Source organism: Salarias fasciatus, chromosome 23, assembly GCF_902148845.1.
Source record: "Salarias fasciatus chromosome 23, fSalaFa1.1, whole genome shotgun sequence".
Classification (NCBI taxonomy): Eukaryota; Metazoa; Chordata; class Actinopteri; order Blenniiformes; family Blenniidae; genus Salarias; species Salarias fasciatus.
Window position 1 is genome coordinate 5,844,283 of NC_043766.1, and position 70,000 is coordinate 5,914,282.

The 70,000-nt window shown below is 41.3% G+C and overlaps 1 protein-coding gene across 5 annotated transcripts; it reads right to left on the reverse strand.

The window, feature by feature from the left end:
* Window positions 1–11,598: 11,598 nt before the first annotated feature.
* Window positions 11,599–47,645, reverse strand: lnx1 (ligand of numb-protein X 1). 5 transcript variants are annotated; one of them, XM_030082892.1, is made up of 11 exons: window positions 47,426–47,645; window positions 40,706–41,197; window positions 24,277–24,530; window positions 21,166–21,321; window positions 19,063–19,271; window positions 18,551–18,979; window positions 17,131–17,265; window positions 15,514–15,691; window positions 14,105–14,351; window positions 13,269–13,427; window positions 11,599–12,636 (listed from the first exon to the last, which is right to left on the reverse strand). In XM_030082892.1, exons 2-11 carry the CDS (start codon window positions 41,164–41,166, stop codon window positions 12,501–12,503), a joined length of 2,364 nt encoding a protein of 787 aa, XP_029938752.1. In that variant the 5' UTR covers window positions 41,167–41,197; window positions 47,426–47,645; the 3' UTR covers window positions 11,599–12,500. The 5 variants fall into 5 exon arrangements, with proteins under 5 accessions (XP_029938752.1, XP_029938751.1, XP_029938753.1 ...); XM_030082891.1 differs by having other exon boundaries at window positions 47,394–47,645; XM_030082893.1 differs by having other exon boundaries at window positions 24,283–24,530; window positions 47,394–47,644.
* Between the last annotated feature and the right edge of the window lie 22,355 nt (window positions 47,646–70,000).

Sequence of the window (70,000 nt, forward strand, 5' to 3'; positions counted from 1 at the left end):
TACGACGCGTGCATAAGTCTTTTGTGTTATTGAGATAAATATCACCTTAGTGTACATGTATGATACAATTTATTGAGGCGATGCAATATTTCTACCTGCTCCTGTAGTTGTGTGTAGATATGTGACCATGAGAGACAATAGTTAGCATTTTGGATGAGGGTACAGTCTTCTGGCTTTATGTCGCTGAACGGCAGCAACTGTGTGTTGGGGTCACTGGTAATTTTGATAAACCACCGCACCAAACATATCCCTGTGATCCCCCAATGTGGTTTTGCCAACCTGCCACATGTTTGTATGCTAGACACATTGATCAGCCAATCCAGCCATACTTTCATTCTTCACCACTGGCAAGTAAGCTTTTCTCCATCTCTGTGTGTCAGTTTGGCCAAAAATAAAATCCAAGATTGATGGACTGTTTTCTGTCTGGATTTATGTGTGGACTTGCACCTGTTTGAAAGCCGGTCCATTTGGACAAGCTTCAGACACATGCAGTTTATCCTCAGCACGCGCGGAAGTTTTCAGTTGGAAGTGGGTGTGTTCTGGCCACGTGGACATTCACAGGATCCAGATAGTATCAGTAATATGCCCTCTATCCTTTCCTCATGGGCTGGCAAACACACACAGCGCCTTGATATAGAGCCAGTCACTTCAAACACTTGGAAAGCACAGCTGTGCATTTGGAGATGTGCTTTGATCATTTTGCAGACCAATTTGCGTCTTTTTTTCATTCAATGAACGATTTGCAAATGTGTTAGGTCACTGATTGTTGTCTCAACATGAATAAATGTAAACATTACAGACATCTGAATGACATTTCAAAATGCAGTCCACCAAAATATAATCAACGAGAAAACTGGGAAGAATTCAACTACTGGCACCAATACTGATTTCTGCATTCAGATGTGTGGTGGCATTTCCATTTATACACACATGTCACAAGAATTATAGTGTTTTATTGGCTGGAAAAAAGAGCCACATATTAGTTTTAAATTTTAGTTGGAATTCTTAAAAAAAAAACAAAAACAACAAAAAAAAAACTAAATCTGGGAACAGTTGCCTCTGTGAAGACTCAAAATTTCTACATGCAACATATTGTATATGATTTTAATGAACTTGTGAATCCACTCAGTTTTGCACTCTTCTCAGCATAGATATTACAAACGTTAACGGAGTGTTTTCATGTTCTGTTTCAGGTGGAAAAATCAAGACTTGGATGAACCATCTACTTCACAATACCAAGGTTCCTCAGGTAGGAACGCAAATTCCCAAAAAACCACATATTTTAATCCTTCTATTTCTGTTTTTGCCTCTGACGGCTTATTTTGGAATGGGTACTTTCCATATTCATAACTGCAAGACAGAATTATATAAAATTCAAAGTTGAAAAATAGAGCTTTTAACCATAAAATTTTCACGACAAGGGCCCATAACATTTTCACTGAATGACCACCAAATCATAGATTCATCAGCTTGTCATACATTTGTTTGTAACGTTTCAGTCACTTCAGGAATACAGTAATATTGAAGAACTTCTAAAAATTGAAAGTTGTAGTAAATTTGGTGAAGTCGCAGAAGGTACTGCGTTATCTGATAAAAGTTGAAGAAATGTTGAAGCTACACTTTACCAGCTCTCAGCATTTAATCAGGACCTGGCTTTTCTTTTCAGGATGGAAAAAAATCCTGGAGTATTGGGAAAGTAGCATATCTCATAATCATAATTGACTCGTGTCATTTTGACAATTCTGGATGGCTTAAACTATACAATTTGGTGTTTTTACATTTTGTTGTCGTTTGAACAAAGAACACTCACCAGTGTGTGTATCTTCCTCAAGCAATTGACGACTTATTTGTTCACTTATGCTACTGCAATAATGTGGTCCTAAATTGGTGACGTTTTCTATATAGTGATCACATTATTCTCCATTTTTAAGTTGAATATGCGTAACCTGAGCAACTGCTGCTCTTCATGGCCCTTGTATGTGATCAGTTTGGCTCAGCTCTTCCCTTTTTCTCAGGTGTATCACGTGAGCGTCGGAAATACTACAAATTGGGGGATAAGCGTGACAGAGAGAGACACCATCACTATCGTCATAAAGACAGCAAAGGAGACAGAGACAGGAAAAAGGACACTCGGTGGGTCCGTCTGTCTACATCACCATCCGTTTATTTCTGTGAAATCTGTGTTGCTTTTTCACAAAATCTTTATTGAAAAGTGCATCCTCTTCCTGCACACGTCCCTCTCCTCATTGTTGAACTACTCTTCAAAGATGAATGTAAATGTCTGCCGAGCAGCTGTGGCCTTCTGGGTTAAACAAATCAAGGGTATTGGTTCCTGTCCAGTTTTTCGTTCTTTTCTGGCCTTGTTCAATATGTGTGCATTTGCAGCCTTCTAATTTATCACACACACACACACACACACACACACACACACACACACACACACACACACACACACACACACACACACACACACATGTGTATAGAATTTCCAATCTCGCTGTGGAGTGATTGAAAACCCTGAAAGCCAAAAACAGAACAAAGAATGATGATGTGGGGGAGTGAAGGGTTTCATGATAGTCTGTTTGCCAGGTGAACCAAGAGATGAGTACAATGTATGCTGTTGGCATCGGAGTTGTGCAATAGTTCATGGTAATATTTCAGTAATATTTCAGCTTGACCATATATAGAGAGAGACAGTTATGGGAAGAGTGTGTTTGTCTTATACAGACTGTCTCAAATGGACAAGAACTCAAGACAGTATCTCAGGACTGAATGTTTGCTTTCATTTTAAAATTTCACAAACTAATGTTAGGTCATGTTCACTGAAACTGTCTAACATCAACAAAACAGCCTACATTGTTTCCATATGCTGCCACACATATGTCTATCTGAAAATTTGATTGTGAGTGGTTCCTTTTTTCAATGGATGTCTATAAAACACTACTGAGACGCAGAAGAGAAAATGAGCACATTACAAATAAGACAAATCAAAACTGCTGTAAGACCAGGACAAATTATTGCCTGGCTATGCACAATATGATGAGTTTTTTTCTGGTGCACTCAGTAGGGATAAAACTTGCAGCATTTCACAGCTCTTGCCAAGAATGAATTGTGTTTACCCTATTCTTCATGGAATTTGGCCTTTTTGTGACTTACACCTGATAAGAACAATGGGATTTTTACTCCAAATTTTACATCCTGCCATAAAACAATACATTCTGAGAGCCAGAGTGAATGAATTGAAAGTGTGTGTGTGTGTGTGTGTGTGTGTGTGTGTGTGTGTGTGTGTGTGTGTGTGTGTGTGTGTGTGTGTGTGTGTGTGTGTGTGTGTGAGCGTGTGTGTGTGTGTGTGTGTAAGCCAAATCTTGCCCTACATTTACTCTGCACACTCAGTGTTGACCGTTAGCCAGATGTCTATTTAATTATTATCAACGTGGACAGCTGCCAACTATAATACACACAGAGACATCTATTCTCCTTTTCAAATATTCCTTCACTCATACAGCTTTAGATACTTAACATGCATTTTTTTTTTATTGTAAAGCAACAGTTTTGTTAAGTGTCGCTTTAAAAAAAGGTCTTATAATATATTTCCCGTATTTATGGCATATGCGAAATGAGCTCTCAAATCTGTACGTGTAACGATCCAGTGGTTATGGAGCTTTATACAAAGATGACCATGACTTCTGACATGAAATTCCAGTGGCAGACTTTCACATTGATGGATTCCAGCAGCAGTTTAAATGCAGTTTATTGTAGTACGTTAGAAGTCCAGTATTTATTCAAGAATAATTACATGAGATAAGTCAAAGTCAGTTATCTGAAATTGTTCTGTCTGGTATACTGGTATAGTTTAATCATTATGAAAAAAAGAGAAACAAAGGATGGGTTGTAGGGATTTAGATTGAGGATCAGTTTACATGAATAGCAATATGTAAAATTCCGTGCTTTTAGTTACTGTTTTAATTATATAAATATGCATGCTTGTATGCAGAGAACAGTGCTGTAACATTGAAGCTATTTCTTCATTGTTTAGGCCCACTCGTTAACATGAATCACAAACAAAAATCCAGAAAATGGTTAATGATTAATAAATGATCAATTTTTCATTTGCATTTCTTGCATAAGTATTTGATCACCTATCAACCGGGATTAGCTGCACCTGTTTGAACTCATTACCAGAGAGCTGCATGAGGACATCACGGACAAAACTGTAAACCTGCACAAGGCTGGGATGGGCTACAGGACAGTATAGGCAAGCAGCTTGGTGAGAAGGCAACAACTGTTGGTGCAATAATTACAAAATGGAAGAAGGTCAGGATGATGCCAATTTCCTTTGATCTGCATCTCCAACGCAAGATCTCACCTTGTGGGGCATCAATGGCCGTGACGAAGCTGAACGGATCACCTCAGGGAGGAGGAGAGTTACAGACAATAACGATTATCAACAAAGCAAAAACAAACAGACCTTAGTATTTCTTACCATTACTTAAATTCATATCAGTTAAACAAACTAAATTTATTTTCTTAATTCGCTCCAACATAGAGTTTTTGGCATAAACTCCACTCGCCGTGTTTGGAGAAAGAAGAGTACAATTCCAAGAACACCGTGCCAACCATGAAGCATGGAGGTGGAAACATCATTGGTGATGGTTTAATGCAAAGGGGACAGGAAGACTGTGTCATGTTTATTGAAAGATGGACAGAGCCACATATCGTGAGATCTCTGCCAACAACCTCTTTCTCTCAATAAGAACGCTGCAGTTGGGTCGTGGCTGGGTCTTCCAGCATGACAACAACCCAAACCCAGGGCAGGACAACTAAAGGGTGGCTCCGGAAGAAGCACCTCAAGGTCCTGGAGTGGCCTTGCCTGTCCCCAGACCTGAGCCCAAGAGAAAATCTTTGGAGAGAGCTGAAAGTCTGTGTTGCCCAGCGACAGCCCCCAAACCTGAAGGATCTGGAGAAGATCTGTACAGAGGAAGGGCCAAAATCCCTGCTGCAGTGTGCTTAAACCTGATCAAGAACTGCAGGAAACATCTAATCTCTATAATTGCAAGCAATGGTTTCTTTACCAAAGGTCTGTTTCTCTGATGTATCAAATACTTATGTCGTGCTGGTTTAGGAGGCTAAATCACTTCACCACCATGTGGGCTGTTTAATTATGTAAATTGCACTTGAATGCCCATCTTCATAGCTTTTCAAAAAAAGGCTGAATTCCTTGACAGCCATTATTTAATTCCAAGCTTGATATTAAGAACCAGTGATACTCTTATCCTTGTCCTTCAGTGAAAGTGATTTAATTTCTATAGATAGCATTCTGGCCCTACAATACTGTATCTTACTTTCGCTCTAAATGCTTCAAACGTACACGCAGTACCACTGAAGCTTAGCCTAATTATTATATAATCGGTAAGACTGTTGATAATACTATGTTTTCTGAGTCACCCACTGTTGGAACCTCACTGTTAATTAATAATGAAAAATAGCAGAGCTGACAAACTGAGGAACTTGTCTCTGTGCTGTGCTTTCGTAAAATTTACTCATGCTCTGTTTGGCTTGTCAGCACTTTTTTTTAACTAGAAGCTGTGAACTTTTCCTGGGCTGTTTATGTGCTGTTCAACTGGATTTAGGTTTGTATGTAAAGCTCTGAACAATCTTGTGGGTCAGATGAGGGAAGTGGGACATGGGGACAGCTGGCAAACTGAAAAAACAGGAATCACATGTGCAGGACAGATACACAGGGAATGTGCCGGAGATTCAGCTCTTGATATGACAGATTTGTTCTAACGCTGCAGTCACTGAGGACGATTTGTGTGGCCCAGACTGCGCTACTCAGAGCCTCTGGGATTTGTTTATATTTTTGTCCTATTGTGATCACATGTTTGACGCTGTTCATATGACGCACGCAAACACACACACACACACACACACACACACACACACACACACACACACACGCACACAGGCATGCACATATACAGGTTATATGATTTCAGCAGCGTTGATTTATGACTGTACTCTGGGCTATTTATAGACCAGAGCCAGTGGGGATTCATTGTTATAGTGTGGGCAAAAGAGGAAGAAACAGATGGAGCCTTTTCTTGCTGCTTTCCATCCTTATTGTTCATCGGCGGGGTCACAGTAAGTGTTACATTGCGGCACAACTGTTACATTGCACATTTGTGTTGCTCATTGCGGAGCTTTGCGGCCCACATGCCCTGTGCTGAGTCACAGAACGAACAGAGCTCGAGAGGGCATTCCTGTTAACATCAGCTACTGGTTATCAGCTGTAGTCATGACAGCCTGTCTTTAATTCACGGCCACCAAAACATTCCACGAGGGTGCTGCTCATATTGTTACTCATGCGTCAGTTTCACACTTTTCAGACAAGTTGTATCTTTCCTATGTGGGCATATGCTCAGGCGCTCATTGAACATTTGGTCAACAACACTGATAGTAAATCTCTGCTCTGAATGATTAATGTTGGTCTTTCTCCAGCTGGCACTGTATTACACTCTTTTATCATCTATTTCTTGCACACATATGCTCACTCTTACACAATGGTGACACGTAATATCCCTTTATTTCGCGATTGATAACCTATGTGTGGCAAAGAAACATAAATCTTGTTTGAAAATCCCTCAGCTACCTTAGATATTGTTGGACAAAGACATGCAAACCCAGAAAGTTTTCTAAACAATAATTGAGTGGAGAAGCCAAAGTGTGATGTGGAAATTAAAATGATATTGATCTTTATGTTTGAACTTGCAGTAAATCCACCATTAAAGAGTGCTATAAGGTTAGTCTCAGTATTAACAAGATAGTATTATTTAATCTTACATGAATCTGGAAACTGAAAGGCTGATCTGATGTGATACATCAAAACTCAGTTAAACCATGTAGCACATGATGACTGTAACATTTTACGTTCTAAAATCAATAAGAGACTAAGTAGGTGTTTGATCGAGTGATTCCCTACCTAAGCAGGAAACACACAAAAGCTTTGTTGGTCTTCTGGGTAAAAGACTCCTCAATACAACTTTGATGGCAGCTGTGTGATTTGTAGGAACTCTCCTGTCCTCAAAGTTTTGTTTTAGACCTGGGAGGTATAGTGTGATCCAAATTACCACATTCTTCTGCCGCAGGCGAAGACAGGCACAGGAAAATCCCGTCTTTTTCTTCATTTTCTTTGGCAGCTTTTGTGCCTGATACCACTTTTATCCTGGCTTCAGGGTCAGTCTTAAACGTTCCTTGCTCACCATTCAGTCAAATTTAGAATCGTGAGGGCAAAAGTAAATTCCAGCTTATCTTTGAGGAAAAGGCAGAGTGCACTGGACAGGTTGTCAGTTGTCCACAATTCACCTTAAAGGTGCATTAAGGAGTTTTTCAACATTAAAAATACTTATTTTCCACCATAAATATGTTACACATTTTTAATGATGTGTACAATGTGCCCTGACATATTCATTACAAGTACCTCTAACAGCGCTAAATTGTCACTTGAAAGTTGCAGTGCCGGTCCGGCACCAGAATTTTTTTTGGGGGGAGAATTTGAAAGGAATGACGTAATGCATGCTCCGGCTGGCCTGATTTAGTTAGGTTTCGTTTTGTCTGCCATTACTCCGCCAGATGCTTAGTGAGCAACAACTGAGCAGGATCTTCCAGAAAGTAAGAAAAGACTGGCTTCTAGCACTGCCACAGCTCCAGCACAGACTCCACCAGGCAAAAGAAACTTACATTTTACTCGAGCGCTACTAAAAGAGCGAGGAAGGAGTACCCCTCTTCCGTGCACGCAAGCCACAGGCACGACTTTTTCACTAAGCTGCATTACACCCAAGGCCTGCAGGGGGCGCTGTTTCGCATAAAACGTGCAAACTCCTTAATGCACCTTTAAAACACATGCCTTTAACTGTGGGACAAAACGAGAATGCCAAGAGAAAACCACCACACAGTATGGTTTTGTTAATATTGGATCGTTTTAATGACCAATTTTTTGTTCTTTTGGAGAAATAATACCTAAAGGATTATTTATGATAATAATTGGCAGATTATTTTATAATGAAATTAATCACAATTTTAAACAACATCCCAAGGAAGACAAATCCAGGGTGTTTCTCTTGGTGAATGAAATTCTCCTCAACGAGGCCGAGATAACATGTCCTATCCCAACAGTTAGGTGCTACATCCAGATTCTTTTCCTGTACCCGCTGTCACTACCTATTTAGAAAGCTATATTGTGTGTCAGCCACAAAAGTGTGTTTTATAACCCACGGTGTGCCTCATTGATACACTACTGTAGGTCTAGTGTTGATAAATGTGCAGTGCTGTAGGCGCAGGCCTGCTCTGAAAAGTGTGATAACTGCTTCCTCTGACAAACTGCTCTGCTGATGGTTGAAATTATGAAATTAAGCAAATCCTAAGGCATCGTGCTATAATTTACTCTCACTAACACTGTCTCCCTGGGAGTAGCTTGCCTGTGTTCTTGGTGTTTTGTGAGGTGGCTGTTTCTGTGTTAAAACTAATGGCTCTCAGCAAGAACAAATGTGGGCCTTGGGTCCTAATCCCTGCTGCTAACAGAAGAGCTGTCTCCAAATATTGAATATATTTAGCTTTGTACTTGCAACAACTCTGTCCCTAAAGGCTTTCTCTCTCTGTGTTGTGCGAGTGAATGGTAATAATTACTCCAGCCATGTGTGAGCAGAGTTTCTGCATTAGAAGTGCAGTGTGTGTCCTTTTCCAGTAGGCTTTTTGTGAGCAAGCTGACACTTTTACTGAGGCTGTGAGAAATGCAATGATTCTGAAAGGTCAGGCTGATTATTATGAAATTGCAATCCACATACTGTGCCAAAGGGGTGAGGTGCGCGAGCTGCAAGAAGGGGAAAAACAATAACATTTGTATCCTCCATAGACTCTCCCTCAGCGGTGGGAAAGATGTTTTCTTTAATGCAATTAGGTAGAATCAATGTCATCCTGACTGTGCCTGTTTTATAAGAACCACCATCACTCCTGTCCTAAACTCCATGATATGACCTGATCTGAACTAGCGTCCTCCTGGAAATGTGTTAACTGTGCAGTATGCTGAGAGACAGAGGAAGAAGGATCAGAAAATGCTTCAGTTGTATTCAGCTAAGCCACTCAAAGGACATCGACAAATGTACTTCACATTTCAGCTGTTAAAACCATTTTCACCAGCCTAATTCTGTTAGCATCAATTTGTGGTGCCTGAGCCAAGCCGTTGAATTTAATAGGCTTAGAGTGAAGGTCAAGATCAAAGAGGAAAGGTCATTTTTTTAACTATTCCAAGTGGAGTATTGCAAGAAATTCTATCAATTGTGAAAACCTGATGAAAATGACACTGAGATAAAGGTATAAATGAAATGAGCATGACAATTATTGTTACTAAAATGAACAAGTGACATAAAAGAGGAATTCTTGACAACTCTTGCAGCGTCTCTAAAAACTGCCTTTGGTATTTGCAACTGAGCAGAGGTGTTACTTTGAGAAGTGTCTTTGTCTGTGGGTGGATGACGAGTGTAGGCATCACCTAAGTTTGGGGCCTTTCAATGTACTTCTGGATTTCTTTTGGACAGGGTCTATATCTTAAGATAATTTCATAATTAGTTACAAATAAATCTACGAAAAAAATCTTGGCTAAAGAGCAACAGTGGCTCTGCAGCATTTTGCATCTAATGTCAAGAAAGAAAGCATTCTTTATCGATTCTCTGATCCCAAGTCCTCTTTTGTAATCAACACTAATCTTTCTGAGGCCCCTGAGTTACCTTGGAATCATGTGACTATGAAGCTTTATTGTCATCATATATAATAATGTTGGCCAGCAAATTACAGTAACATAACCTCCCAATGACCAGCTGTGTAAATAAGTAAATAGATAAATGTTTGTTACCATACTGAAGCATATATTTTTAAATCAGTTTAGATCAGAACTGGCAGGACTGAGTAAACCCAAGTTTTGATGTTATTCAACTTTGACATGCATCAGCACAAGTATGTTAAAATACATATGCTATCCCTCAACGTAGGCAGCTGGCTGCCACATGGCATTACAAACAGAGCAAAAAAAATTACTTTAGTTATGACCGCATTGCTGTAGTTGCTAACAATAGAACAATAGCAGATTAAGGTCAAGGTTTTTTTTTTCTTTTAATTTTGCTTATTAAAACTTTGACTGGTTTGAACCGTGTCTTCCTGAGTGTTCTGCATGATTCTCTCTTCTCTGGTCACGCTCAACGAAGGCCCTGTGTGGAGCAGCTTCAAATCTTTTCATTTAAAAAAAGGATCCATTGCAGTTACAAACTGCAGTTATGTGTGGTCTCCGATTGTGTAAATTACTTTTGAACTACATGCTGAATAACATTGAGAGACACGTGCTGACTAGACAGCCAGCCCAATGCTAACAATTTAAGACAAAACATATTAATTTGCAAAGCTTTTTTATGTTACTTTAGTTTTGTCACTAGGTAAACATTGCAGTTTTCAAATGTCCCGCCTTCTGGTAATTTCCTGTTAATTATTTTTACAAAAAATATAAGTTAGAAATCATAATACCTCCACTAAGCATTAAGTGATACAGATGGCTAATACAAAGCCACCATGATGAGACCATTACATTTTATTTTATTGTCTCGTTATATAGTTTAATATATTGATATTAATATTAATATATTTAAAATAGTTTTAAAGAAAATATATGAAAATATATTGGGTGAAAAAAAGAACGTATCACAGGTCATGTGGAGAAGAAAATGTGTGCAGTGACGACAAGTGAAGTCGGTAATTTCACTACACTCCAGGTCATACAGTAAATAATATGCTGTTTTTAGCTCAGATGATTTCGCAGCATTACTGCTTCACTTCAATGTGAAGGGTGTGCTGTGACTCTCATGTTAGGCTCGTCATTAGTCAGGCGTGAGGAAGATGACTATAAAAGCCCAGAAGAGAAGTTCTTCATAGAATCACAGATTAGTAGAATCAGTGACAAGTGCAAATTAAAAACACTGTGTGTGTGCTCTGTGTTTTTTAGTGATAAAAAGAACATGAAGTGCAGCGACCCAACGAGCCGAGGACACAGTCGCCAGAGATTGGAAAGTACTGCTGAAGAATGGAGGGAGAGAGCTAAAATGGATAGAGCTAAAACATCACCAAGGTCAAACAGGAAAACACAGAATTACGTTTCTAAAGACCAAGTGTCACAATTATCACCTGTGGCCTTTAATAACAGCAGCAGGAATAGAAAGTATGATGCAGAGAAGAAAAGAAAAAAGAAACACAAAAGTACAGAAGTAGAGACGACAACTAAAGGCTTTCCGCTGACCAAGAGGGGGAAGTAAAATCTGAATGGTTCTCAGGATTCAAGTTTGCTGGACGTAAAAACTACTCTATATGATCTTACAGTGTATTGCATCAGAAAATGCATCAGTCCTGAAAAAAAAGGTACAGAGTTTAAGTATTATTTGATTTAGTGTTTTGTCTGCAATATGCGTGTATGTTGCTTTAGGTATTGACTATTTAGTGCTCTAGAAATAGTTGGCACAAGTAGCCATTGCTGTGATTCTGTTAATAATTTTTATACACAAACTCTGTTTTTCAAATGACTTTATTGATCATTTAACCAAATGTACCATCAGATATACTACACAGGCCAAAATGTGACAGACAGAACCGCAGTAAATGAGCCTCAGTTCATCCACTGATACGAAGAAACCAAGTCAATTTTTTCTTCTTAAAAGTAAGAAAATTAGTAAGGCCTCCACAAAGTCACCTAATTAAATATTGTTTTTTCTTCTTCTTTTAAACATGTTATGAACACATTGATCCATTTTTTTCATATATTTTCCTTATCAGTGGTGTGATAATTTAGCCATAGCTTCTGAAATAACAGAAAAACCTCACAGACTACTACTTGGCAACGTGTCGTCAGGTCAAACAGATGAAGATGACAACCACTTTCAGTACAAACAGAATAAAGCCTACATTTGAAGGCTGTACGACAAACAAACAAAAGAAACATTTTACAAGTGTGCAGATCAGTACTTTTTTTTTTTTTTTTTAGACACCCAACATTTACAGTAAAGAAATGTGAGTCCAACTTAACGCATATCCTAATATTTAACTACTGGAATTGGCAACGTGTTGTATCTCCACCCATTTACTGAATGCTGTTCCAAAGAATCCTTTAACAAACACCCAACAAACAAGTTGGAAATGTCTCAGGCCTGGATCCAAACAGTTCTGCATCCTTGGATTTAATGGGCGAGTTAACCTCTGGTAACAATCCAGTTCTTGTGTGTCCCGCTCCAAACTCCTGGAAAAGTCTCATTTGTCCAGCAGGAGTGAGGTATCCAAACAGCTACAGCACTATCATAAGCTCCCACCGCACACACACAGCAAGCTCAGGGGTGGTGATTTAGTCTTAATGATCTGTCTTCCACATTCCTTGGTCAGTGCCACTGATGCAGTGCTGGATGGTCTGGATAGCACTGCTACAGCAGGCTGCCCGGCCAGGAGACGATGGTTAGCGTGATCCTTCCCCGGAGCTCCTTCAGAAGGCGAACCAACGCCGTGTGGGTCATCCCCCACGTACTTTTTCCATTCACCTCCAGCAGAATGTCTCCACACCTACACAGAACAAAAGATACACTTAGAAAATGTTTCACAGAGAAACAAAGGGCACACTGAAATTTTGACCATCAAACGAAATTTGGTCTTTGAGATGGCATCTTTTCATAAATTTGTCATTGTCACTCCAAATACAAATGAAGCGGAAAACCTTACAAGATTTCTTAAGTTTTTTGTTTTTGATTCTTCAAAAAAAAAATATATATTTTTTTTTTTACAAGATCTGGGAAAAAAAACACACTTTAAAAAAAAAAATATATATAAAAACAAATTTCACAGTGTTTTGAAATCTCGTACACTGTGACCTGTAAAGGACATATGCTGCTGTTAAAAGACTTTCCTCTGTGTTAACTATCTGAACCTATTCTAGAGGCTGCACTAGAAATTCTGATCTTGTTCATTATTGTATGTAATACAAGTCACAAATAAAAGAATAACTTTATTACAAGAATTACTTTGTTGTTTTTTGACCAATTAAATCTTTTCTGCGTCACATATTCTATTTATAATTGTTAAGATAAATAATTACCCATAAAATAAAAATATTTGTAAGTGCTATCCTTGCACATGTATTTTGCTGGTCTACAACTGTTAATGGTTAGGTTTATAAGTGATATGCATAAGCTGGATACCTTATCCTGCCATCGTTGTAGGCTGGCGTTCCCTCGACGATGGACCGGATAAAAAAGGACTGATTGCAGTTGACCTCCTCCTGACCTCCCACAATACTGAAACCGAGGCTGCCTGAAGTACTCCGCCGCAGAACGATGTCTTTGCAGCAGTAGAGATGCCTGAATGGAACCAAGAGGGAGATTAAACACACTAATCTCTCAACTCTATCTTTAAATTACATGTACTATGTATCTATACTGGGTAGTTTAAGCAGCCAGAAGGCTGCTTCAATCTAAAGGCCTGGCAGCTCTTTAAAGGAAGGAGTGTTTTTTTTTTTTCCTTCCTAGAAATGTAAAGCAGGGAGATTGGTTCAACTTCATCCATCTCATAGAAATAAAGCAGGGCCATATGAAAACTATATTCAAATTCCTTCAATCCCCACACCCCCACTGGTCTAGACTACGGTGCATTTTCAGAGACTCGGTAGCTGGTTTCAACTCACAATCAATTCACTGTCTGAGAAAATGCTTTATTTATTCATATTTAATAAAAGTAGGGGCAACTGTTATTTATTGCTGTCAATGCACCACCTGACAGAACTGTTTTTTCCAGAAAATAAATTGAAATGCACCAATCAGAAAAAAAGTTTTTCACTCTCAGATGCCTCTCTCCTGTAATAGCGGTGAATATTCTAGCTGAAAAGTTTGTTTTAAAAGTATAATGAGCTTTCTTCTCCCAGCTGGCTCTGTCAAGATTTCAAGTTTGCACCAGCTGGTGGAGGTCAAAAGGGTGAAAATTATACTGGACTCAGGAAAAATGTAAAACCGTACATGGAGAGATTTTAGTGAGCGCTCACCTCGGTAGCTGCAGCCATGACACCCACAGCGGGGAGTAATCGTCATTGGGCAGCGGGCTCTTGGTGCTATCGGTGGGCGACGGCACAAGACAAGGTGGCAGCGTACATTCTTGCAGACTTTCCTCAGGTGGACGCATCTCCAGGACCTTGAGCACGACGGGAGAGGACGTGTTCTTCAGGTTGGCCACGGCCTCGCCGCGCGTCACGCCCGTCAGATCCACCCCGTTCACGTTTAGCAAAATGTCACCTGTGGTTATGGGGGAGGGGTTGGGGGGGGGTGGAGAAGAGGAGGGGAGGCACAGCTCATTCTCTGCCTGAAGGTTGCTGCCCTGTTAATAGCTTTCCAAAAGACCTCACAGGACAAGGACTCATCATCTGCCTGTTTAATATTCATAAGCTTCTCCTCCCCAGCTAGAACACAAAGGGATGGAAACCGACCGCCACCTGTGCTTTAAAAAGCCTCCCAGTGATGAAAGTGGTGTGAAGATAAATATACGAGCTCCATCAAGTGAGCGACTCAAAAAGGACACGTTTGCCCTGCGAGGATATGCAAATGCAGATTAATGCTCCATTACAATACACAAACATTTTTTTCCACAGCGCAGAGACAGCTGCTGCTGCTTTGTCCCATATGAATACAGTGATATGCACTTTGAACTGCGAGGAACAACAAACACCTCTTTTTTTCTCGGTCTTGATGCTACTGTTAGACCCAGTCTGTTCCCTCCTCAGGCAGAAAATCATTTTAATGTGATGACGGCTTTAATAAGAAGCCATAGGATGGCTATGCCACTATCAGCAGTCGAGGTGAAAATATCCCGCTCCCTCTAGTTTTATCTGTATCATAGAATCTCAAGACCGCAGCATTGGGCTTACTCATTCGAGTCGCTTGTCCTGTGTTTGCTATTTCAGACCTGACTGATTTCATAAAACAAAAAAATTAAATGCTTGATGTAGCCTCCTCCAGAGACAACCCATCCTGAACATTATTACATCCATTCCTCTGTTTGTGTTCTTGCTTTGGCCTTGTTTAAAAGAGCAGTGAACCACAGCGGTAAGTTGAATAACCTTCATAATGAAACATTAGTCCTGCGTGTTCATCAAACGCTTTACCAGCATTCATCCCCAAACCATAAAAAACAACAGTCTTTCTAGAATGTAGAGCAGTGCAGGAAAACCAACTCAATGTTAGTGAGAGTAGGTGTGTCTGCCAGCGTTTGTCCTTTCGTTATCAATCTGGTAAATTACAGATTGCACAAGGGGTCCACAGCTTTTTTGGAGCCTTGGGGATTTTTAGATAAAAAAGTTGCAAACCACTGCTCCATGGTATTTTTTGGGGGAAAGTGACAGTTGAAATTACACATTTCAAAAACAAGGATTGGGAGTATTAAGATAATTTGACATTTTACCTTTGCGAATGGAGCCTTCCTGCCCCACCACACCATCAGCGTCCACATTGGTGACGTAAATGGGAAGGTCCCACCCTCGGCTGGACATGCCACCCGCCACCGTCATGCCCAGGGAATCATACGGCTCCTTACTTAGAGTAACAGTCTTCTCATAACAAGCAGGCTTCTGACAAGAGTCCTTTACAATGGAGAGAGAAGGTAGAAGGAAAGAATGGTTGAAGCAGACGACACAATGATGAAGGACGTGCATCACAGCCTTTTTAAATGGATATCATGCATTTAAATGACAATGCCATGATAAATTATGTCATACAACCATTGCTGATTCTCTCATTATGGATTTTTAAGTATCTCCGTGAAGCTGCGAGAGCTCCAAACATGATATGAAGTACACTAAGGTCACCTTCTATAGATTGCATAAGCTAATTGAATTTTGTAGTAGTAGTAGAAGCAGCAGCAGCAGTCGCAGCAGCACATTTGCATAACAGCAACTGTTTTCTCTCACTCTCTTCAACTGTCATTACTTTAACTGATGATACATAGTGTATGATGGTTAAAAGATAGAAAATCGAGCATCTCATGTTCCTCCCCTGTTTTGTGCCTGGGCCTGGTTCGAGAGCCTGATTCATTCATAAATGCCATGATGCACCATTTGGTGTGGTGAACAAAGCTGTGCGTGGGATTTAGTGTGGGAGAGTTCATTTATGGCACTAGTGTTTGAGAGTCAGATGAGGGAGGCTTGAGTTGGACTGAATAAGACATGGACACATTGAAGGTGGTGGGATGTAGCGTCTGCTGCTTTGCCTAATGTACTGCATTCACAGTGGCAGAACACTGACACTCACATGAATAACCTCAGGGCGAGACGCTGTGTGAAAACTATCCGCATTTACTGCATACCAACACAACATGTTGTGAGTAAGACCTATGACGCACACTCTTCTAAGATCCTAAGTTGAAGGCTATTGTGTGTTGGCTTTGAGTTCAGAATGCATTGTGAAACAAGGAGTGGGTGTCACCGGAGTGTTTTGTAGCTACTCATCAATGAATGTAGTGGTTTTCTACTTTCTGTAATTCAGAGGCTTAGCTAAATAACAAGTTGCACCTTTCTTCCAGCTCCACCTTTAGGAAAATCTATTCCCTGATATGCAAAACCTGATTTTTACCAGCATTTTTGAATGTCTAATCTCGTCAGTACTCACACTGCTGCAGAACCAAGTTTGATATTTTTACATGAAGACAGCCTGTGAATTTGACATTGTTAAAACTTATGCAGATGGTCTCATATTGTGATATTAAGCTGTACTTCCACAATGGATGGAGGAGGTTCAGCCTTCGGGTCAGTATGGTAGAAGAAAACTAAATCCAAGAGGATGTGGAGATGTTATATTTGTGGTTGGCCATTGTGAAAACATCAGCACCTAGATTCAAGAAGTACTGCTTGCTGTACTTTATGAATGAAATGCACTGTATTGATGGGCAAATAACACCTCCATGGATCATTTGCACCTTAAAGAAATGCATCGTGGCCAGTGGAGCTAAACTCTTCTTTGTGCATCACTACTGTTTTTATTTTGTTTTTTCTCTGGTGTATAAAAAAGTCTATCTGCCACTCACCAGCAGTGTTTGCTCAATATCCACAGGGGAATAGGGTGGAGGGCCGTCCATGCCCCAGGGGGCTTCTTGTAGGATATCTGGAGTGGGCAGGCAGATCTGACGAGACACTATGAAGTGGACACACTCCTCACTCGCCTAAAAACAACAGCAGAAAACACAAGGTTTTCACTGAGCTGTTGAGAATGTGAAAATAACAGTTCTGAAGGTATTTTTTGCATTCTGGCAAAGAAAGGTATAAGACGATCAGCAACACCCACAGATGGATCAAAACAACGACAGAACAACAACTGCAGCCAGCAACACTATGGTTATTTTTATGGAAAAACCAAACGTATATTAAATTTGTTTAATCTTTTTCAGATGGGGTTAATGTAGCTGTATCCTTTCCTGTTGTCTCTATATTAAATATGAGACAGCATGTTTAACTAAATTTTATCAGATCAACTTTAACTTCAGTAAATAGTCCAGTCACGGTTTGGAACAATTTCACTATTATATACAGGCGCTTACTAAAAAACATAATGTACATAAGGTTAATGTAAATTAATTCCACTTATATAGCAATTATATCAAGATGGTTTTGCCAAACAAAACCTTTTTTTTTTTTTTAACTATTGGGACACCAAAACCTCAAATTCATCATAAAGCTTGTTCTCTCTCTGATTACCTTTAAACTTAAAATACATCATGCCTATGTGACTAAATACAATCTGGTCCAACTTCAAGGTACAGTCTGGAAATATATATTCATTTTATTAATTAATTCGCCGTGTGTGTGTGTTTAATATGGGGGAAAGTTACAATTGCCACCTCTCTCTACACTCATTAATACATTTACATGCAGACTGCATAAAATCCATCCAGACCAGCACGCTTCCCTTTCCGGCTGCCATTCGTTGGAGATTTGCACTGAGCTGAGTCCTGAATAAGGTAGTCCAATCCATTATTGCCTTAATTGGACTAATTTAATTTCTCTACTGCCAGTTCTTAATCTCTCTGCTCTGAGAGGCCATCATGGCTCCACTGAGACCCAGAAGAATCAGTCAGACTGCTCAGACAGGAACTCTGAGCCCGCAGACCCTGCACAGTTCACCACAAACACACTACAATTAACTGCTATTAACCAAAAACACACCATCATTGACTGGCATCAGCCAGGAACCAGAGGCGGCCGCACGGCACAGTCCATCAGGGAGTCACCACTATTAAATACTATTAACTGCAGTCAGAGCAGACACAACAGCACAGCACAACACAATTACCCTGAATCACCACAATTATCTTTAATACCTCGGGGACTCTGTAAGAACAGAATGGAGTCGCTCATGGTCAGCAACAACACACGGGCAAATTTGTCACAACTGTGAACTTCCTATGTTATGCTAATGACTGCTTTTTCCTTTCGTCCCTGCTGACTGACCTGAATAAGCAGCGCTGCATGCTCCGGTGCACCGTAACGCAGATCGTGCCCATTGATGGCTAGCACGCGGTCGCCAACGCACAACTGTCCATCACGTGCTGCCAGGCCACCCTCCAGCAGGTGGAAGATGTAGACTCCGTGCTCTTCTGGTCGCCTCACTAGCTTAATGCCCAGCTGTTCCTCTGGCGTGCTTTTGTTCAGGACCACGTGGATGCTGTCATCCCTCATGGGGTGGTGGGGCAGGCCGTGAGACGGGTGGCCTCCGGCAAGTTCGTGGCTGTGGCCGTGGCTGTGCGGGTGGCCATGTGAATGCGAGCGGTAGCGGTGGCGCTGTTCTCTGAGCACAGTTAGCCGGAGAAGTTGACACGGCTGTTTGAGGGTGGCCACAGCGAAACAGTGTGGTACATTGCTGATGTCGATGCCATTCACCTGCAAGAGAAGCACAGAGGCGAGATTAAAACGTGACCGATGCCTTAAATTGCTTCTGGCTTGTTTTGTGGAAGTCATTTTACCTTGAGGATCATATCCCCCGGCAGCAAACGTCCATCTCTAGCTATAACCCCTTCTCTGTAAATGTCCTGGATGAGGATGCGAACCAAAGGGGTCTCGCTGCCTCCAACAATGCTGATGGCCAGCGGCTCTGAGGTATCCACACGAGTTATCTTAATACTGGTAACTTCACCATCAGGGATCAGGTGATGCAGCTGAGGAAGAGCCAACACTGGAGGGAAGAAATAGGCTGAGTTCAGTTCTACTATACAACAAAAAGAAGAGTTTAGAACCTGCCAAGTAAAACAGGAGAGGAAATGGGAGAAAGAGAGTGCTGCGAGAGGAAGGAGAGACTCATTGAGGGAGACAGAGTGGTAGACTTTGTTGGAGCGGTTCAGTGGTGAAACCAGCTGTCTCTACTCCCTCAGGTTACTAAAACAAACTTGTACAAGCCAAGAGGGAAAATTTTCTTGGCTGATTATCCTGTGCGATGTTTGTATCATTAGTCACATACATCTGTAGCAAGTATGCTTGGGAAAACCCTCGATTTCGAATTTCCACAAAGTTATTACTTGGGTGGGGGATACAAGAAACGCTAAAATATACACCAGTTTCAGTCCAAGTGCTGCAAGTATGAAGTCTTTATGCCTCGCAGGTTTTTCAGTTTTTTTCCAAGTTGCTGTGATCATCCAGCATCCCACTAAGCAGTTCTGCATCTTCACAAATCTCACTGGAAATCTCAACATTTCTGAGATGAAATGGACTTTTTGGCGAGTTTTACCTCAGTTTGCACCCCCCTCTCTCCTGGAGCCCGATGGTGAATTCCACTTAACAGCAGAATGACACATCTGAAACTGAACCATGTGGAAGTGGGTGGGGATCTTTTTTGACTATTTTGGCCAACTGTCGTAGCCAAAGCTGACAAGAGAGGGTGCATTTTTCATCTCAATTCATTTTCTTGGGTTGTGAAACTGTCTCCCCCTGCTCTTATCCCTCAGTGGGCCGTTTCCCTCAACGTCTCCAGCTCCACGTCCATAGTCTCTTATTCTACTCAACATTGCACTTTTTTCCTTTCCAAAGTCAATATTTTGCCTTTATCGGTGCAGATTGCTTCAAGGGTGGAGGGCGTATTAACAGGAACCTGCAGTTATTATGCAACCCTTTTCTCTATATCACACACCCCGTAAACTTCTGTCGTACTTCAAGCTGTCATTTCTGATTTTGTGCACTCTCCTGTCCACAGGGACAACACACTGTTTTTATTTATTTATTTACTTTTATTGTTTTGTTTTGTTTTTTTTGTATCCGCTGTTCCCTCTTTTTATTCTGTGCATTTGTTCTATCTTCCATCGTCCCAGTCTATCCCCTTCTCTCCAGTGGCAAGCAATGAATATTTAATCTATTCTCTCAGTCTCCACTCAGTGATGGCCTCAGAGAATAATCTAGTCCCCGATCATTCGTCAGCCTTCATTCTTACGCAATACCACATTCCTTCTCATCTTTCTTATCTCACTGCAGTTTGACTTTAACATTACACCCTATTTTAATGAACTGTATTTCCTGTACTTTACTATCACAAGGCTTGGTCTATGAATACTACATCAAATATCAAGGGAGCACTTTTTTTTTTACTGCAACATCTTATGGATCTACTGTGTTATTAATGGCTTCTCAGGGGACTACTCTGTCAAGTTTGTGCAAACCTGAAGACAATGATGCGAAGAAGAAGGATGTACAGATGGTGGTGATGAAGAGTAGGAAGGCCGAGAGGAGTAAGAGGATGCAGCAGAAGAAAAGAGCAGGTGGGGAGCAAGGACAACGTCATCAGTCACATCTCAAGTGACCTCTGCTACTCCCATCCGGATCCAAAGTGCCTCTGGCTACCACTTTCTCTCCTGATCTGTCTGTAGTAATGCACCAGCGGTCTTATGCAATCTGCCACTGAATTATTAAAGAAACATATGCTACTGCTACACTGTGGGCTCCCAGCCATGTTGCCCTCTTGCTACAGCCAAGGGAACATCGCAAATACACACATTTGGAAATGCATATGCACCTTGAGCCCTCTCTCCAGAGTTCTCTTCAGGGACATTAAAGAAGGAACCTGTAAAGGCTGCAGCTCATACCTTCCTGTGGCACGCTGGAGTTTCGGGCATTGTCCCTCTCCTCTGATGTCTCGTTGCTGACTGCATTGCCGCTCTTGGTCCTTCGAAGGACGCTGAAGGCTCGGTTCAACCTCCGGAAGGAACGGCTCCGCACTGAGGAGCGGTCAAAGTTTCTGACTGTAAAGGACACAGGCGAGAAAGAGAGATGCTTTATAGTTTCCCTCACCCTCAACATGCCCAGACATGTCTGGACCTGACTCCTCACAGCCAATAGGAGCTCCTCAGAGACAGTTACAGGAATAATGGGAGACCTGTGAAGTAATGGAGTATTTCATAGATAAAAAATATGAAGTTTTGTTTTAATTGAATTCCTTGGTTTTAAATCTTTCAAGATGCCTCAGTAGACCATGGTGTTAATAGAAAGGAAAAAAGTTACATCGTTCCACCACAGCTGCTTCAGTTTCACTTTTTCTGTTGTGACAGTGAGATGGCAATTGAAATTAGACATTAAAGGCACGTGGTTGAAAAGTGCTTTGCTACACTGCCTCAAAAGTGCTTTTATTTGTCTTTAACTTGTGGTTCTTCCATCGTTCCAGAGTTTCGGAGTCAGGGTCCCTGCATGTGACATTTCAGTGCTTTCCGAACGTGAGGATTGAGTGAACACACACTCACTTAACATTGTGATGACCAGCTATGTTGGAATGACAGAGGAGATCAGCATTGGGACTTTTTTTTGTGAGCCCTCTTGTAACACTCATGCAAGGTTGAGGAAACTGCCCATATTTAATGCAAGCCATCTTTTCTCTCCACCTCAAAATGTGTCCATTTGGCACAACTATAAACCATTGTGATTTCATGTATGGTCAGACTGCATGTCTTATGAGGCAGTTCTGAGAGACCATAAACTATAAAGCGATGCTTTTATGAAGGGCCCCTGTATTCTTGGTAAAAGAAAAATTGTAATGTACAGTATGTTACTCCAGCTGTGGCTTTTGTAGGAGTCAGCAACTCCGTGGTTGAAAGTAGTAGAAGTGTTTTTTTTTTCTCCAACCATCAAACATGATACCTGTACCTCTGAGACCAAACTAATATAAAACCCAATGTATGAGATACATTAAACAGCCAATTTGTGAGAGAAGTGTTTTGTTTATAGGCATATTTCCGTCTCTTGTTCTTGCTTGACAGCCTCCTGCATTGAAACATCTGCTGTATCTCCTCTATATAGTTACACTCAAATGCCCCTAGACTATTATATTTCACTCATTTTTTTCTTTTCCTGAGTAGCTTTTCAAAAGTTCCAACGGTGTATCTTTTTTTGGACATGGAGTTGCTTTCTGAAATTGGCGCTTTTTGAATCTTTAATCAATCGACCCAATCTGTGCAGAGTACAGGTATGTGGTTGCATAACTCCTGCAGTGATATAACAAACTGAACTCTAGTGGCCACGTCAAAAGAAACTCCCTCAGAGAGACCTCTTGTCTGCTACTCTGGTCCTCTCAGAAAAAAAAGACAAGACATGCTAGAGTCGGCTGCAGTGCCCAGGCTGCTGCACCAAGCACAGGGCAGCATGCCTCTGCAACACCCCTCCTTCCCTCTGCGGGACCATGAAGAAGCAAGGGCTCTTGACAGCCACATTATTCTTTAAAAGCACCAGCCATTTCTGGAGCTGACAGCTTGTTCAGCAGTAGTGGCGCTCATGGTGGTGGTGGTGGTGGTGGTGGTGGACACTCAGCTCGCTGAGCCTAAAGTGCTGGTGCAGCGTCATTCGGTGTCCCCACACTTCCATGCTTACTTTGGGGAAAAGGATAGTGGATGGACAGAGAGGAGCACTCGCTCCTGACGGCTTGGCGGTTGCACAGTGGAGACACGTGGGAGAGAAAGCTGTCGCTGGGCATTAAAACACCATTGTGTGGCTATATTTAAGCGAACTCTCCTTCCATTTCTTGGGTGTATAATGTGCTTGCCCTCTCAGTGACTTTCTCTCTGTGTGTTTCTCTACTGTTTTTCTCAAAGAGAGATTTTATGGATTGGTGAAAAAGCACAAGGCAGTGGAGCTAATTGGTTAATAGGATTTCTATCAGAGACCATTAGGTCGAACAAAGACTGTATCTGAGGTTGAATGAGAGCCCGGTTGATGCGTTGTGTCTGCAAGTGTAAAACGTATGTTTGAACATAGATCACAGCATGTGGTTTTAACTGGAGGTTTACGTAACTGTGACTGCAGAGCTCTCCAGTCGCTATTGATTTTCAGTCGGTCAACCTGGAAAACATACTCCCTCCAGCTCTCTCTCGGAGCTGTCTGACACCTTGGGTAGAGCAGCACCAATTGCGAAGCACTTATCTTGAGGTCATTTTAAAATTAACCATTCATGCTGTTTAAACTGTGAATCTATTTGCGCGCATAGACGTGAAGGTCTTCAAAGTGATTTCAGTACTGAACAACTAATAGCAGGTACTGCCTCAATGGCATTGTGGACTTTGTGTTACTTCAGGAACACAGTGTTTAATGTTCCACGGATGGATGAATTAAAATGAATGTAGTTTTTCTTTGTTAACCACAAACATGTCCTGTCACTCTGTCTGTCCAGACCAAGCAGTGTTAATGCTTATTTATTCACAAATGACTCCTGACAACAACACAGAATCAGTCAGGATTTGATGACAGATAATATTAAGGTTTCTTCACTTATGGAAGATGAGTTATAGCTGAGGCTTTTCTCAGTTTTAAGCTCCAGCTATAAATTTCACTGTATGTTTTGCTTCATTTCTGCATTCTTGTCACATCTGGCCTTTAAAAACAATGGGTCAGAATGTAAGTGAATTTTGTGCTTGAATTGGATAACACTTGGATTACTTTGTTCGATATTAAATGCCATGTTACACTTGCAGCCAATCTTTAAGACAGTATGGATGGATTTGTCACAATTGCCCTATGTCATAATACACTTGACTTTTTCACATTTAAATACAGTTATTAATACAAAGATTACAATTCAGTAAACTCAATCAAGTTTAAATTGTGAACTTCAACCATTTTAAATTTAACTAATGATTATCAGTTATGTTTTTTTCTTAATATTCACACAAGACAAAAACTGACTAACACACACAAACAACCTTTCGCCCACTCACACTCACTCTTCTTGGTGCTGCTGCGAGCGGCCAGACTGGTCGTGCTGCCAGACTGACTATTGTCCTCCATGCTGGGATCAAAGGCCGGGTTGACGAGGCCGGGCTCGTCTGACAGCAGAGCCACAGCGGCAGAGGTGGGGCCATCGTTGGGCAGCGTGGCAATAGTGAGCTCCGATGTGCTGTCGGTGCACTCGCCCTCCTGTGAGCGTCGCTTCCTGTCTGCCGAGAGCCCATAGTGAGACGCTCCTTTACATCTGCAAACAGAATACAAAAAAAAGTCAGCTTAAGATTTATAATTGATGCTGGCGATGATGATGAAAAGATGATGATACTGATGTTTTACATGAAATGCTCAAATTGAAATAAATGTTGCAGCAAGTCAGAGGGAATGTCAACAAATTCATGTTCGCATCCAGTGAAAAGGTCACATTCTTTCATCTAATGTGAGCAAATTTTAGCTTCTCCCTCCAGCTGCAGGACTTCGCCAAACTGACCTCTATCTTCTGCTTCGGAAATGTCTCACACAAAGTCTGCATACCTGACCTTAACACTCAAAAAGCTGGGTGCAAAGTCTGCACAGCAAACCACAACAATGACAGCCGTTACGAGAGGATGCATTTTATGGCGTTCTTGCTCAGAATCCATACAGCAACTCTCCATAGTTTGTACCAGAAATGTCACATTTTGTCCTCTTAAGAAAACAAACAAACAAACAAAAAAAAAAACACAACCTCTTTGTTGTTTGCCGTTTGTGGAGCCTTCTTTTGACAATATCTATAATCGCATGTTGGATGTGTGTTTTCTCTGGGATTTCCTGACAGATGACAGAATAAAAATGCAAGAAAATCTCTCACCATTAAAGGGAAAGGGCGGGCAAGCTGACACAACATTAAATTATAAGCAGAGATTGTTTGTTGTTGTTTTTCATTAAAAAAAAAAAGAGAAAGAATTCCTTCGTTCCAGATGTCATCTTTCTGTCATCAACAGCAAAAACAACTACACAGGCTCTCTCATGTGCATAGACGCATGCACATTACATGATAGGTGTTATGAAAGGCTTTTCACACTGACAATATTAAACTGGGAATTCTTGAGTGTGAATTAAAAATATCCTGACAGTTCGGGGCATTGTATTGTTGAATATTTCTCCTCCGTCTGTAAGCCAAAAAGGCTTTGAGCTGACGCTTCATCAGAAGCAAGAATAACTCTGGCTTGTCTCTCTGGCTGTCTCGGTGGAGCCATCAGCACAAACATTAACTGGGTTTTAATGAGCTGGATCAAACCCAGGCCCCACTTCAACGGTAGCTCGGAAAAACAAAGGGAGCGGCATCTTTCCTCCTGCGCTGCCGGGTCTTACGTGGGGGATATTCAGCCAGACTGGAGAGGTTAAGTGAAAGTGAGGCAAGATGGTAGGCATCAATGCAGAGTCGCCACAGAAACAAGATTACACACCGGTGAGCCATTTGAACCCCGAGAGGCCGTCGGCCCCCTCAGGGCACCACATCATCAGAAGCAGCATTTTGTCTCAATAACAGTGCTGCCTGCTTCGGTCACGCACTCTGCCCATTCTTCCTGAGAAAATCATTTCATCCTGAAGTGGCTTCTGCAACCTGCTTGTAGCCACGAGTTCGACTCTCAGTCAGATACAACATTACCAAGAGCTGAAGCACCGATTGATCTCTGTGTGCGCGCTGTGATATAACACTGCGATACAGTTGATGCGTGTACCTGTACGTAGCCAGCGCCATCGTGAGTTATTCTTGCTCATTCAGTTAGACAAATTGAATGCTATCAAGCATGTCCATGCAGCAACATACCACCTAATTGAGTGAAGTGGTTGAATAGAGCAATATTTCAATCAGCAGCAGAGGTGAGGGCAGTGCTGCAGCCTGGAGGGGGCAGAAGCTTTCCTTGCGTCACTCACTGTCAATTAGAAGAATTAAAACTGAATACAGCTTGAAAACACTCTCAGGACTCACAGTACGCGCCAAAGTCCCCAAACTAATATGTGCACGATCATTTATGGGATATGTACATGTGCGCAGGCTTGTCGACACCAGGAGCAATGTTTCTGCAGTGAAGGAGATTTTGCATGTCATGTATGCAAACAAGCTGACCAATAAAGCACATCGTTACGTACATTCCAGCTGCATCAAGCATGAAATTCCTCAGTCCTTCCATTCATTTAAAAAAAAAAAAAAAGACTTGCGTTATTTCAGTTGAGCACAAATCAGAAAGCAGTATAAATGTGTCCAGTGGCACTCAGTTAGATTCTTCAGAGGATTCATAAAAATGTTTCTTAGTTTGATGAAAACACCGAAACGCAACTTACAATGTCACCAGAGTAAACAGTTACCGTTGTAAAAACTGAACACAGGGGCCCCTGAGGCTCCCCCAGTACGCTTGGCTAAAGCCGATGCTTCTTATTACTTCTTCCACCCTGAAACATCCAAAACAGTGACAAAAAAATACATTCAAAAAAGAATTGGAAGGAATATCACTATGATGAAACTAGTTAAACCCAAATGTGAGATTTAAAGTTTCTACATCTTCAAATTTGCTGCAGTGTCGGACTATTTTCAGAATAACCTTATTAGTTTGGCTTTAATGTTAACTTGCACCTAATGAATATTATGATTTTCTTAATAATATGCTGAATAAATTAAATGGATTAAAAGACTACATTTTACTTTACTACACTGAATAAAGCCTATGTCAGCCTTTCATATTGTTGAGTGGAAACACTGAATCAATATTTCTTTTTTCACCACAATTACACAAATAAATATGCCATCCTAGCCAACAAATGCGTTTCCTTTAGCTTCCTCTGGTGTGGTTTCCCTAACAAAAGTATGAATATCTCACCACTCTCCAACACAAACAGGAGTAAAATGAATCTAATTGCCCAGCAGATCCCACCTTTAATCATGCCCACTGTTGCACAGCTTGTGTTGCTGTGTAACAATTAAATTTAATGCCTCCCAGCTGAGGTTAATACCTTTATCTGTATATAGACTCGCAATCTCCCAAATCACCATGCAGCAGCAGTGATCGTGGTGTATTTCTTCCCTGAAGCACTTGCTTCCTTTTCTCACCCACAAAACTCCTTCAGTAGATTCTGGTGTGTAGCAGCTGCTCAGCGCTGACTACATGGAACTGGAAACTTCTGTCAACGGTACCTTATTTCACAAGTGGGCAGTGGAAAATGCAAAACCACAGTCAAGTCAGTGGAGATGGGCAAATACCTATGAATAAAGGCTCATTTATTAACACGTTTTCACAGACCACCCAAATCTTATAAAAATCCCTTTTCAAGGATTAATGAATGCACACAAGCTTTGAATCTGTGTGCGAGCGACTGAGCGCAGATCTTAAGGGCTCATTTTCTTGCGCGGTGATTTTCCAGCTTGATGAAAGACTAAAGAAGAATATACAGAAGCTGCCCGGGTGTGGGGAACAAAAGATACAAGTTATGGTTATTGGTAAGTGTTAGAAATTTAGAGGCTATCTCAGCAGCACGCAGCCATTGTTTTGTGCAAGTCTGGTTTATTAAAGGCTTTGTCTCCTCTTAATTAAAATCTCCTTCCTCCAGGGCATACGATTTGAATAAAAACTGTGGCCATAAATCAGCTGCTAAGAGTTTTAATGGCTAAGTTTTAATGCTGAGACTGTGTGAGGTTAGCAGCAGGGAAACATGACAGGAAGCCCCTCGTCTCCACTGCCAGGGTGGTCTCTGACTATCAGAGGCCAAGGTAAGTGAGACAATTAAGCCTGAATGTGAAGGGCACGCATCCACATAGAGTTTATAAATACACACTTTGCCATTTCCCTTCACATTAGTATAATTTTTTTTCATGAACAAATATTTCTTTGGTAAAAACAGTGAGGAGGCCTTTTGCAAAAAGCAGTCTCAGAAAAACTGAGTTTCCGGAAGGCACCAATTTTCTGGAAATGATCACAGGGTTTATATGGTGCTCATTAACACCGCTGTATAGCTGAAGCGGTCAGCCCCGGTTATCACATCATCTCTCCCAACCCCGGTATCTGTGGCAAGATAAAGAGCGAAGACTCAGAAATATCCTCAGCGCTCATCCCCCCTGATTCCTGTCTGCCACTCCACCCGCTCAAAGTCCAATAACAATCGCTCCACGACACAATCTGAGGCACGACGGTCGTGCCGAAGCGCCCTGGCTGCGACACAAACTGCCCCGTTCTTGTGATGCGAAATAAACACCAGCTCACAACTCATCAAAGCCTGTGAGATTTTCCAATCCTCTTTAGGGGTGAGTGGATTATCCCTCCTAACCCAAATACTCTCTCCGCTCCCTGACTGCCACGGACAATCGTGTTGGGACACACACTCTGGGACATGGTGCAAATTACCTCCTTTCAGGTGACGATTCCAGGTCAGTAAAGTCAGATCTAGAAAGTGAGCTTTGTTCTCAGTGCGTATTCTAAAGCTGTGTGATCATGAAAACTGTTTTTGGGAGGATTCGTTGTTCATCCGTTGGGGACAAAAATTCCACCTGAGCCGCGCCATGTAAAACCCACTTCGGCTGATTTTGCATCATTAAAGCAACTATTTATTCTTTTATGAAAAAAAAAAAGCAGCAGCAGATACTTCTTGTTGATAAAATGAGTAGCAGTCAACTTTCTGACGCTCTTGAAGAAATGTACAAACTACACCTGACATGCAGGAATCCCAGGCATCTCGTGTTGTGTATCGTGAGCACGTGTGTGTGAAAATGTGTGTTTGTGCATGTGTGATATAGGGGAGGCTTCCTTCTGCGATAGAAAATGTGAGAAAGCGTTGGGTCTATTCCTGGAGCACTAATGAAAGTTGGGACGCACAGACGCAGCTGGTGATACATTTAACTGCTTAGTTTAGAGCTCAGACACAGGCTTTTGTTTCTGCCACACTGTAAACCAGAGAGGATTCATTTCAACACGCAGCAAAAGGAAACAAAACCAAATTCCGACTTTGCTGCTCTTGTTGCTGATGATAGAAAAACCATCTGTCAAGAAACCCTCTCTGTCCCATTCTTGTTACTTTCATAACACAGGAAAACAATGTCACAGAAGCAACCTTTGAGATTGAGTAATTCTGTACAGAACATCTATCCCACCTGATTCAAAGATAGAAAAATATTGTCTGACAATAGCTGAGGCTCAGTCAGACTTGTTCACAGAAAAAGAAGATATATTGTAGTCTTGCTTTCTTTGTTGTCATTTTTAATATTAGATCAAAAGGTGTCGACAGGGAGCATGAATGAGAACAATTTTATAGTATAATTTTGACAGCAGTTATAAATATGACAATAATGGAGGATATGGTGAAGACTGTTCTCCAGAGGTATAATATTGTATGACTTGAAAGCTCATGATATATTGTATAAACTGCATACACCAAAGACGATCTGCTGCAAAGAGTGACACTCTGTATTGGCGCTGTCAATCAATTTTTTAATTTTTTAAAAACTAAGTAATCGCAACTCTGACCACAATTAATCGTGATTAATCACATAATTTGTGAACTTCTAATCAACACGCAAAATCAAAAATTTTATGCACAAAAATGGCTTTATCTGAATCTTTTAACTTAACTGGAGCAGTTTCTCATCAGAAAACACTCACAAATATGGAATTTGAATCATCCAACATTTTAAAGTTGAGGTGCTCAAGGGAAAGCCAGTCCCATTTTCTCTTTCAGTGTCGAACAATCCAAGATGGCCACAGTAGGATTTTTCTGACATTTTCAAGCTTCAAATGAAGAATCTAATCCTCATAATTCATCCGTAGTGCACAGGGATGAAAAAACCAATGTCCCAATTACAGTAAAATGAGTTTTCTCTCTCGTCTTTCTTTCCTCTGAGCCAGTTGCTAACCCAGACCCTAATTCTGCGATTAATCACAATTTAAAAAAAATGTATCTATGACAACCCTCCCTCAATTAATCACAATTAAAACTGATAGTACTATTCTGTGTATGTTTCATCAGGATACGTTCTGATCTGTGATGCATTCATTCTTGAATTGAGTCACTGAAAGCAGATTGAAATGCGACTCATTTGGTCCTTTTACAATAGAGGAATGAATTGTCCATAATACCACGAATGGACCGCACTGAAAGTACAACCAGGCTGAGGCCTGTTTTAATCAGGCTAAGGCTGACAACTGTGAACACTCACAGAATAAGCAGAAAACAGCATACTGATCTCTGGCTGAGCACCTGTGGCTTTAACAGAAACACAGACGCAAACAAAGTACCCCAATAAGACTACTGGTACGGCGTGGAGAGCAGCGGTGACCATTAATTGAATTTATGATTATAAAGGGTTGGATATCTTTCCGTGATTAGATTAGTGCATCGCTTAGTCATAAAGTAAAATTTGAGTGGGAGGGACGAGACAGCATGATAGATAGAGTCAGGCAGCAGAAGAGGAGAGAGCGACATAAAGACAGAGTAATCCAGTTAATGATGAACCTGAGGAGTGTTAATCGGGATGCGCTCGTGTGTTGATTGGATCCGCCTGCTGCAAGGGGTAATCCCATCTGCCACATGGGGAGGGGGGTGAGGCCGCAGCTTGAGGGGACTGTCCTCGCTATGGGAGGTAAATTTGGATAAGCTTGTTTCCAAAGACAGATCTGCTAAATCAAAGGAGGTGGTGAGATTTTTGGGTGCGACTTCTCTCCGCCTTAGAAGATGAATGCCTGGCTGAAAACAAAAGTGAACGCATACAGCAGCAGATAAATCCTGCCTGTTTGTGATTCAGCCTCCCCATTGTGCTCTCATGCAACGAGCAGTGGCTCGGCAGGTTCGGTGTGCTTAATGCATCCAAGTGTTTACAATCACATAGCGAGAGGGCTCAGCCGAGTCAGCCTGTTTCAGCCTGCCCGAACTCTGAGTCATGCCTTTTCGACCAGTCGATACGCACAATCATCAACCCAGCTCTGACCCCATGATCGGACTGGAAGAATATTTATGCTACATTTACGGTGTCTGTGTCTGGTTTCAACCTGGAGGCCGATCTCACACTCCTTTTGTCAACACAGAAGAAGAGCAAAGGAAGCACAAGAACTGATTTATTCTCTGCCGTCTGGCTAAGCAGAATCTCAGCTTACTAATGCACCTTACGTATGTCCACCTCAACAAAGACTGTTTTCCAGCCCTGCGGGTAAATACTAACTTTCTGTTACTGGAGTGCAGACAAATCTAACTGTAATCCCCCCCTCCCATGCTACACTACGTGACGACAGAATCCCCACCAGGCCACTGTCCCACATTGCTTTTGCTATCTTTTAGTCCATATTTTTCACTCTGTGTCACACAATTCCTTGGAAGTGTCCTGGTTTCTGTACCTCCACGTGCCGCAGTACAACTGGCTGACATGCAGCCAAGTGCTGGTCAGCCCAACCCAAAGCCCTGGCACCCAGCGGGGCACTGTTCACGTGAGAGATTAACCCCACGGTGCTCTCCTCTCTGCTGTCAGTTACACCCTGCTGGCTGCTCACATGGGACCCCTTCCTGCAGATTAGCCAGCTGAAGACAGCAAGCTGTTGAAAATGTTCCACTTTGAGCACGTCAAGGCTCAAAACTTAAATGACGGCCAGACGGCGAGCCTGCCAGATTCGAAGGTAAACAGTTTAACAATCATTTTCACAATATTCCAGCACGCACTATTGAAGCTTAGATTTTTGGTTGCCTTGCTATCTTTCTGCTCAAACTGAGACACATGGGAGAGAAAGGCTTGTTTAACATAAATACTCTGACCTGCTACTTGTGTCTCCTCGTGAATATATACATCTTTCATACACTTTTTTGTGGCAGTTTGTACACCTTGCAGAGTGCACACTTCAGCTAAGGAGCCAGCCAATGTGTGTTTTGGCTTGCTGTTGGGTTTATATAAGGTGTAAATTGAATTACTTAGTTTATGATCATCTCTGTTCAACAAGTTTAATGTCCTCAATATTCCTCCTTTCTCTCTCTTTTGTTTTTGTTTGAACGCCATCAAATGAGGCAGGTAGTAAATACCTGGTATAGTATATAGAGGGATGAGAAATGTCACTGTCTTGAATGGTTAGTGAGTTAATGTGTGTTCTAGCGGTTTTCCGTTAGTTGCTGGATGGATGAATGGGTAAATGGATATTTCCATCTTAAACTTTAGATGCATCACATTTTGCCTCTCTAATAATAATGGAACAGAGTGGGTCCCTCAGGACTGCAGGAAGTATTTTGTTAGCTTGATGTTTTTCCTCCACTGTATTTTGCTGTTTTCATTCCCTGTCAGATAATATGAGACATGGAGAGCAGCCGAACAACGGAACAAAGATTAATATGTAATCCAAACATAAGTCTAATTAGTGAAGTCTGCCCCACACTTGGAGCACAGGGCTAAAGAGGGCAATTCACGGTATGCTGATTTTGACTCAGTAACGGACCTGCTTTAAATACACGACTCGCATTGTTCTGATCCAAAGAGTGTGCGGCAGCCGGGTGGCTAATCCTGTTAGGATGCGTCCATGCTGAAGATGTCCAGAGCACTGGGAGTGTGTGCCGCTCGCAGTGATCAAACGCCTCCTAGATGAGGACTGAAGGGATGGAGGCTAAGCTAATCATAGTGTTTAAGACACTTCAGCCCGGGCTCTGAAATGAACATAGATTAATCATTATTGCTGTAAAGTACTGCGATTAAGAGGGGAGGTTATGATGACAGAGGGGAGGGAATACACATGTATGTGTTCAAAAGGAAGAAGTGAAAAACCACAGTTGTTTCTCTGTGCTGCATTTGTAGTGGCTCGTATTGATAAAGTACAATGGGAGCAACTATATGAAGCAAATCATCACAGAGTAATGTGGACTGCTGGTTAGACCTAAACTTTACATATAGCAAGTAGAAAGTGAGCACAGGTCTGATCAAGTGCAGGCGTGCAACTTTCATTTTTCCCATGCAATAAGAACTCATGTAGTAATCATATTATTGAAAGACATTGAGAAAAGCAAGAAGCACAAACAGTGAGAGAGTGAGAGTGAGAGAGAGGAAGAGAGAGAAGAAAACTGAGGCAAAGCAGAGAGGCGGTCATCACACAAGAGGAGCTGGAGGCTGCTCCTGTCAACAGTGTAGATAAAGACAAATGGTGTGCCACTGCTCTCTAGCCAGGCAGAAAAACACCACGTCCGCGTTTGTCTGCTCCTGGTTTCTCTCTCTGTCATGTCATAATCAGCAAAAAAACTCAGTGTCACCAGTACAGAATCCTTCTCCAAAACACAGCCTGTCAATATTCCTCAAGCAGAACTCTTTGAAAGAAATCTGAGGAGATTGTTGGCAAGCCAGCTCTCAGTGAAGAGTCCTCTTCACTTGGTACGCTGGGTGTCATCACTGTGTCAGCTGTATGTATGGTCCAATGAAAAGCATGTTCAGGAAGTGACCTTACACCCTCCTGTTGCCTCTCGTCTCTCCTGCACTGTGAGCTCTTTCAATCTCCATCAGGAGCGCACCGACTCAATCCATTTACCTCCACCATCCTTCTTACGCTCCTCTGGTGTTTGGCTTCATTGCCGCCCAACACGGGCTCGTGGTGTCTGCAGGAGCTAAAGCCCCACTCAATGGAGAGAAAGCATACAATAAAATGAAGGGATTTGCAAGGCGCTCCATTGTCCCATGCATTCAAGCAGTATAATGGAACATTTCCGTCAGACTGGAGAAAGGAGCAGCTAACCAGCTCAGAGGGATCATAGAGCTCCGGCTTCACACAGAGCCACTGAACATTGTCAACATCACCTCTCTTACAACACATCTGTTTGGGGCCATCACAAAACACACAACTCAGTTGGGAAGATGAGAAGTCAAAATGATGGCAATGTAATGTATATTGTTGTGCAAAAACAGTACGAGGCCTTGGCACCACTGCAGGAAATATATCAATGGCCGTGATCGAATAGAATAAAATGAAAATAATTTCTTAATCCCAAAGGGAAATGGCTTAAAATAAAGGAAAGCTTCTGGATCTCCCCTTTGGGAAATCGAACCCGAGACTTCAAAGTGAAAGGTGGAGACACTGTGCGCTAAGCTAACGAGGAGCTGTAACCAATGGCTGTGGCTGCCATGCGATGCGCACTAACCATCCAATGGGAGCAGTTCGATGTTCCAAGCCTTGCTCAAGGACACTGCCACATGTGGAAAGCGAGAAATAGTGTATTAAACCTGCAACCTTCCAATTGAAAGATGACAACAAATTTAGGCACAGTCGTCCCAACCACTGACAGGACTACTCCAAGTCTTCATGGACTCTGGATTCTTTGATAAGTTGGCACCAATATTTAGACTATTGGTATTAACAATATAAAGAAGACAGTATTGAGAATTGTATATTCATGTGCTAAAGATGAAGCAATAATTCAAAATAAACGCCAGGTAAATCTTCTCCAACAGGTGTGTTTTTTTTGTGACACTGTTAAAAGACAGACAGTTAAACTGTTCATGTTCAGTGTTATGATGATTGTTTGCACCTAAACAATTGTACAGTGAACAGATGTGAGTAGACCGCCATGAATTTTTAATGCTGAGGTGAAAGTCTGTTCCACAAACAAACACCCGGGTTACAACCACACGTATCCTCGGCCAGACTCAACATACACATCCCGTGGCTTAAACTCCACAGCCATGAGCAAATGCGCGCTGACATTTTGATCCAATCAACAGTGGTCACACACTCACACATGCTGCTGAAGGGAGAGTGGGGAGAGAGCGAGGAAAGGGGGAGAGATGCCATGCTGCAGTGCTGCTCTGTAGCAAACTGTCCTGGACAGCAGTAAGCCCTACCTGCTGGCTTTGCTGCATCCCACAGCAACTAAAGCATCAACAAGGAACAATCTGTTCGTTTCTACAACGTGGACTGAACACTCTGACTTGTCAAGTAAAGACACAAATGTAAACATTGTTCTACACAGGATGACGTGAATGCGCTGCATGGACATAAACAGTGGACGTGGAAGACACAGGTACACAGTAACAGCTGTATGGTCTGCTGGCAGAGGGGTGAGATGGTGATGCTGATGATGGGAGGGATGCAAGAGGAAATCTGATTGTTGTACTCACAGTTCAGAATAGAGGATATGCAGGTTGCCCAAATTGTCTGTGTAGTTGGCCGGGCTGAGCCAAGGCAAAACCAGCAGCAACAGAGCCTTCATGGTCAGCGCTCAGCTCTTTCCTTCTTCCCCCCTTTTCTCTCCTCTCTGAACTATAGGTCCTGTTTCTCCTATTTCCCCCTCGTCCCCCTCCTCCTCCTCCACCTCCAACTCCAAATCTCCAAACCTGGCCGTGCTGACCCCCTCCCCCTCCCCTCCTCCTCCCCGCCTGCCTTGCTTCTTTCTCCAGAGGCTCTCTCAGATCTGATTTAATCCTTCACTTCCTACCTTTGCAGCCCCTCTTTGTTTTCCTTCCCCACCACCTCCTCTACCTCTGTCTGTGTGAGTTTCTTCCCTTGCCTCAGGCTTGCCGCCTGGTCATCTCAGCTGCAGAGGCAAATGGGCCAGTTGCCAGAGGTTGAAGACGGAGCGGAGAAGGAGGAAGGAGCAGCAGTGGCAGCACCAGCAGCAGCAGCAGCAGCAGCAGAAGAAGCAGTTGCAGAGGAGAAGTCCCGTTGTGGCAGGAAGGAAGAGGAGAAAGTGCAAGAAGAAAAAGGAAGGAGACCCATGCAAAGGTGGCACATTTGGAATACAATTGGAGATGTGCAGCCCCTTAATCTGCTCTGGGCACTGGCGAGTTGTAAGAGGATTTGCGCTCGTATGAGTGTGTGTGCATGTCCGCTGCTCTGTGTGTGTGCGTGTGTGTGCGCGCGTGTGTATGTCAGGGAGAACAGCGCAGGCTGTGACTTATACTGCAGCAGAAACCACTGAGGGTGGGGGGGTGTGATGGAGCAGACCAAAAAGGAGGCAGGAGAAGGGGTGTGAGAGGTGCCAGGTAAAGCTCTGATTGGCTGTGCCTGACTTACATGCGTATACACATGCACACATGCACCTCTGCATTCACCTTCCCCCTCCGTGCATGCACACACATTGTGCTTTAAAGGCAGGCAAGAGGGGAGAGGGGGAGAAAACGTTGCTTTCCAAACCCTCACCCCGGCTCTCCAATGATGGACTGCTCCCAGTGCAGCAGATTGGTCTGATCGCTCAAAAGAATCTGCCGACATGTGTGGAAAAAAAAAAAAAAAAAAAAAAGACAGAGCATGACCAAAACACACTGGCAAATCAATATTCTCTGCAGGGATGGAGGCTTATTATTCAGAGTGACATGAATGAACAAGATGGAGAGGGAGGGGGGAAAAAAGGCAGGACGTGGTCGTCTTCTCTGCCTCTGAACATTTCATTCACTCATCCAGTCATTCACTTACACACTCATTCACTTCTACAATATGGAAGCAGGGAGGGATACATAAAAAACAGGTAGGCTGGTAAAGGTTAAACTCCATCTGCTTCAACCGATTGTGTAGGAATCTTTAGATATGTGTGTGTGTGTGTGTGTGTGTGTGTGTGTGTGTGTGTGTGTGTGTGTGTGTGTGTGTTGACAGATCGTTAGGTGCAGTAACCAGCATTAAGCCCTTGGTCTAATTTCATTACAAATTCAGATGTAGGATACACTGAAAGTGATAACTGCACTGTGGCGTATAAGACATTTCTTTTATTGTGTCTCTTTTATCCATTTGTCATAAGCACAGAGCATGAGAGACATAATGTGGCTCGAACTTTGAATAGAAAACACTGCAAGACTCCAAACTATTTTTGTTCTACTTTAAGAAATGTGGAGTTTTCGCAGGTATTATTTATTCATCTATTTTACCACATCTCTCCATATTTGATTCATAAAGTTCAAAATCAACATCACACAACTTTCTATTCCTTTCCCTCTCTTTTCTCATTCCTTATACTTTCGCTCTTACCTTTTTTTCCCACTGTTATCCAATTTTCATAGTGCTGAGCCGTCTGCCACCCTTGAGAAAGATACTTAACTGGTGTAAATACCCTGTCTGAATGAATATTTCATGGGTGGAGGTTGTGTGGTTATAGGCAGAATTTGTTGTGTGCGTACACACACGGGAATGTGCATCTGTGTTAATGCATGCATTCGTGCATACTGAGGCACAAGTTGTCCTGCGGTATTTAAACAGTACGCACAGCAACAAGACCACAGGGCACACAGGAAATGGAAAAGTAATTGGATTGTGACAGGATGCAGTTTGTGAACAGAAGCCAGTCTGCCCCACAGGAGTGATTTCATACACTGGCACATTAACTCAGTCGCTCAAAAACAGCATCAAAACATACACATATACACATATTCTTGCACAATTTGTTTCCATTTCCCACTTGCAGAAGCCAATTTTTCACACTGTCATGAAGTCAACAAGAGTTTGTTTTTTTTAAAATGTGCACCATATTTTTGGACATTCTTGTAATTCTGCATTACAAACACCAACGTCAGGAGGAAGCCAAAGGATTTAAATGTATGCAGAGTGAAGGCTGAAGAAGTGGAAGACATGGAAAAACATGAGAATAATAAATACAGATCCTATCAATGATTAATTTCATCTTAGCAGTACGGCATTATCACTTTGCTAAACCAGATTCCATAAAAGATAACAGTACACGCAAAAACTGTTTACTTCCTTGTCCTTGAGATTATCTAAGGGATTAACGCAGAGTATTTCTGCAATATGTGGGGATCTGGTGAAGAATAGACTTCAGGACAGCCACAAATTAAGCCACCCACCATATTTGTTTAATCATTTTTTTCTCTTGATGACTGAATGAATCATGGAAAGCTCAGAACATCATAGTTTGTTTGGAAACACAAGAATGTGGCATTTATAAGAGAACAAACCTGTTTAAAAGATCTTATTCTAATTTTTCACATTTTATGTGGGATTTTTAACAATTGAAACTCAGACTGCCATTATGATATTATTTTGAATGTAAAGGATTATGTTCAAACAAAAAGCTTAATATTACTCTTGCAGCATCACTCATCACTTTTTAAAGAGGGACCTTGAAAACTGCTTCCTGTGTCGAGAAGCATTGCTTGGATTTGCTGCACGACTTAAGCCTTACATTGCCACTGTGAATTAGTATTTTTTTAGTGGTATCTCAAGTTCACTTTCTGTTTTCACTTGTTGCTTTGAGGAGTGGATACAAAAGTGGTCTAGATGATATGCAGGAATTCTCAGACCTCAGGTTTGATCCATGGGAGCATTTCCTGAACAACTATTGGTGACAGCTGACTTTCCCAAAGTCTTTCGATCGTGAACTGGTAATTTTGACCTGTCCAGGTTGCCTTTCCAGTGTTATCTGTGATCGCCTCCAGCTCTTTCCCCCTTCAGTCTGGGTAAAACAAGTTTCACTGTTTATTCAAGAAAATTAATGAAATTAAGGATTTGCCATTAATTTTATTGATACTTATTATTTTGTTCTTTATCTGTCATCAAAGCATAATACACTGGAGGGTAAACAGAAAAATAACTTCCACATTGTGACTCTGAATGAGGCGACAGCATCCGGGACAATTTCTTTTCTATCTAAATTTTTTTGAAGCTGTGAGGGATTTCTCAGCGGGGCTGAGAAAATGTATTTGAACATGAGACACAACAGAAGAAGAAAGTATTGTGCTCAAGGCAGAAACTAAATCGAAATGTACACATGAAACTAGTAAATTAACTTGACTAATCTCAAAAACATGAGAGTGAGAGGAATCCCAAGCAGAGAAAACTGGTTTCAGGCTCGACAGACTGCAGATGCACATGTAGCAGCTTGTCACAGGCTAAAAGAAAAGAAAGTACCTCCGGCATACAACGGGGAGGTCTTTTCTAGCTTAACTCTGTACAAGCGATTCCAAGAGAACTTATAAAACCAACGAAATAATACCAGTGATTGCATGGGAAGATTTTGTTCATGATCTGAGTGGATGTTTCCAGAATGATGATTTCTCAATCTGAAGGCTAATAAAGGTCACGAATGCTCAGATGACTATAAAATCAGTTGTGACCAGATGGCATGGCAGTCATTACAACTGCTGACCTCCTGCCAGATTTGAGGGTAGCAGCAGTCAGAGACAATGCAGTCTGCTGTTTCAGTCAGAAATATAGATGCAGTAGGAAAGAGCAGTGTCTCGTACATAAAGCACCAGCTTTGAAGCGTATCGTCTGATTCAACCTTTTTTCGGAGATGCACAATTCAAACTGAGAATATATTTTCAATCACATATCTTATTACTTTGTAGCATGCTGTGTGTCACAGTTGGACAATAATGCCAAATATACCACCTCAAACTCTCCAAATGCCTCCACAGAGACAACAAGTCTCTAGGCATAATGGTCTGTTTCAGGTGAACGGAAACTCTTCAGTGTTACAAACTGGCATTGCTCGATACAAACAGCTACCTGAGCCACTTCTTATCTCCTCTGCAGGTTATAATGATTACATAGTGTTCATTTCTCCATGCGTGTTTCCCTACAATATGTCTTATAAAAGCCTGGCAACAATATTTGAAAAAAAAAAAAAAAAAAAAAAAAGCCTTGAATTGAAAACTATTGAACCAATGAACAATTTAGTTCACTGTTCAGTACATCCAGAAGCTCCAATCAGTGAACCATGATAGAAATGTTGAAATGGGTGTTTCACTGAAACCTTTTCACATGATTGCGCAGAGTGTGTCGAGCTATCTCCCTGGACGTGGCCTCTCACCTCTTCAGATAAGGCTTTCTAACAATGGGAGAGTGGCTGAATCCTTGCGGGAGCTGGCCTCAGAGATCCAAACCTCATTATAACATTCACACTACACGAGGAGAAAGACTGGGGGGAAAAATGAACAGAAAGAAGGCAAAGTAAAGAAAGGGAGGAAGTGGAGGAAATGCAAGCACGTGTAGGTGTGGGAAATGAAACGGAAGGAGGATAAAAAGGACAAAGTCACATTTTCATAGCTTGAGGAGTTTGATGCAACTTGGGTTTCAAAGTTTGAAGTGCCTACGAATATAAAACACTGTGCTGCCCGTGTGTGATGTGTGGTAAGACGCACTAATTATCCCAGCGGCCTTTGGGTGAAGGGAGTGTTAATGAGTATTAATGAAAACAGACTCAGAATGAGGGAAATCAAAGTATTATCTTTTGATGATATATAAACAGAGGAGCTAGCCCTAGTTTAGATGAAAGCATGGATGGAAGAATAACTTTCCCCTTTAGGGCTTAAGCTGCGGGTTAATGACGACGGGCAAAGGAGGGCGGGAAACTTACTGTGTGTTTACTGCAGGTCATTGTACTTATAAGAAGACACAAGGGTTAAAAAGAAAGGTTCAAGTACATGCTTGATTCTTCCAACTACAATACAGATTTACTTTGCTTAATGATGGTTTAAAAGTGTTAACTGCATTTCTGGAAATCCACCTGCTCTTGATGTGGTCCTCCAATTCTCCACGCGCCAGAGTTTCAGTGCAATGATCGGTGAAGGGGCAAGCCACGGTGAGCTTGTCCAACAGCTTGTGCACCAGCAGACTGGGCTTCCTGCAGCTCTGCAGCATGAGCGGCGTGCGGCACACAGGGCAGAAGTCACTCTCCAGCAGGAAGCTGGTCAGACACTCCTGGCAGTAGGTGTGTCCACAGGGCGTGTCCAGGGGCCTGATGAGCGGCTGCAGACAGATGTGACACACCAGATCGTCGTCCACCTCGTCCTTGTAGAGGTACTCATGGTTCTCCTCCAGCTGGTGGCTGTGGCCACAAGACGCACATAAGTCAGGAGGTGGGGACGGCGTCAACAGTCCGAAATCGGAGGGGGAAAGAGGAGGAGCTGACGCTTCAGCCATCGCCGTGGCAACTTCTGGCTGTGTGCTTTCCGTCTGGATGCTCATAGGATGTAAAGTTGTTACCAGCAAAGGGAATCTGTAAGGAAATTCAAATAAAACAGGTTCAAAATACAAACGTCAAGGAATTTCAACTTCATCACGCTTACAGCTCTTGAATTCATCGAATGAATAGATGACAAAAACAGCAGTAGATTTGATTGTTTTGTTCCATTTGAATATATTGACTCACCATAAAGGTGCATAAAAGGTGATAAATTAGTTTTGACTGCATTCATTTCTGCAGTGATTCTGTTACTTTAATAAAAGTAAGCAGTGACAGAAAGCTGCATCTATATTTCAGTACCTTGCACAACACCTAAGAAAGGTTAGAGGCAACTTTCCATTAAGGTGGTAAAATAAACTATATGCAAAGCAGCAATCTCAAAAATAGTCTTGTAACAAATAATCCTCTTTCCGTAGTTAAAACACAGCATCTAAAATGCAGTGAAGCTCTGGTAGGAATAAATATCATCTCGGGTTTATGACAGGGTTCAGGACAAAAAAAAAAAAAAACAGTACTTGAGCACATAGGGTTAGAATATGGATTAATCAAGTGTAAAGATAACGTACCATGCATTATTAGATTTGAAATGGGTGAAGGAATTTGCAGCATTAAGCTGCCTGATGTCTGCTGCAGCGTTTGGTCGTGTATATATTAGTCAATCTGCTGATTTTCAACAGCAAATCTTTTGAGTATTTCTGTATGCAATTGCCATATTTTGATTCATTTTAGACATGTGGGACAAAAAAATATATCGAAGCACTGGTACTTTTGACTTCTCTTGTAGTTAAGTAAGCATGTTTGTCATTGAGAGAAAACAGGAAATCATGTTAGAAATGCATTCATCAGCTCTGCTTGTGGAGAGCGTGGACACACTGGCACATGAGGTGCTCACCAAAACTCTTTTCTACTTTAGTTTCATTTTCTCCACTGGCGCAGAGAAGAGATATTGAGCTAGTGAGATTTCCTGTCTGAATGCTGGAACGTCAGCACTACTCATCTCAGCAGCAGGTGCAGGTACAGGTAGACCCAGATAAATATTGGACTCTCTGCTTAGTGTACTGTACGACAATCACACATCACAGTTAATCCATTGTCGGATGAGACATGATTTCAAACATGCCAGTCTTTTTTCTTTTTTCTCATCATTACACAGGTTTATATTGAGCTTGACATAGCAAGCTTGCCAGAGTACACGTAATATCCATAGCAGCCAGACTCCTTGAGCACATGGACACAAACAGATGGGCTCAGTCAGGCACACGTCACTTTGGCAAAAGGAATCTTGTTGGCGCTCCACTTGCTTTGTTTCTGGACCCATTATTGGATCTTGGCTGCCTAATGAGATGGTAGGTCCTGATTTAAAAAAAAAAAAACAACAAAGCTTGTGTTTGAAGTGTACAAATATGAATCCAAGTGCTTTTGAATAGGATGGCTCCCTGTGCACTAGTGTTGGGAAAAATAGGACAAGCATGGACTTTCATATGTATTCCGGTATGCTAATGCACAAAATTATATCCCACAGCAGGTCCAAAGACATTCATATCTTTCAAGCAACCATTAAGTTGCCTGATTTTTATCTAAAAGTAACTGATATGAAATTGGTGCACAGCAGGTTGTGACAGTCATGAAAAGCTGTGTGTCTCTGTTGCATCTGGGAGGGGACTGGCTAATAGAAAAAGGCTAAGCAGTTTTAACAAAGATGAACTTTCCCACTGAGAAGATGCGGTGACATGGCTGATTCATCACACACTGTGGCACCTGCTGCGCCTGATCTATGGAGCAGAGCACTTTTATCGTTACACCGGTGAAGTGAGCGACTGAAGAGGAAGAAGGGGGAGCAGGAGTACCTGCCAGCAGGAGCAGATGAACACAGGAGAAAAAAAAAAAAAAAAAGAATTGTAGTTGAAGAAAATGAAAGATGAATGCGGCTTGATACGCTCTGCACCATAATCTTCTCTCAGTTATTTTCTATTACTCTCTCTGTTGGATGCGGTGGAGACAAAGGACAAAGGGGAACGCCACAAGACACGTCATATGAAACCATACAAGCTCTTTCCACAGGCTTGCACAAGTGGACATTTGATGCTCTGATATAGACTCAACAAATAAATGTAGCATAGTTTCGTTGCATAGCACAGTACATATGTATTAATTAGCAATAAATGGAATATTTGGCCTCAGATTTGAAATTAGATTCCTGCAATTGTTTGTTTTTAATGCAAGCAGCCTTTCACATTATTTTCTGAAATGTTTGAGTAAACAACTATTCAGTATTCAGTACAGTATACAGTACTACTCACAAAAGAGTGGCGAAACGATAATTTCAGATGGTACTACATGTTGGGCTGAGTGCACAGATCACCAGTCAACCCATTCATACTCAGAAACAACGCGGAGTCTCCACACAGAAAGGCTTGAGTTTACGACTGAAAATCCTGTTCTGAGGCAACAGTGCGAACCACTACTCGACCTTGACTGGGCTGCTTGAAAACTCCTGATTTGGAAGATGAGCTTGAGAAGAATTATCATTCTGTTGAAAGAGCCATTTTCAGTTTATCTGGAACTTTCAGGCACATGCCTTCAAATGATGTTCTGACTCTCTTTGATATGATTCTGAATCCAAAGCTTACTGAGTAAGCAGAACACTTCCCGAGGCCATGAAGCAGACAAGCTCTGAACATCTCCAGCACCGTGGTCAAAGTTTTTTTTTTTTTTGGTCAGCTTCAAACAATACTAAGGCCAAACACCCCTGTATTTATTTCAGTGATCTAGACTGCACCCACTCAAGCATCATGTCTACAGCTGTGCATTTATCAATAAACTATTTGACAGGCTTTTTGATGATTATTATTATCATTAAAGTTAAGATCTTTTTCTCCCAGACAACCTTCCTTATAGGTCAAATTTCAATGATCTGTTCAATGTCTGGTGCCAAGCATTTAAACACCAGCAGTTGCAACTTGTACAACTTATAATATGGTTTGAGGTTCTTGAAGGTTTGAATCAGCTTTTTCTTTTCTTTTTAACGTTCTGCTGAAATCAATAAAATAACTTCAAATAGTCCACCAGACCACTCCCTCTACCCCCTTTCGAGTTTTCTCCTTCTTGTATTGAGTCTGTATTGGTTTCCATGAGCTTTTAACAACAATATTTTTGGTAGCCTTACATGATTTGAAGACGTACTTATTTGGTCCATTGGTGCTTTAAATTGCATGGCAAGTGTGCGTATGTATGTGGTTGATTTTGTGTATTTGTTTAAGCCCTGTAATGGACTGGCGACCTATCCTCCATGTAGTCCACAGTCAGCTGGGAGAAGCTCCCCTCTATTACAACGCTGATCTGGATAAATCTCGCATAGAAGTGGGATGGATGGAATTTGTTGGACTCTCGGGATTCCATGACCTTTCTTCTGAAGGGAGAAAAAGAAATCTGACATTCAGGGTCCGCTGCTTTATTTACAATTGAGTTTGTGGTATTATCGTGACCAGATCTCTAAGCCCTTCAGAGATCTGTTCATGATAATGCAACAAATCTAATTGTACATAAAGCAGCGGACCCTGAATGTCAAATGTTGTTTATTTATTTAGGTAATACATGTATTTATGAATAAACCAGAGAGGGTTTGCCTGACCACAGCCTAAAAATTGTGAGGTAAGACAAATTTAAATTTAATGTTCTTTCATTTAATCCATACATTTTCAGATTATCTTGAATATATGAAGGTTTCCAAAACAATACAGATAGCTTGAAAGAAAATCAAGTGTTTCTCACTCTGATTAAAAAAGTCCAACAAGTCTCTCAGGAAGCACTTATTTTCCAAAGAACTGCAATCAAAATGTTCTCTTCTATATGCTGAAACAAAACAGACGATATTTTACAGCACATTCACAGCCTGACTGGGACGCATTAACCATATCTATCTATGGGTGGAATGAAAATCACATACAAATACATGTACAGACAAGCAGAGACGAGCGAGCACGCGTGCATAGATGCACACACATACACACACACCCAGAGGACACACCCATGACTGACGAGCATTCCCTCATTTCTCTGGTTTATTCCCTGTAGTGATCAGACAACACATCACAGAAGTCCTGTTGGACCACTGCTCCTCACTCCAGACAGTACAATAAAGCCATGGCCTCTCCGCCTGGTTCTGGAGGGTTCCTGTCCTGCATGTTTTAGATGTTTCCCTGCCTCAACGCACCTGAATCTAATAATTATGTCAACACCAAGTTCTCAAAGAAAGCCCAGTAGGTAGCCACTCATTGGAAACAGATAAGCTGCATCAGGGAGAGACATAAAACATGCAGGACAGGATCGATCCAGGTCCACAGTTGGACGTCCCTGCATATACCTGAATTTCATTAAACAGTCTGATGCTTTACTGATGACTACACTTGTAATTCAAACCTATTACAGAAGGGTGAGGCTTAAAGGTTCCATTCTTCCCATGCAGGACACGTGGATTTTCCAGTTGAAATCTCAAAATGAAAGAAAAAGCAACGTGTTGACTGTAAATACAATACTGAGGTGGAGAGATTCCTTTGACTCTGAACCAAAGTCATGTCAACCCTCAGCTCAATGGGCAGTACTCCGTGCTTTACAGCTACTGAGAGCAGGGAGAGTTGTTTGTTCAAGATGGCCTACACCTTCTTCCTTTCTACATTTTATTTAAATATGACTGTTGACTCACTCTCAGGTTTCTGCCCAACGATCTGAGATGACTTGATGAGTTAATAATGACACAGACCTCCACAGAGTCAGCTCTTTAACGACAGACCCTGAACAACAATCTCATGACACAGTACAGTAACCAGTGTGTGTGTGTATGTGTGTGTGTGTGTGTGTGTGTGTGTGTGTGTGTGTGTCAGTGTTCTCCATAATAGCATACTATGCTGTTTTGTACATATCTGCTCCTCAGAGAGAACAAATCATATCTGTATTAATCAAACTGAGCACGCCCTCATAATAAAAAAGGCCAAGTCAGCCAAACAAGAGAGGCCTCGTGTGTTGGCACCATCTTTTATATAACTACTGTTAATCATTGCAGATTAGTTTTAATGTGTAGCAGCATGCTCGTGCGTCTGTAAATGTCACTGTTACTTTAACTGACCCAATGCACACCTCTTGGTGCCAAGTCACATTCTCAGTATCTAGAATTGGTCTGTATTTAAGGCATAGAGTGAGGTTAATCAAGGGGAGAAACGGCTTGAAGGGTCCATACTCAGAATATCAAGATATTAGCCTTCATATTAAAATGATCAGGACGGCCCATCGGTGGTGTGAGCTGAAATATCCACTCCATAAACCCAAACACTTGTTAACACGAAGCCACCTCAAAGGTACAAAGCGTATGAGCTAAATTCAACATGCAGACTCCAACCCTGTCTGCTGTGTTCAGACACGTCCTTGATACACATAAAAATTCCAGTAAGCCTCCCCTCTCCCCACCCGCCCCTCTCCACTGCTCACCAAGAAAGGACGAAACACAAGAACAACAGGTCCAAAGCCAGTTCAAAGTCATCAGCTGGATGCTGAATTAATTCTTTACTTGAGACAGATTGGAGTCTCTTATGACGACGGATAGTAGAAACAAAAATTTGATGTTGGATAACTGACTGTATTCTATTAATTTAAAATGTGAAGGGCATTTTTTTAGACATATCAAACAATTATATATTTATCATAGCATATTTATTCTTTAGAGCATGTTTTAGAATCTGGCCCATTTCATTCTATCCAGCGTGAACATATGGGCTGTGCAACAGCAGTATCACAATAATAGCAGTATAATTCTTGCCCTTTCACTAATGTCTACATGTGTATGGCAGCATTTCTGAGTTCATAACAATCTCCACAGTAAGTCTGAGCCAGACCTGACACCTCGGTCTGGGAGACCAGCTGCAGGCAGATGTGAAGCTCTGTGAAGTGTTTCTAATATCAAGTCAGGACAGAGTAAGACTGTGCTGAACACTGACACTCACAGAGACAGCGGAAAATCTACACAATTACAAATCCCATGAAGGAACACACACACACACACACACACTCACAAAGAATGAATGCAAACGACTTCCACGCAAATATCTTATATAAGAAAACGAGCGCATGAAACAACTATGACAGTTTGCAACAGTCAGAGGTTAACTACAGAGAGTTCTTAGTACAAAGACCTACGGTAATTCTTGTAAAAGCTTATAGAAAAAGAAAGTTTACTCACGTGGTTACATCACTTTCAACAGTGCGTCTCACCTGGACAGGTAAAAGTCCCGCAGAGGGTGTAACTATAAACCACTCAGGGAGGAGGTGGAGGGGGAGAGACGGCGAGCTGAAGGACTTTGTCCCTGTCACACAGGCTACTGATTGGCTGTCCGCCTTCCAGGTGGAGAAATGTTATCCTGCTTACCGGTCTTCTGGGAGTTGTCCAACCTAAGGCTGCGAGGAGGACTTGCTCCGGTGTGGCTGCAGAAGCTGCTCACCTACCAGCCAGCCAAGGTGATCAGGAAGTGGCAGGGTGAAGGGGGCGGAGTCACAACAAAAGGTAAACAAATGAACTGCCCAAACCTGCTGTGGGAGTTTCACACAAGCTGGATTTTCCAATGAAACAAATTCATCAAAGTGAACAATAGATTAGATGGTTAATTCAAGAAGTATGCAGAGCAAAAGTGAACTGATAGCAGCAACAACTCCAAACAGTTTCAAATAAAATACCGAAATGTCACGATAAAGGGCACGGACTGCTTCAACTACAAGCTCTGACAGGACCTCTTCAGAAACATAATGAAGTTTTAACCTCCCACCAAATGTTTTATACCCTTTATGATTGATAACCTGCCGACCATTTAAAGACAGAGGCACAGAGGTGCTTTGTAACAGGAAGCCCATGATCTGAGTAAATGGCAGTGTGAGTCAAGATCAGATAATGTGGCCATGTAGAGTCTTCAGACCTGTGTACAACACACAGACACCAAAGTGCTTGTTGCTTGTACAGTGCTTACTGTCTTTGTTGTGGTTAAGCTCGTCTTTGACAATAGCTGCCTTCGGAGGGCCGTGCGTGCGACTCGGCTGTGTACACAAACAGCTATTATCCTGGGTTTTGGATGTGGCTTCAGCTCTGCTTTTCCTGCCTCGCGCTGCTCTTAAAACCCAGAGACTTTGAGCCACAGGTGCTCAAGACAAACACCATAGACTGAAAATTACTGTTTCCCATGAGTCACTCTGTGATTCGAGTGAATATGAATCATTGACTGAGAATATCAAGAATATGCTCGAAGTACCTGGAGCTGTGCCCACACATCACGTCACAATGATGCATAGTTCTTGCTTTTTTGTCACTGACTGTAATTTCCTTCATCTGGGTGAAATACGGGGGTGTTGTGAATTATGTTGCAACAATAGAAAACTGAAGGATTTTTTTTTTAAATTTAAAACACTGAAAATTGAAAGAGTCACTTCAGAATGTTCATTGATTGTGTTAACAGTTCATGTTTTAGGCAGAAACTTGTGTGTGAACATCCACGTCTGTGAGCAGAGTTAATAGCAAACATAAAAATGTGAAAATCAAAATACAAAGGTGATGAAATTACACCAAAATGTCTGATCTTTTTCATCGAAAGAAAAGTAATCTTTAATCAGTTTGTGTGTTTATGATGTTCTCACTGTTATAAAGCATGCAAGACAATTCCTTCTGCTGTAGGTTGAAACCACTGATCGTCCATAATGTTGGCAAAATGTTTTCATTTTGAGCATTTTCAAAGAATTCCAATCTTCTACATGTACTTTCAATCAAGATTGAAATGATGGGCTCAAACTTCATGGTGATCACAAAGAGCTTATGCCTTATCCCTAATTTCTCCAGAAGTGCCACATATCCACTCTCAGGTCAAAATGACTTGATAGAAAAAGGTCAAAGTTCACAAGTTTTGTATAGTGTATAATGTGACCATGCATGTGTCTCTGGTTTTGGAGTATAAAGTTTGAAGGGAATGTCTCCAAATTTGGAGTAAACATCAAGAGAGCTCTTACAGTCTTTGACAGAAACGGTGTGAAGGTCACAGGAAGGGGACAGACATGACCATAAAGTCAGAATATGTCACTTCCTGTTAGATTTTAAATATTATTTGGTGACAGTGGCTGAATTTCCTGTTTATTTTTGTGGAAGTCCTTTGGATTCACAGAGATGAAGGTAAACTTTTAGTCTCACATTTTTACGCTCAGTGGAAAATCAGGCTCTTTGCTGCATGAGTGAGAACTGATGAACATGCAGCAGAAGAGCAGTTCCCGGCGACCTTAACAGCTGCCATGTTATTCTCACTTCCCTTCACACGATTCTCCTCTTCTCTTCTCTTCTCTTCTCTTCTCTTCTCTTCTCTTCTCTTTTGGATTTGCTCGGGAACCAGAAAAGGTCCATCAAATACTTATTTTCACTCATACACTGTGTATAGCTACAGTGATTCAAACATTTTCAGTCCTGTGAACACTTAAGTTCTCTTTGAAGTGCTGAGTTGAACCTGCATCCTGTTTCATTTCTGCTGATTCCTCAGCTCCCTGCTGCTGGAGTTTATCTAAACACTGGAGTGCAGGTGAAACCAATCTCCCCCCTTCTCTCCAGGACACTTTTTTTCCTTTCTCTTATTTCTATTTCTCTCAACAGACACACATACTCACATCTCTCCTCCCTCTATCTCTCCGCAGCTTAGCTGTGCTTCACGTTCCTCTGACACACTTTACTCTAAGTCCTTGGCTATGATTTGAATTCAGATGGCAGATTCAAATGCAAAAGAGCTGGCTAATACAAAGACTGGGAATATTTCCCTTTTAACTCAGTATTTGAAATAACCATCAGGTTTTTTTTTTTTTTTCCCATCGATTCTCATGTGGCAGTGAAAGGTCGGCCCTCTCGCTTCCTTCCACATGCCATCCATATTTCATGGTACCAATGCAAATGCCTGCTGAGCATGAATGTTGAAGAGGGGAAACTGGAGAAGGACGGTCGTCAAACGGATGCAAGCTAGCTAGTTTCAACATTTTCTTGCCTTTTTGAAGTGATTACTTAACACAGATGCTGTCTGGGTGCAGGTATGAATGTCTGTAAGCGTTTGATTGAACAAACGATCAAGGATTAAAGCAGGATGGTGTTCAGATATCACCTGAGAATTACTGAGACTCTCTTTCACTCAGGTATTTTATAGGTACTAAAAATCCATAAAGCTTAAACAGTCTTACCTTTGTAGCATAGTGGTTAAGACCACTGATTCTCATGTTGCCTGCATTAACTGGAAAACAACATTTAATTCCCATCTAGTGTGAATTTTGATTTGACATTGATTTGTCTTTTTTTTTTTTTTTTTTTGAGTTGCATAAAAGTAGTATTGAAGTTAAAACCTTATAGGAATGATACACTTAGGGAAGGTTGTTCAATGATTTTCCAGTAAAGATATCTAGACTGTCAGTCTTGAAGAAAGTTAAATTGATATTTGAAATGACAACTCATTTTGAAAGTCAGTAGGGTTTATTTATTTCTTTCAAATATCCATCCATTCATCCTTCTATCCATACACAGGCACACACACACACACACACCTGGCCCAATGTCACCAAAATATCAAGACTCTTTTCACATTACAAACACTACCATTTCTTTTAAATCTCTATTAAAAGAAGAAAAAAAAAGAAATAAAAAACACCCATCTGTGTGATTCATTTAATTTGCATGCACAGAGGGAGAAATATCCCTCGGGGATCATTTTCATTGATGATGTGGTGTCTGACATGTTTCTCACAAGCTCTGAAAATATTCATTAATGTTGATGTCAGTATACACACCTCAAACTTGCCAATCATCAGAAGTCAGAAATTGAACATTTTAGTAAAAAAAAAAAAAAAAAGATGAAGCATATCGTGTTTGCGAATGAGTCAACTCTTTTTAGCAAATGAAGACAGCTGAATGCAGTCAGGGAGAGCCAAATCTCCAACCCCCATAGCTCAGGTCTGCTAAAAATCTGTACCGGCAGGGGTGATAGTTTATTTTCATAGTCACACCATGTGGCACAATCACATGCTAGGACAGACTATGATAATACCATCACGTCAAAGAAGGAAACATGCAGATACTCTCAAGACTGATTGTTGTAGTACAGTTCCAGCACACAAGTAAACCACATTTAAATGTTGCATATGTCGGGAAAAAAGTGAAGAAAACAGAGAAACACTAAACTACAAGATGCATTTGTTTGAATGTGAAAAAAATGTTTGTTTGGTTTTTTTTGTAAAAATGTAAATATCTGTCCGAGCAGGGTCAACATTAAACCTGCAGACATCTTGAGGCTGAACAAGAACAAGTTTTATGAAAACACTGAATGGGAAATAACATTCCAACACTCAGACCACTGACAAATGTCAAACTAACTCTGAGTTATTATAAATCAAAGGGGACCTCTCACCACCACAAGCCACAGCAAAGGATTGTGTAGCACAATAAAACTTTATGCATGTATGTATAACTTTAGTTTCACATAATTCCATACTTGAGAATAGAAACTTTTTTTAAATTCTAACACTGCACCAGGGTTGAAAGATAAATAGCTATAGCGCTACACAGCCATACAGCTATACAGATAGATAGATAGATAGATAGATAGATAGATAGATAGATAGATGTAGACCATTCATTCATTCATTCATTCATTCATTCATTCATTCGTTTTCATTACAGTTTCAGCTTCTTCAAATGAGTCTTATATGCTCAGAGTTACAGCAGAAAAAAGGACCCGATCTTATTTTGCAGCAATCAGAACACTCACTGCTTGATGTCCAGGTTGACTTTAACCCTTTGTGCAGAAGTAGCTATATTCTTAATTTATTCACATTCCTTATGCATAGCAGAAATGCTGTTCATTCAATGTGATTTGTTGACATTAAAACTTAATGATTGAATTTCATTCAATATTTGTTGTTAAAACAATAATTCATCGTTTTCTGATTAGAGTGATTGTGTTGGACTTCTGTTATTTTGGCTGCTTTCATTTGGTGTGAAGTGTAATAAAGTAGGACAGTCGATTTTAATCTTCAGAGTCTTGATACTCTAATATTGGGAAATAATGAGGTATTCAATAAGTCATTATTCTGCTGTCAAAGGGCGCCAGTCCTGTGCACTGGCACGCACAGTCCATACCATGCACGTTTACATGTGCATGTCTGACAGCTTTCCTATAAGCAGCAATCACGAGTGTAAATCTCATCATTGAAGGGAAGCGATGGATGAAGTCATTTGTTATGCTATTTGTCAAATGTCACGGTGACACAGAGCCAGATTGTAACAAAAGAAGGAGACATTTGTTCATGTGGGACAACAGGGACGAGTACTAAGCTGAATACAGATTGTGACACGAGAAGAGACGATGCAAAGAGACAGAAGATGGAGAGGAGGGAGGGAGAGAGAGAGAGAGAGAGAGAGAGAGAGAGAGAGAGAGAGAGAGAGAGAGAGAGAGAGAGAGAGAGAGAGAGAGAGAGAGAGAGAGAGAGAGGTGGTTTGATTCTCGGCTGGGAAGCAGAGTGCTGCTGTTCCACCAGGTAGCACAGCAAACAACAGCCAGCAAATGAAGATGAATGCTCTTAATCTTTCAGCTGCCAAAACTCCACCTTGGCATTGAGACACAGTCCCAACCAGACACCCGAAAGCTCCACCTCACTCCACCCTGCCACATACACGCACGCACGCACGCACGCACGCACGCATGCACACACATATTCACCATTGGCGGTACAGCTACAATAAAAATATACATTTGCTTTTCAATATTTCTGCACCATGGTGAATGAAGTGTTCTGTTTGATCCTGCACAAAGGTGTGATTGCGTTTGTATGTGTGCACAGAAGTCTGTTTCGAAGGAAAAATTAGAGCAAGGCCACAGATGCTTGACAGCAGGACAGTCTCATTAGCCTGGTCCAGTGTGAGAGGCTACCAGGGACCCCTGCCAACCTCGTATGTCACTCAGAAGTTGCCTTTGGTAACAGCACATTAGCCTGATTGGCTGCAGGTTCTGTAACTGGAGACAGCGGAATCAAATGTCCTCTGTGTGAATGAGCAATTTAAATGAGGAAGGTTTTATTTTTAATGGAAACATCAAAAAAGTAGGCGCATTACAGGATCAGTCCTGTTTTTGTTGACATGTTTCGACCAAGCTGGGTCTGCAAGAATATTTAATTTTAAGGATTACATTCCCTGTAAAATGAGAAAATAAAATTCTCAGTCTGCTTTTTAGTATTTAAAATGAAAACAAACCCTAAAAAGTTACTTGTATCGGACGTATAATATAATATTTCAAATGAAACACTGAACAATGCATTGTGTCTTCTTCATTCAAGGATGAGTTAGATTAAACATGTATGCCATGAGTTCCCATGCAGCCTTTATATGTATGAGAAACTCTACAAGTGCATATCAAGTTCCATCAAGATCGTGTCAGCAGCTCAGCAGTTTTTTTTTTCCAAAAATCATTTTAAACAGGAAATGTGGCCCACTGAGCATACATTATTAGAATGGCTGTTGTCTTGAATTTTCTCCTCAAGTAAGTCATCACACCTTAAAATTCATACAGAATCGGTCTCATGGGTTTGAGTTAAGGTGTAAATTATTAAAACTGCATTAGGTTTTAATGGGTAAAGCCATATTTTATTCTAACCTCTGACAGTTACAATTTGCTAATTCTTCTGCTATGGTAGAGTGTGGTGTTGATTTTCAAGGTTGGATTTTTTTTTTTTATATTCCTCATCGCTCCTGGTGTTAGGAATATAATTAGACAGTCATGTAGAATTAATCCAACTGCTGACGGCTGGTTTGTTTAAGGCAAGGTCAATCAAGCCTCTGTAGTCTTTCGAGATGTCATGTGGAAACGGAAGATGCTCTGTTGGAGCGAAGGAGGTCGCACAAGGTTAACCCACATAAAGTCCTGTTTGGATGGTAGCAACAACAAATGGAAAGATTAGGGGGAAAAAAAGGAAAAAAAAAAAAAAGCTTCCATGCTGGTTCCACAAAAGATTCATGTTCAGATATGAATGTTTTGAAAACGATCGCCTTCGGCACTGAGAGGACCAGAGATGCTGAAAACACTGCATTTTGTATGTGAGGCTATTAGCTGGTGCTGTGCTTTTTGGACGACAACCATTTCAGTATTCACACAGAGAACAGCACAATATAAGCATTTAAAATTCTGCCTGCGGAGGTGCTCCAGATGATGGTGTAGTAAAATGTACACTACTGTGGAAGCGCTACTAAACTGAAAAGAGTGAGAAGCACAAACACACTGGTGCCAATCTCAGCTACTTCGGGCGAGGGCGGGGTACAGACAGACAGACAACCTAAGGCCAATTTAGGGTGACCAATGAATTTGACATACATGTTTTTGGGCCGTGGGAGGAAGCCGGAGAACCCAGAGGGAACCCGTGCACACACATGGAGAACATGCAAACTCCAAACAGAAAGGCCCCGAGCTGAACTTGAACCTTGAACCTTCTTGCTGTGAGGCTAATCACTGCGCTACCGTGCATGCCCACAGCTACACCATACTGTCATAATTTGAAAGTGAAATTTCTGAATCTCTCTATATCTGTGTCCATATCACATCACTTGACCAGTGCTCAATATCCCAGCAGGACCTTCAAGCCTCAGAGGAGCTGTGAAAACACATTTCAAAGTAATGAAAAATGATGGCGACTGGACGGCATCCGCGTTATAATTATCCATGCATTCAAATCAGGATCTCTGTGGAGGCTGCCACAGTCTCGTACCGACCATCTTTGATAATATTAGCACTGGTTACCTAAAAGTCGGGCCAGGTTGTGGCATACAAGAGACTCGTTAGGACCCGTGTTGCTTTTGCTCCAATTCGAACTGTTTTGAAGTGATTAAATTGGGCTTATGATGCAACAGTCCAGATGACCAGGACTTAACAAGAATGTGAACAGACAGACTCATTCATCACAGCCATAATCCTCTCATCCTTTTATTAGATAGTCACTCTGCTCAGCTGCCATGCGAACCTCAACTCACATGCATGAACACCTGTAAGCACGGGGATTCTGGAATTGTCGGAGGAACAGCCCACACTCACAGAGCTTAATCTACATTACACCAGCCCGCCCTCCATTCATCAGTGTAGTTGATAACAGATTTCTTCATCGTTTTTTTAAATACTTTCCTATTAAGATCATCAGAAATGGTAATGGATTTTATTCATATAGTGCTTTCCCAGTGCTTGAGCAGCCCCCAAAGTGTTTTACACTGTTGATCGCACACATCCACTCATGCACTCACACACCAGTGGAGGCAGCAGTAAGGGGCTCAATCAATCCATTGGCAATTTGAGGTTCAGGATCTTCCTCAAGGACACTTCAACATGTGGACAGGAGGAGATGGGGATCAAACTTGAAAAGTTATATTACTATTACTAGTATATTTTTTGATTACAGTCAGTCTGTTTTACACATTAAAAAAAATGTCTTGTGTGAGACGCACTTCTCTGTAAAGAATCAAAAAAAAAAAAAATCTTTTTTTGAAAAGGCGATCACCTGCTGTCTGGAGATTTCCCCCGCCGTGACACCCCACACTCTAAGAACCATTGACCGAGCGTGACAATGAACCGGTGGTGATACCAGAATACACAAAAGCAGGTGCCTGTAGGAGACGTTGAGGGTTGCAAGCCTGTTTTGAGTAGTTTGGAAATTAAACATGATTTTAGGAAAGACTGAATGCATTAGTGTTTATGAATATACTGTGATCACTGAGCCACAAGTCCAAGAAATCGTTAGATCTTTGCAGGAACTAACTTCCTTTGGGGCTCTAAAATCTTATTAGTACGGTGAAGTCCCACATGTTTATTTGTTGAGGGAAAAAATATTCATGTATTCACAATTAGACACAAAATCCTGCCAGGAAATGCTGCTCCTAATGACACCAATTCAAAGGTTATATCATGATAGGAGCTGTGTAATTGTTTCGTTCAGATTATAATTAATTCTGTCTGTTGCTATGGCAATGCGTCTGTGGTTTTGTGCTTCTTGGTGAAATCTTGATGCCTTGCAGCTACCTGCTGCAGGTTTGCTTTTTCTTATGTTTGCCTTGCATGTCTGTGAAGCTTAGTGTCCTTCCTGCTGCTACTGCAGTATTTCTGTTGTATTGATTTCCACTGTACTGTGCTTGTCTCTTTGTGGTGCTATAGTGGAGTTTGATGTGTTGCCCTGGCCCATTGTCCTTACCGCTCCAGTCACAGCTGCTGCACTAATCTTAAGCCGACCATCAGTGGCTAACTCAGACTTTGATGTGAAGCATCTTGATGGCTCTCTGTCAGCCTCAGGACACAGTTCTACAGCTTCACATCGACCCGGAAAACAATCAAAGAATAGAAAAACTGTAGAGGTAACATTGTGATACCTGGCAATCTGTGCAGGGAGGTTTTTTTTCCTACTCTATTGCTTCAGATGTTGTATAATTAATGCCAGCATCACTACTGCGATTTTGCCAAAATGAAAAGAAATATCTATGAGGCTACTTAGTAACACTAACATGTGCGACTGTGTAATTGTGTGACTATTTTTCTCTGTGTGTTTGCCTCTGATAGACTGATGACTGGTTCAGGTTGTACCCTGCCTTCACCCTCAATTCGCTGGGGTTTGCTCCTGCAACCCTGAGCTGGATAATGTGGCATTAAAGATTTATAGATATTTTATGTTGGGTTGATTTTAATTAATCACTGTAACCTTGCATATTTGTAAAGAATATAATATTTCTGTCATTGGCCAATGAGATGTATAGTCAAAGTGCAAAACACAGGGCTGAATATTCATTGTCAATTTTGGAGTCTGTGTGAAAGTAACTAAAGAATAGCATTATTGTCACCTAAATCTATAATATTTTTCTTGGGAAATATTCATAATTTATACCAAGATTTATGAAGAAAATCCTTTTCTTGAGGGAACAGCATGAGGCTCTTCACAGGATTCTGCAACAATGTGTCTTTGTCTCCTTGTGTGTCTCCTATAGTGCTGTGAGTGAAGTGTGAACCGTATCTACAAGACACACTCTGTAGGCTGATACGGGATATTCGAGCAGCTCGGCTTGAGCTTCTGAAAAAAGCTTAGCAGAGACAAAGTCAGAGCCAGACAAAGACTAATGGCATTTCAATCTGAAGTTATTATGATGCAGGATGAGTTTAAGAGTTTCTGGGTTAAAGTACCATTTTTTTTTTTTTTTTTTTATCATAAAGCAGAGAGAGCCAATATGGGCATAAAAGGTATGTGAGGGGGATAAAGTGGAATAGAAACAAATGGCTTTAAAGCCTACTGATCCTTTCAGAGGAATGAGCAAGAAAGGGAGCTCGTCCGATGACCGTTGGGTAAACAGAAGTTTGGACTGATGGATGTGTGAAAAATTAGACTCTTCCATTCTCAGGAAAAGGCCAGAATTGACTCTTGGGTCATCCTTGGAGCGACGCTCCTGTTTGGCTCCATCCCTCTTTCCTCCGTCTCCTCCACCCTCTCCAACTCCAGTTCCTTTCATCGTTCTCCTCATCATCCCTTTCCCTCTGGTGCCCTTTCCCTCTTTCCCTCCCCCGTTCCCTCCCTCCCTCCCTCGACCTCCCCTGCGGCTGTCCTATGACGTCGAGCAGACGTGGAGGGTAGCATCACTGCGAGGATCTGAAGGGGAAGGCGCAAAGGGGCGGCTGACGGTGGGAGGAGGGGGGGCTCAGACATAAATAGAAACTGACCTATCATGAACGCATACTGCAAGAGATGGTTACCAAACCTTCACGCATGCAGGGCCTACTATTTGGCCAACATGGACACACACATTTCAGTGTGTTTAGTAAAGGTTACACACTGTGTCAACGTTTTCTGTTTCCTCTGTCTTTTGGCAGAGGGATTTAAAAAATATCAACTCGTGTAAGCTTAGCTGACGACTATGTCCCTGATGAATCAGGAAGCGCATGTCCTCCCCTCAGATGGCCATTCTGTTGCCAGTCTATTTTCCGCTCTTGACAAGTGGCAGGGTAATCAGACATCTCAGGTTTGCCCAGCATGACTGCACTCAGCATTATCTGCCAGAGGTCCTGTGAAGCATTGTGCAAAATCAAGGTGCAAACAAAGCCATTTAGCCAAGTCGTTGGCAGAAAAGAGTGGAGATGAACACGTGCCCAAGTACAGACATTGGATGCCATTATTGGACAAATGATCAAGAGCAATTTACAGGGTCACATCTAAAGATCTATATGACGGCTGCTGGAGTCTAAACCTGGAAAATTTTGCAACTTTAAAAATGTGATAAATGTATTTCTGAATTCGGCATTTTTTTGTACTTGTAGCCACTCCATAAAGAATCTAAAAAAGTCTGTTAATCCCAGAGGGAGTGAAAGAGTGAATAACAAAGTGGTCCTTGGACTGGTGGTAATCCCATTTAGGAGGCCCTTAATCCCATGGTATAGATGGCGTGAGCTGGGGAAACTGAACTAAATGCTAATGAAGTGTAGTGACAGTGCCGGAAGCCTATTTTTAAACTGAAATTGTTGTATAATTAAGATTGGATCAATAAGTCAATTGAAGGAGAAAGAGGAGCACAGGCATAACACACATAAACATGCTAACAACCCCCCGGAGAGTTTCCTCATAACCACGCACACAAGATATAAAACATTAAATAAAACTCACTGCTTATTAGCACTAAGCAGCCGGAAATTAACTTTAAATTCTCCCTCTCCAAATTCACTGACAGAGTGTAACAACTCAAGTCACTGGCATCCGTCCAAAACAAAGCGAGACAGTGAACTGGTGAGGTAAGAAATTATGTACCGATTCAATTCATTTCATTGGCTTTTGACATTTTATTACAAGAAATACTGTGTGCCTAGTCATTATGCATATTACATTAAATTATTCAAATGAAAGCAAAGAGCTGCTCCAGTTGGTTCTGTATAGTGCTGTTTCGCTCTTTTGAAAAGGCTCTGTTTTCGACAGTATTATTGCAATCAAAGCGGCAACAAAATGTTATGTAAGAGCGCTTGTGGTAAAAACATAACACTTTGCTGATCATTGTTACACTGCCAGCGTTTTGTTGGAGGTGCACACATTCCTTGCTTGCTATTGATCTGAGTTTCACTGCTGTAAGTAAAGCTTTGGTGGGGTTTCTGATGGGTGAAGAGATCTTTATGCAAGCAGTAAAAATGGATCGGGGCTATGAGTCTAATGGGAGTCTTTGAGACAGTTTCCATTTAGCTAATCATTCCAGGCCTGCTCAACTTCAAATCCCTGCACAAAAAGGCACATTTTATATCTTGGTTCTTGCGTGGTATAAAAACATGCAGCGTAACGTGGAAATGAGTGAAACCTTGGGTTGATTCGAGCGGAAGAAGTGATGGTACCTGCATCTCTGTGTCTTATATTTACCATGTTCTGTTTCTGGAGCAATGTGTGAGCAATTCTGACACAAGCTGAAAGATATTTGACAAACACAACTAGCTAGTACCTGAGGAATGACACATGCTCTACAGCAACCTCATTAAAAGACTTTCTCCATGTATGTGCCATTAAAAAAAAAAGCCATTGAATGAGGTTTTAGCACCTTTCTTTCTGTTTTCACATAATGTCTGTATTTTACAATTTCTTCTTTTTTATTTTTGTGACAGTTCACCTGTTAGGGACTTTTCACACTAAAGTGCAATAATAATCAGAAAACAAGTGCATATCTCAGGTCTTAAAAGACAGCTTGGCGATATCATATCACTGCGCTTTAAAGTATGGCGCTCTGCAGTACAGCGTTCATGTTGTACCTTTCTAACAAGATCGTTTAAAGCACAGAGATTTTCTACCTTGAAGAAAATGCTGACTAGCACTAGGACTGCACATCCCAGACAGACAGTCCACTCACACAGCTGTTTACATGTTGGACTGACTTCTACAATGAGCTTACAGAATTAGAAAACAGCCAAGAGCTAAATGTGTAGGTCGATTACCCAGTGGACCAATAACAAGACAATAGGAGGTCACTTCAGTTCGACATCTATTGGAAGTGAATTCCCCAGACATGGAGCTAAATCAAATTAAAGGTAAGACATGGGGGGATGGAGAAAGAGAGACAACAACACTGTCAGAAGAGAACAATGTACCTCAGTAAACTATCGGTGTTATGGTACTCACTGCTCTGTTGCTCCCTGAAAGAAGGAAACATTTTGCCGGTTGCGTACAAAGCAGGACCTGTTAAAACCAGGAAAACTAAATGTGTTCACACGAAAAGACTCAACCAGCTGTGGCGTCACATATAGAGAATCAATATCTTTGATCAACCTAGTCGGCCTGAAGATGGTGTTTAACCTCTTAATTACTGGAAGAAAGAAAACAAGGCACCAGGCCAGAGGACTGAAGCTCATACGAAAGTGAAATCTACATGTCACAAGTCGACTCAGATCTGTCTTCAAACTAGCTAGTATTAGTTCAGGGGTGGTAACCACTATTGCCTTCTAGCAGTAACACCTTTTCCGTTTTAAAATTTGCTTGCTGATGACCAGAGATTTGCTTGGTGACCTCTGGATGTCTGCAATAGATTTGAATAGATCGCACTTAGCCTGTTCCATGGAGTATATGTTAAAGTAAGCCGCACTTCTTCTTTAATGAGATAATGAACATATAAGAGAGTATAATGATTTACCTAATTGCTAAAAAACTAAATGTTATTATTCTGGAGCTATCCAGATTTGCACTGTAACATCCACTTGGAGCTCACTTGTGTTGTATAGATTGCACATAACAGCTGCAAAGACTGAGCACTCTAGTTCACTTTGTAAGTGCTTTCATAAATGGCAACATTAACAGCAGCTGCTGCTGACACTTAATGAATAGAGGATTAGCTCGCACTCAACAGACTATGTTAAATGCTGGCTCTACACATTTAATATTTTAAATCTAATCGCATACACATAGAAAATGGGCCATGGTGTGTTTTCTCTCTCTCTCCCGCTCTCGTTTTTTTTTTTTTTTTTTACATAAATGAGCAGAATATGTGCAGAACTCCTACTGAATCTCTTCATAAAAGTTATGAGCCGAAGTCTCTGTCAGCTATAGGCAGATGTGTCAGTCAGGCAGGTGCTGAAGCTCAGAGTGAAGGAGTAGGGAGACAGAAATGTCGCTCTGCAGTTGGAGCCATCGTGATGCAAGTACAGCCAGCACACAGTATTTAGCTCTAATGAGCCTCTGACTTTGAGGCACATCAATGAGGCGCCTCATTCATAATAAAGAGCTTCAGTCCCGCGGGCAGCAGCTAAATGAACTGGGACCAAATTCAGGCAAACAGTTTAGTCTGCTCCCTCAGCTCTGTGAGCATCCACTGTGATAATTAACCACACAACTAAGACCCTGAGAATCTTATCACTCTCTTGGTAGCTCGTCACGTGAGGAGGCAGTATGTGAACACGTGACGGAGGACCATGTTGATCGGCGAACGGTGAGTCCTGGTACCTGTCCAAATCAGGCTGAAATGAAAATATAATGAAGATTAAAAGATCAAGGGAACAAAAGCCATACCCTTTCTTGTTCTTCCTGTTTGTACAAAACCTCTGATTACATCTCTCCTCAAGCTGTGGATTCAGCCCTCAAGAACCAAGCAATAATAATCTAGCGGAACACTTGTGGGAAACAAGTCTGGATTAATTAAACATGGACCAATTAAAAAATTATCTTACTCAGCAGCCGTACGTTACGCAGAGCCCTGTGGATTCCAAAATAAATTCAACACTGTGTCGCACACGCCCTCCAAATCCGCTGAGAAATGATCAATGGATCAACTTTGCAATTCTAATACCCGGAACAACGTCCACAGGGGGATTAGCAATGTTTATCGTCATTATCCTAATAGTCTCCTGTCCAAATGAAATGAATTCTAGGAACTTGTTCGTGCCTCCTAGTGTTTGAGTATTAGGTGTACGGCACTGAAGAGGCCATCACAAACGCTTCCAATGCAGCGGTGATGGATGGCATCTGTGCAGGTCAGCACTGATGGTGATTGATCAGCTTCTGAGGCCAATGATCTCAGTCACAAACAGTGTGACAGAGATGAGGGGAGAAGGACAACAAGCCTCAGAGGTGTGAGACAGAGCATTTATTAATGCCATGTAGAAATATGTATGTTTAATTTTGCAGTTATTGATTGATTCGTTGACATTGATCTGTCTCAGCGTTATTTTGTCTACTGCAGAGATTTTAATCAAAACTCTGTTTGAAAATGCAATTTCATCTGTTTCTGATTATTTTTGGTCGAGAAAAAAAAGGTCATTTAAGAGATAAATCACATCAACAGTGGTTTTTGAAGTGTGGGAAGATGAACAACGAATTATGTTGCACTTTCCAACAGTTCAGTTCTAGAAGAAGGAAAAAAAAAAAAAAAACAACACAAAACTGAATAACAGTCTTTCCAAAGAAAAGAAAACATGCTGGGAAAAAATAAGCCCGACCTCAAAATTTTAGTTGAGAGGTCTGCCCCACACTTTAAAACCCATTAGTTTAACAGATCTCAATATGACATCTAGCAAAGACATTACTCACCTCCGTTGTACATCATGGTAGAGAGGAGGAGTTTTACTGTGTCAGAGCAGATTGTTCTGCTCCAGCGCTGCTGCTGACTAATCTACTACCAAATGTTACCCTCACAGAAAGTTGCGTGGAAAAATCCTCAATCCTCAGTGACCGTATGCGAAGCAGGAACAGAACACGCAACCAGAACTGGTCTTTTGGGAAACACGGTGACCTTAATCTCCATTTGCAGCTATTCAAAGAATTTCAGACTTAATGAAATTGATGTAACTTTTTTTGTTGAGTGACTCAGTGAAAATATGTTTAATTTGAATAGGATGAAACCTGAAGACAAAAAAGACAACTTAAAAACCGCAATAGATTATGGCCTATCGTCTCCTCTTTTTTTGATTCCAGATATTGTAAAGATGGCAAAACGCTCTCCATTTATAACATTCTGATTTCTACAACAATTTAACAACACTTTTCTCTTCATTATCCAGCCATTTCTCTTCTGTACCACTTAATCCTGTGCATGGCCCCCTGCACGTTTGAGCCAATCGGAGCTAATATGGTCTAAGGCAGATGTCAAGTTCTCAGGACCAATACATAGTGAAGGACAAATAAATTTAGGGTCACCAATTGACTTCACATGCAAGTTTTTGAGCCGTAGGAGGAAACCTGACTGCCCACAGAAAATTTACAAGCACACAGGGAAATCATGCAAACTTGTAAAAGAAAGACACTAGTGATTACTGAAACTTTTCTGTGAGGCAACATCGCTAACGGATGCATTATTTCACCCATTATTGGTATATATTAGGCCCCAAAGGATGTTTCTGTCCTCAAAGTTTATGTATGAGAAGCAGAAAAAAGAGAAACTGTGATTTTTTTTTTTTTTTTTTTTTAAATGAAAGGTCAAATTGTAACTGGGTCAGAGCATCTCCAAAGCTGCAGCGCTCATTGAGTATTCCTGGTGATCACCATCTATCAAAAGTAGCATAGGAAGGTGAAAGTGGTGAACCAAAGACAGGATCACTGCTGACCAAGGCTCACTGATGCACAATGTCACATGGGAGACCTTCAGAATTACAGGACTTAAAGGATCTGCTGGACTGGATGCTAGTGCCACATACACTACACCAGATGTATGGTGGAGTCCAGGTCTGTTTTGGCAGCATAAGGGAGAGCTATTGGGCATATACTAGTGTTACACATGATGTTCAATTGGTTAGCTAGAAATATTCAGTCTTGTGTTTTTCATTTTGTTTACACTGTACATTTGGTTGGTCATAATGTTTAGGCTGGTCAGTTTGTGTGTGTGGGTATGTGTGTGTGTGTGTGTGTGTATCCAGGCGTGTGTGCGTGTGTGTATTCATAGCGAAGGATTTAAGTGTGTATAAGTGTTTATTAACAATATAACATTTAATATAACATATAAGAAAGGAAACTACACAAACAGGAAATAATTATGAAGTAAAAAAATAAAATGAATACTTACCTTTAAGCTTGTCCATTTCCATGTATGCTTTTGTGCAGACCTTCTCTGGTATCATGTAAATGTGCGTTTGCAAAATCTTTCAAAAGCAGCACGACTTTTCTCTTTCCTCTCTTTTAGGTCTCAACTACCCTTTACTGCTCTGACGAAGACGCGGAAACACTCGGCCTATCATGACTCACTAATTGACCCCATTGTGGTGTTCGTGGAAGCAAGGTAAAATTGCTCCATTATCAACTCTGCAAATGGCAACCCTGCTGTGGTTAGTGATTTCTTTTGCTCTGAAAGCTTTTGCCATTTAATGTGATCACAAACTTTAAAAGATTCTGTTTCTGGGAAAAGCTCAGTGGGAGTCATTCATGAATCAGACTTTAAATAAGGTAAACTTTGGCCCTGCTTGTTACTGCAGGGATGTTGTCCTTAGAAGAATCGTTGTAGAAAGATATTAAATAAACCTGTAACTTCTTTTCATATAGATTCAAATAAAATAATTGTTTTAATGTAAAACAAGGTAGGAAATCAAAATAAGATATTAATCAGTTAGTCATTCACAGTTCAGCTGAGTGTCAATCAGTGTAAGAAATCAATCATGTAATTTCCAAACACACACTGACGATAAGGAACTAAATATGGTGTTGGTCACATGATGACTGTTTGAGGCAGGAATCTGAATTGACTTTGCCAGCGCATCTTATTCATGCATCTCGAGAAGATATTTGAAAAATCAATTTCAAGTAAAAATGTCCAACTCCTTGTAAATGTCCTTTAATTCCCAGATGAGTTGCGTTTCAGGATGATTCATCCTGTTGAAAGAAGTCACCATTACTGGGGAAACCGCTGCCACTGGTGCAGCAGGAACTTGTTTGGTCAAATGTATTCAGGCAGTATGTGTATGCCAGGACTTACCCTGCTGTAAAAATGTGCACCCTGACTGATCTGCAGCTTCACAGCCCCCCGCATGCAGCTCACCGAGACACCTCCTGTCCTCTGATACCTCCCTGTCACGGCCAGCATTAAGGCTTTCAGCGCTTCGTGCTACAGTAGCTCTTACGTGGGATAAGACCACACAGAGCAGTCTTTGCCTCCCACACGGATCAACGAGCCCTCAGCACCTATGACCTTGTTGCTGATTCAATGGTTGCCCTTCTTTGAACCACCTTTTGACAGGCACACACTGCTGTACACATGAAAAACCTGTGCTGCAGCTCTGCAGGTGCTCTGCTGTGTCAGTATTGTAGTTTTGTGTTTGTCACAGTTCCTCAAATTCTCACCCATTTCACTTCGAGCAAACTAACTTTGAGATATGTCTACTACAATGTTGGTTTTTCTATTTTATCTCAGCTGAGTTGCCCTCATCTTTTTAATAATTTGATGTTTCTTACTTTTATCACTTCAAAATGTCCAATGAAATTTTTTTAACACTCTTTACACCTACGAAGACAAATCATCGTGAAGTGCCACTTGGCAGTATTGTAATTTCTGCCGACTGCATTGCAAGTTACTGAAAACACAAAATCAGGGATGCAGGTACAATAACTGAAATGTCTATTCTATTTTACCAGGCTTCTCTTTACTGGGTGAGTGGTGCCTCGGTAATCCTAAACGAACTCAGCAGTAGCATCAACATGCGGTCCTCCATTTAAAGTACCTGTCATGCTTTAATAGCTTGAAATAAAGAAAGGGAGGGGAATGCAAGCTGAGAGTACACATGCTGGTGCACGAGCCGGCGGCTATGACCCAGTACACTACTGTTCTGATATTGTAAACCTTCTCTGTCAGGATGATCTAGAACATTGGGGACAGCGCTGTGTTAAAAAAATGCCATCCACAGGTTGAGAGATTCAGGTCAGGCCTGCACATAGAACAAGCAGGTCTGAATCTGAAACACACCAGTCCCTTGGTAGACACAAAAGCAATCCTGAAATGAACTACCTGCCTTATCTGTAAGTTACTGCAAAAATAACTTACTGTAAATCCTACGTAACCCCCCCCCCCCCCCCCCCCAACCCCCCCACCCCCACTCTGCGCTTTGGTGTGTTTATCCTGTTAATTAAATTTCTTTAGTATTAGTATTCCTGAAACATTATATATATATATATATATATATATATATATATATATATATATATATATATATATATATATATATATATATATATATATATATATATGTATATATGTATATATATATATATATATATATATATATACCTCTCATTTCCTGTGCCTAACGTCTAACTGCACCATGAACTGTTATCATATAATTATCTTGACATTCTAAGCTAAAGTGCTAAAGCCCTCTCACTGCGTCAGTGTAATAAATAACAGTTAAACGTATTACTGTAATAACTGCATGGATGAATGGGACTGCATCCGAGTACTTCTTTCTCCATGCATCTCTGTTTCCGTCCTTCACACAAACGGCTTGCAGTGTTTGATTCACTTGATTAACTCTGAGTGGAGGACACTGTGCCTGCACAGGGGAGCGGTTCAAATAAATATAGACTTGTACAAAGAATTTAACAATTACAGTCAGGTCTCTGTGGCCACTTAAGCCTGAAATAGCACCAAGTAGGCAGCGGCTGGAGATTTACGGTGCCCAGAGCCATCACCTTCCTCCAGGCTGGGAGCATGGAGCGAGTCCCAGCTAACGGGGTTGACAGTGGGTTGATGATCGTTCAGGCCTGTTACGCTTCAACAGGAACAGTAGTGGTTCATTAGTCTGCAGGCAAATATTATCATACATCATCCAATAAATCTTTGCCTATCAATGTAGACTGAACTCTACTTAAGAGGAATGTATGCACAGCAGTCACCAAAAGCCGAATGTAGAAAAACAAAGTGCAAGTCTTTGCAGTGTTTCCAAAATGAAATTTGTAAAACCCCTGTGACAGCTCAGTATGGATATTTCTATTACTATTTTTTCCTCACCAGCTTTAATCTCATATGAGTCATCCTGGGTGTTTACCCATGTTTTTCTTTTTTCTTACCACCAACAACGCGCTCATCCTCACCCTCACCAGTCTGAGCACCACTGGTGGCAGTGGATATTTCGGGGCAGTCGTTCCCCTCCTGCCATAAATGTCATCCTCTCGTAACGTCACGTGGCATTTGGAAGCCACTCCTCTGGGGGCCGACCCATTTGAAGTATTGATTGAAGTGCCCTCGTCCCCTGAGTGTCATTATGTAACAGAGATGCAAAAATCCACAAAGTCACAGGGAGGGAGAGACAGGGAGAGAGGGAGAGGGAGCACAGAGGGAGACAGAGGAAGGCCAGGTGGGAGGGGGAAAAGGTAAAGGAGCACAGATGAGGTGAATGGACAGAAAAAATGGCATTGTAGATAAGATAAAGTGTGTGGCAGAAAGGAAGGTGGTCTCTAAATCTTTGGAAGAAACTTGAACAAATAAACATCACAGCTGATGTTCGTGAAAGAGTCATCATTTATTATTATTGTTTTGTCTCACAGTGAGATCACACAGATCTTTGATGTGCCAGAAGAGACAGTTAAAGAGGCTCTGGGAGAGACAAATACATTTTGTTTACCAAAACGTCTTTCATATGTCAGTGTTTTGGTGACTTTATTTGTTTCCAAAAAACATATTGTGACAGATGCACAAGACAGGCTTCTCAAGAGACACAGCTAATTAGAAAGAATGAACATCACCAGAAAAAAAGACAAAAATCCTTGTTTAGAATTTGGTGACTTCAACAACATGCAAAAAGAGAAAATGGTAAACTTCGACTGCATTTTAGCTGCTTGCTTTCATATCAAGTGTTCTGAATCTCTGAAAAATCTCTATGGACACATAATTAACTGGGACATGGTCTGTAATCAAATTTATAATGGTTCTAAAATCATGCTGCCATATCCATTAAGATTCAATAAATTGAACACCATTCGAATGTTATGGATCCAAGTGACCGAAAAGAGAACAGTGGTGGGAACTACATGTTAAGCACTGCACTTGTAATTGATTAGTATTGTACAAATAATAGCATCATTACAAGAACCGAAGTGTCCGCGAGCTTGTTACTTGCTTATTGTTTGACATGAAAAACAACCTGTTGCCTCTCTATCCATGGCCACTGTTTTTCAGCTTTAGATTAATCTTTTGTCATTACAGGGGCTGTAATATATTTGCAACCTTAAATAAAATTTAACGCGCCGTAGTGCGCCTTTTGATGATGAATCGATCAGATGTTAATGATGGTTGTTGAAGTCAAACAGAACAAAACATGTCGACGACTACTTTTCTTGGTATGAATACAATATACTTAATTTAATAACCGAATTAATTGTTCAGTTATGACTGACCCACAACTCTGCTAATGTGTCACTACAACACTTTGATGACACTATTAAAACACAACAACAAATTACCATACTTGCCCAATACTGGTTATCAAGAGATAAACAAAGTCGTTAATGTGTCATTTCAACAAACACATTGTAACAAGAAGTAATGACACAGTTTACTGTATGAGCGGCCTCAAACCATTTCATATGTGATCTGTCACATTTGCCCATTCATTCTCATACTCACGCACCAACAACAACAGTGACCGTGCAAAGTGCTCGGGTTCCTCTGGGTGAAACTTGGGCATCAGTGTGTTACCAAAGGGCACTCTGATCATTTGAAAAAGAGATCAAAACTCTGTCTCAACTGAGCCACAGAAGCACTGGCAGTGAGAGAAATAGAAACTGAAAATCTTTTGTGCTCAGTAATAATGAGGAGCAAATGAAAAACGTGTACGATCTCTGCCATAATTTATGCAATTTGACGTTTCGTTTGTACGCGCATGAGTGTGTGCATGTGTATTGTCTTATTCCAAGACATTTCACTATGTTGTACACACACACACACACACACACACACACACACACACACACACACTGAAACAGGAAGGATGGCCCCTGTTACACAAGGTCTTCGTTTGACACGCAGGACTCCCCGTCATGATGTATGAGACCTCTTCAAAGGTGCCAGAGACGAACGTCAGTGTGAGGACAGACTCAATATGTGACCTTTGACCCTAGCCAGACCCTTGAGCTGCATAATATCTTCCTGGTGCTTCAGGACGGACACACACGTGTGTGAAAGTGTGAGAGTGATGAGCGGATGCGTGTGTCTATCTGTAACCTCATCTGCCTGGATAAATGCTGTACATCCAGTTTTTACACAGACATAGACAGACACATCTGAGACCAGGTGATGAGACACAGGTTTCAGAAAATCACTGAAATGCTAAAATATAATATACCAAATGGAAACACACTAGTACTAACAGACACATTACTCGGATGTCTGTGAGGGTGTTACTCATAAAGTTTTGTACTCGATGATATCTGTGATGTATTGCCAGCAGAAACATGATTAGCTGATTTAATTGGCATGATTTTTGTAAAGTTTAAGTTCAAGCAATTAACTAAAACCTGTCAAATAACAATTCAGGTAATGTGAGTTTATGGTTTCCTTGTTTGTTTTACAGAGAGAAGTTAATATGTATTCTCTGCTGCTGCAAACACTGTTGTCAAACACAGCACGCCTGGATCCAGAAACAGTGGATGAATTTCTGTTTGGACACAAAAGACATATCGAGTACCACTGCATAGACTGTTGCACAAAGCGTAGAGATCAAGGCATGACCAACGCAGTTCAGAATCCTCCAGCAGCCAGCATTACCTTCATTTAAGTGTTTTGAATTGCATAATGTCGAGTAGTGCCGCAAACACTGAAGATTTTGTGTCAATGCCGGTTTTGTTATTGCATATGTAATT

Coding starts and splice junctions, on each gene's coding strand:
- lnx1 (XM_030082892.1), bottom strand. CDS start 41,166: ATGAGCATCCAGACGGAAAGCACACAGCCAGAAGTTGCCACGGCGATG. Junction 24,531..40,705: donor GAGGACCACATCAAGAGCAG/GTGGATTTCCAG, acceptor TTCTGTTTGCAG/ATGTAAAGGAGCGTCTCACT. Junction 12,637..13,268: donor TACAACGATGGCAGGATAAG/GTATCCAGCTTA, acceptor TGTTCTGTGTAG/GTGTGGAGACATTCTGCTGG.